Source organism: Adiantum capillus-veneris, chromosome 21 (genome assembly GCF_014529385.1).
Source record: "Adiantum capillus-veneris isolate H3 chromosome 21, ASM1452938v2, whole genome shotgun sequence".
Classification (NCBI taxonomy): Eukaryota; Viridiplantae; Streptophyta; class Polypodiopsida; order Polypodiales; family Pteridaceae; genus Adiantum; species Adiantum capillus-veneris.
This window is the reverse complement of record NC_140951.1, coordinates 40,993,539-41,065,627: the sequence shown is the minus strand read 5'-3', so window position 1 is coordinate 41,065,627 and position 72,089 is coordinate 40,993,539. Positions and strand designations below refer to the sequence as shown.

The 72,089-nt window shown below is 42.3% G+C and overlaps 1 protein-coding gene across 2 annotated transcripts; it reads right to left on the bottom strand.

Moving 5' to 3' along the window:
- Positions 1-16,423: 16,423 nt before the first annotated feature.
- LOC147430837 (nuclear envelope-associated protein 1-like) lies at positions 16,424-38,767 on the bottom strand. Of its 2 annotated transcripts, none has more exons than XM_086493377.1 (5): positions 38,476-38,767; positions 38,293-38,400; positions 17,026-17,499; positions 16,814-16,915; positions 16,424-16,659 (listed from the first exon to the last, which is right to left on the bottom strand). In XM_086493377.1, exons 1-5 carry the CDS (start codon positions 38,662-38,664, stop codon positions 16,501-16,503), a joined length of 1,032 nt encoding a protein of 343 aa, XP_086349503.1. In that variant the 5' UTR covers positions 38,665-38,767; the 3' UTR covers positions 16,424-16,500. The 2 variants fall into 2 exon arrangements, with proteins under 2 accessions (XP_086349503.1, XP_086349504.1); XM_086493378.1 differs by having other exon boundaries at positions 17,026-17,487; positions 38,476-38,765.
- Positions 38,768-72,089: the final 33,322 nt, after the last annotated feature.

The following is a 72,089-nucleotide window of genomic DNA, read 5'->3' as shown; positions in this document are numbered from 1 at the left end:
GTCACTGTTCAGTTGTTTGGCCTTTACTTAGTGTTCCCATACCTGCGCCCTTCACTCTTATGGCTATGCCATTTTGAAAAACTAATGCCTCTTGTGGCTGACATTGTAAACTTTTTTATTTTCCTAGTGAAAATGGCTGTGTAATATAATGTTGATTAGCAGTCCATTATAATTTTCTGTCAATCTATGAACTTATTCACTTTGTATCGCTGTTTCTTTGTAGAGGAAGAGAAAGTGGCATAAATTTCATTGCCTGATGTAAATGCGGCCATGCAATGGCAGAAAGTTTCAAAAAGGCGAGTCTGCAAAGCCAGGTAGATAAGGAAAGACAAATTAGAGATTGAAAAGCGGCTCGAATGATATTCACAGCGTGCCCGTAGAATTTTTGAGCGCCTAAATTATGCTCACATCTGGGGAGGTTATATATGCTAAATGGTATCCTCCTCATGACCCAATATGGGTGCCTAAGCGACTGTTGTGTGATGAAAAAAGGGCTCTTTTACTAGATCTCAACGGTCTTTTGGTAAGGGTGGTAGATAAGGAAAGACAAATTAGAGATTGAAAAGCGGCTCGAATGATATTCACAGCGTGCCCGTAGAATTTTTGAGCGCCTAAATTATGCTCACATCTGGGGAGGTTATATATGCTAAATGGTATCCTCCTCATGACCCAATATGGGTGCCTAAGCGACTGTTGTGTGATGAAAAAAGGGCTCTTTTACTAGATCTCAACGGTCTTTTGGTAAGGGTGGTAGAGACTCCCTTTGCCAAAAAGCCCCCTGCATATGTAGATGAAATGATAAAATACAATGTAGAGGGTTGGCATGTGTTCTGTCGCAAGGCGAGCCACAAGTTTTTGGATTGGTGTCTTTAGTTCTTCAGTGTGTATATTTGGAGCACAAGCATGTAGCATAAAGTCATGAGTATTTGTAGGGATGTTTTTAAATTGCAGGTGCCAAGGATTGTCGATATTCTTGCGCAAGAGCAGTGCAAGAGGCAACCCTGGCTAATTAGCAATAAACCTATGTTTATTAAAGATCTAGCCGTGTTTTGGAAATATGCTATGGTGTACAATGCCCAAAACACGCTTCTAATTGATGATAGCCTCTACAAAGTGTCTCAGAACCCAGCACAAGCTTGGCTCGTTGCTTCAAAGCTAGAGGACCAAAGTGCTGAGGAGAGAGAACACTTTCTTATAAAAACTATGAAAGATTGGCTTTTTCTTTGGCTGCAGTCGGATAATTGGAAAGCGTATGTGGCTGACAATACCTTTGATACAGGCTGTAATAACTTCTCTGATGAAGTCCTCAAACAATTGGTAAAGGCAAATAGAAGGCAAATGGAAAAGGAGCAGCAAATGGAAGCTGACCTAGCATACGAGAGAGAGGAGAAAGCTAGGCTGGGGAGGGAAAGAAAAGAAAAGGAGCATCAAAGAGGCGACCTAGAAGGAGAAAGAAAGAAAAAAGCAGAGGAAAAGGCAGCAGAAAAGCGCGGTCTATACATACGCCATGTGAGGAGGCCTAAATATGTTTAGGGGTGTGTGACTCTCATTGTAAAATTAAACCCTATGTAATGTTATTTGATGTTGGAATTAATGATGAGATAATCTTTTCAACAGTTGCCTCCTACTATTCCATTTTTATGTGTTACAGAATTATGTATTGGGTTTTTTGTTAGGTAGCACACACTATAAAGTAGCAAGTAAGTATACAATTAGCATATAATGTGGTAGTTATCATACACTATATGCTAGTTAGCATAATACTGTATGCTAGTTAGCACACCATATAACAACTAGTTAAAATACATTTAGCATATACTGTGCTAGTTAGCATACACTATATGCTAGTTAGCATAATACTGTATGCTAGTTAGCACACCATATAGCATCTAGTTAGCATACACTATATGCTAGTTAGCATAATATTGTATGCTAGTTAGCACACCATATAACAGCTAGTTAGTATACAGTTAGCATATATTGTGCTAGTTAGCATACACTATATGCTAGTTAGCATATACTATATACGCTAGTTAGCATATATTGTTTCCTAGTTAGCAAACAGTATGTAGAAGCTTGTTAGTAAACAATTAGCATATACTGTGATAGTTAGCACACACTATATGCTAGTTAGCATATAATGTATGGTAGTGAGTATCCAATTAGCATATATAGTGCTAGTTAGCATACACTACATGCTAGTTAGCATATATTGTATGCTATTTACAATTGATACACTGTACATAGTATACAGTTAACATATATTGTGCGAGTTAGCATACAGTATATGCTAGTTAGCTTTATGCTAGCTAGCACACACTTTGTAGAAACTTGTTAGTATACAATTAGCATATATTGTATGCTAGTTCGCTTTATGCTAGCTAGCACACACTTTGAAGAAGCTTGTTAGTATACAATTAGCATATATTGTGCTAGTTAGCATATATTGTACACACTAGTCAGCATATATTGTTTGCTAGTTAGCACACACACTATGTAGAAGCTTGTTAAACAATTAGCATATACTGTGATAATTAGCATACACTATCTGCTAGTTAACATATATTGTATGGTAGTGAGTATCCAGTTAGCATATATTGTGCTAGTTAGCATACAATATATGCTAGTTAGCATATACTGTATTCTAGTTCCAATTGAGACAATTGATACATTGTAGATAGTATACAATTAACATATATTGTGCGAGTTAGCATACAGTATATGCTAGTTAGCATATATTGTATGCTAGTTTGCTTTATGCTAGCTAGCACACACTTTGTAGAAGCTTGTTAGTATACAATTATCATATACTATGGTAGTAGTAAGCATACACAAGATACAAAATAGAATAGAAGACCATGACGCTCATGTCAAAAACCGAATGGCATGCTGTTATAGATTGCTTCATTCTTTGGGGGTGATTGTGTACATTTGCCTTCTCCTTTGCATGTGTTCCATGGGTATCTTGATACAACGTACAAGATTTGAAAGTATGTAAACAACAGGTTGATTTTAGTCTAGTTTGAAGGTGTATGCATCCACTTGCTTGTAATACAGTCCTTGCATGACATAAAAGCCTTTGTCAATTACATTGTTCCACTCATCAATGAAACCTTGTTTTTCCTTTTCTTTTACTGCAATGCACTTTACCAAGTAAAAGTCTACATTCTCATCATTGGTTGTAGCATCTGAATTCACTACAAAAGCGTCACCAACACACAAAGCACTACTTAATGCATCATGGTGGCCTTCATACACAAATTTTTCATATCTAGCGATCTGTCCTTCAAGGGCATCATCAGTCGGAGTGTCTTCTTCATCCTCAACTTCATCCGACAATGGCATCGGAAAGTTATAATCCCAAGGCTGCACATGAGATTTGTTAGTGCAGTGATTCCAATTGTGTTAAGTATGGAGCCTGATTTACCCTTGTAATTTTATGTGGTAAAAGCGCACATTTGTAACGCCCCCATTATGAGGAGAAGCCATCGTGCGTGAAGGTAAATCACTCACCAGAAACCAAAATTTTCACAGTCAAAAACCAGGGGCAACTTTGACTTTTTTTCCCTCGCCGGAATATTGTGGCAGGACGGCGGCCAGAAAGTGGCCGAAAAACAACCGTCGGTTGGCCGGTGGCCGGTAGTCAATGGCCGGTGGCCAGTGGTCGGAAGTCAATGGCCGGTGGCCGAATTTAAAAGCGGACTTGTCTTCTCAAGGGCGGCCACACATGGGCGGATTGGAGGGTTCGATTTGGACTTATTCACACAAGGGCGGCTACACATGGCTGCCTCTCATAAAAGAGGGCAACCCTTTTGGCCTATAAAAGGAGGCCATTTCTACACACATTTCATAGTGTGTGAAGTTGATGCAACAAGGTGAGTGTGAGGTGGTGAGAGTGAAGCAAGGCGGGAGCTCCATTAAGGTTATAATCCCTTTGTAAACTACTTCTTGTTTTGAAGTACTAAAGCCATTGAGTGGTTGCTTTCCCGTGGACGTAGCCCACATTGGGTGAACCACGTATATCGTGTGTACTCTCTCTCTCTCTCTCTCTCTCTACTCTATAATCTTGTGTATGTAAATTTGTCTCTCTCCATTAAGTAATCTACTCAATTATCTATTTAGCTACGTCTTATTTCCTAACAACTGGTATCAGAGCAAGGTTTGCTCATAGCTAAATTATCTCAAGGAAAGGATTCCTTGAATTGAGTGGGAGTTATGGGGGAGAAGGGAAGCTCAAGATTGAGAAGTTCAACGGCAAAAACTACCAACATTGGAAGATGCAGATTGAAGACTATCTCTACCAAAAGGACCTCTATTTGCCACATGCAGTCTTGCGAAGAAGCCCCCAACAATGGCAGATGAAGCATGGATTGTCCTTGATCTAAACGCACTGGGAACAATCCAGTTAAGCTTGGCGTCAACGGTGGCCTTCAATGTTTCGGAGATGAAGACCACGGAGGACTTGATGAAGTCACTTGACGACTTCTACGAGAAACCATCGGCATCCAATAAGGTATTTCTTATGAAGCGCTTGCTCAATCTAAAGATGGCAAAGAATGGTTCAGTTGCAGAACACCTAAATGACTTTAACACAAACATAAGTCAACTTCGATCGGTGAAAATCAATTTCGATGACGAAGTGCGAGCTCTCCTTATACTATCATCTCTACCGGATAGTTGGGACAGCCTTGTGATGGCTGTAAGTAATTCTATTTCTGGCACAAATACTCTTAAGTTTGATGATGTTGTGGGTGTTCTCCTAAGCGAGGAAATACGAAGGAGAAGCACAGGAGAATCATCAAGTGCTGCATTGTTAGTGGAAACAAGAGGAAGGCCTAAGGAGAGGTTCAAAAACCAAAAGGGTCGTGATTGCTCAAGACGAAGCAAGTCACGCACAAAGTCAGTTCTTGAATGTTGGAACTGCGTCAAGAAGGGCCACGTCAAGAAGGATTGCTGGTCCAAGAAGAAGAAGGAGACAGAGTCTCAAGACAACAAGCCAACATCAGAGGCCAATGTGGCAGGTAAAGTAGAGCAAGATGCTCTAATTCTCTCATTAGACAATGTGTCTAATTCTTGGATAGTAGATTCCGGGGCTTCATTCCATGCGACACCACACAAGCAACATTTACAAGATTACACCAAAGGTAATTTTGGGTATGTATACTTGGGAGATGATAAAGCTTGTGAGATTGTCGGCAAAGGTACAATTTCTGTCGAAACTGCTAACGGAAATGAATGCAAGCTTAAAGATGTTAGGCATGTTCCTTCTCTTCGGAAAAATTTGATCTCTACAGGTTAATTGGATGATGAAGGTCACAACATTGCATTCGGAAACAAACGGTGGAAGATCTCAAAGGGATCTTTGGTGGTTGCCAAGGGAGAAAAGGTCGGTACACTTTACTTGTATACTGTTAGCAGGCAACCTTCAGCTTGTGCAGCAACTACAGAAGTTGACAGTATGGTGTGGCACTATCAGCTTGGGCATATGAGTGCCAAAGGAATGCAAATCCTTCAAACAAAGAAGCTTCTACCAGGTTTGAAAGAAGTGGACTTAGATTTCTGTGAAGATTATGTTTATGGTAAACAAAAGAGGGTAAAATTTCAAAAATCAGGAAATGAAAAAAAAAAAAAACTTGAGTTGGTTCATTCTGATGTTTGGGGTCCTGCAAGTACACCATCACTTGGTGGCTCATTGTACTATGTAACATTAATAGACAATGCGACTAGAAAAACATGGGTTTATATCATGAAGAATAAATCCGATGTATTTTCCATATTTCAAAGGTGGAAAGCCTTTGTGGAGAATGAAACAGGTACCAAGGTTAAATGCCTTAGATCCGACAATGGAGGCGAATATTGCAGCCAAGCTTTTGAAAGCTTTTGTGCTAGCAATGGCATTCGGAGGCAAAGGACAACCCCAAGGACACCTCAACAAAATGGGATTTCGGAAAGGATGAACAGGACAATCATGGAGTGAGCACGAAGCATGCGGCTACATGCAGGCTTACCGCTTGAGCTTTGGGCGGAAGCTGTAAGTACGTCTGTGTACTTAATCAATCGGTCACCCTCAACGGCATTGGATGGGGGAGTTCCAGAAGAGGCATGGACAGGTAAACCGGTGAATTATGCATTTCTCAAAGTGTTTGGGTGTGAGGCTTTCATGCACATAGATAGAAGCCTAAGATCAAAGCTAGATGCAAAGTCTAAAAAGTGTTTCTTCATTGGATATGGAGAAGGTGACTTTGGGTATCGCCTATGGAATCCTGAAGATGGTAAAATCTTAAGGAGTAGGGATGTAATTTTTAACGAACAAAATATGTACAAAGATTACTTGGAAAGAAAACAAACAAAAGAAATAGGTGATGAGTACATGGAGCTTGAGGACGGTGAAGACTCAAGGACTGCAAACGGTGACAATGTGCAACAACTTCAACCAAATGAGGAGCCTCAACCTATTCCCCGAAGATCTGCAAGAGCAAGTAGACCTCCAGAAAGGTTTGTTCCTTCCTTCAACCATCTCTTGATCTCATATTCTAGAGAGCCGGAATCATATGAAGAAGCTATGCAACATGAATCCAAAGAAGAATGGACGAAGAGCATGCAAGTGGAGATGGACTCACTACATCGCAACCAAACATGGGAATTGGTTGAGTTGCCTAAAGGTAAGCGGGCACTTCAAAACAAATGGGTGTACAAGCTAAAGGAAGAAGAAGGTGGGAAGAAAAGGTACAAGTCTAGGCTTGTAGTAAAAGGGTTTTCTCAAAAGAAAGGTATTGACTTCAACGAAATATTTTCTCCTGTTGTAAAAATAAACTCAATTAGGCTTGGTTTAAGCCTTGTGGCTGCTCATGATCTAAATCTCGAGAAAATGGATGTAAATACGGCATTTCCTCATGGTGACTTAGAGGAGGAAATCTACATGCTTCAACCAAAGGGGTATGAAGTAAAAGGTAAGGAGAAAATGGTTTACAGATTAAAAAAGAGCTTGTATGGTTTAAAGTAAGCATCAAGACAATGGTACTTGAAGTTTGATCGATGGATGTTGGATCATGGATTCACAAGATGCAACTCGGATCATTGCGTCTACACGAAGAATTTGGGAGATGGGAAATTCATCATCCTAATGTTGTATGTTGATGACATGCTCATTGCAAGTGCTAACATGCAGGACATTGAAAAACCTAAAAGAGGAGCTGTCTAAATCTTTTTCAATGAAAGATTTAGGTGCTACAAAGAGGATACTTGGTATGAAAATATCAAGGGACTGGACGAAGAAGACAATAAAGCTATCTCAAGAGGATTACATCAAGAAGGTACTAGAAAGGTTTGCAATGCAAAATGCAAAACCAGTTTCTACACCTTTGGCTGGTCACTTTAAACTAACGAAGGATATGTGTCCAAAGACACAAGAGGAGATAGCCTATATGTCTAAAGTTCCATATGCTGCAGCGGTAGGTTCTCTAATGTATGCTATGGTCTGGACAAGGCCAGACAGTGCACATGCAATGGGAGTTGTGAGTAGGTTCATGGACAACCCAGGTAAAGAGCATTGGCACGCTGTGAAGTGGATACTTAGGTATCTAAAAGGGACAACAACAAATGCTTTGTTTTTTGGAGGAACTGATATTTTTCTAGAAGGGTATGCTGATGCAGATATGGTAGGTGACGAAGATACTCGAAGGAGCACTACTGGCTATGTGTTCACGATTGGAGGCACAACAGTAAGCTGGGCTTCAAAGTTGCAGAAAGTGGTCTCACTTTCTACCACGGAAGTAGAGTATGTAGCAATGACGGAGGCAAGCAAAGAAATTATGTGGCTTCACAGATTCTTAGAAGAGCTTGGATTCAAACAAAACAATTGTGTCTTGTACAGTGATAGCCAAAGCGCTATCCATCTTGCGAAGAACTTAGCCTTTCATTCAAGGACAAAGCACATTGAGGTGAGATATCACTTCATACGCACTCTTTTGGAAGAGGGACAACTAAAGCTAGGAAAGGTGCATACAAGTGAAAATCCTGCAGACATGTTTACAAAGGTGGTCAACAAGGAGAAGTTGAGCTTTTGCTCATCTTCAATCGGCATTCAAGGATAAGAAGCCAGGATGGAAAGCAGTCACAGGTTTGGTTTGGAGATCAGTCTCCAAGTGGGAGATTGTTAAGTATGGAGCCTGAATTACCCTTGTAATTTTCTGTGGTAAAAGCACACATTTGTAAGGCCCCCATTATGAGGAGAAGCCATCGTGCGTGAAGGTAAATCACTCACTGGAAACCAAAATTTTCACAGTAAAAAACCAGGGGCAACTTTGACTTTTTTTTTCCTCGTCGGAATATTATGGCTGGACGGCGGCCGAAAAGTGGTCGGAAAACAACTGTCGGTTGGCTGGTGGCCGGTAGTCAATGGCCGGTGGCCTGTGGCCGAATTCAAAAGCGGACTTGTCTTCTCAAGGGCAGCCACACATGGGCGGATTGGAGGGTCCAATTTGGACTTATTCACACAAGGGCGGCTACACATGGCTGCCTCTCATAAGAGAGGGCAACCCTTTTGGCCTATAACAGGAGGCCATTTCTACACACATTTCATAGTGTGTGAAGTTGATGCAACAAGGTGAGTGTGAGGTGGTGAGAGTGAAGCAAGGCGGGAGCTCCATTAAGGGTATAATCCCTTTGTAAACTACTTCTTGTTTTGAAGTACTAAAGCTATTGAGTGGCTGCTTTCCCGTGGACGTAGCTCACATTGGGTGAACCACGTATATCGTGTATACTCTCTCTCTCTCTCTCTCTCTCTCTCTCTCTCTCTCTCTCTCTCTCTCTCTCTACTCTATAATCTTGTGTATGTAAATTTTTCTCTCTCCATTAAGTAATCTATTTAGCTACGCCTTATTTCCTAACAAATTTTGGTTCATACATGCGTCTCAAAAGCATGCCAATGGTCTTGTGGAAATGGCAGTTGCATCCTGCCGGTTGTGACTGCGAAAATAGACTTCTTAACCGTGGCACAATTCCATTTAACCTCCCTATTTACATCACCTACTTTGATCTCCCAAAACACACGGGTGCATTCCCTTTCTTTTAGAGGATATGATGTTGTTGCTCCCTTTGATAGGTTGGGTTGGCAATAGGCAACCACATCTGCGGCACACTTTAAAGTGGCCCCATAAGGCTTCAGTTGTTCATGTATCAATGTTCTTTTAACAATTGTGCCTGCACCGTCATGCTCTCCCTTGCCATGTCTAGATCCAAAGAAGAACCAGGTCATCTCCATTCCTGTCAGTCCAGCATACCTTGCAAAAAAATAGAAAGGCCTAACAGCCTTTAATTGTGAGGCAGCACCATCTGACCAGACCCAGTGACATTTTAGAGTGACACCTTCTCTCTATAACCAGCCACAATGCAGCATAAAACAATGTTGTACAAACAATGTGGCATGCACTTCTCATCTGATATGAAGAAGTGGATTGTTCTGACTACTTCCCCTTTCCTGCGGTAGTATGTTATGTGCACAAAAATGGTTACTTGACTTGAGTGCCAATGCATGGATTGAATCTCATTTTGCTCCTTGAATACATAGTTTTCTGCAAAGTCTACAACCGACACAACCACATCGTTAGGAAATCTAAGAATACAATCCTTGAATTGTTGTGCTTGCCATCGAGCGATATAGTTATGTTTGATAAAAACCTTCAGCTTGGTCTGTAAGAGTTGAAGAAACTCCCAGCATTGCATTTCCTTAGTCACAAGATCTTTTCTCTTTTTTTTGTCTCCGTGCTTACCTATTGCCTCCACATATGCAAACAATTTTACCAAGATATTATTACTTGGGCTTTGTGTCTCTTAGCAACATGTTTCCAGCTTTTTCGCACTAGATTTCTTACATTCGCCCATCAAACACTCATTGTTGTGGCAACCAACATCTATCTGCTTCGGGCATAGAACTGACTCCCACAGATGTGTGACACCTTTGAAAGTTTTACATAAAGCCATGCAACCCATGCTATTTTCATCACCTCTAACGCAAACGCTGCATGTACATCTGCATTGGGCTCCATGCAGCCCGAATGATTGAGACTGCATATGGTTAAATGTGTCCTTTAAAAAGGACATCTACACATGATATTCGTAGCAGCATGTGTATCTATCTTTCCATCGTCGTACAAAAATGGCTTCATCATCTCAAACATTCTCATACCTATCTTGCAATCTGGATGCTTTTCTTTGAATCTGTAGAAGAGCTCAACCTGCAATTATGAGAGTTAGAAGGCAGTTATTACGTTAGTTATGCTAATTAGTATACATGCCATGCACGGAAGCATATTGTATGTAACCAACACTTACAGTATGCTAACTAGCACTTACAATATGCTTCCATGCATGTGCAGTATTCTAACTCACATTCAGTAGCTAATTGGTACATTCAAGATGCTAATTAGCACATTTAGTATGCTAACTAGCACAAACAGTATGTTAACAGGCAAATTCGTTATGCTAACTAGCACATTTAGTATGCTAAGTAGCACTTAAAGTACGCTAATTAACACTCACAATATGCTAACTAGCACTTATAGTATGCTAAGATGCACTTACATTAAGCTAACTAGCACCTTGAGTATGCTAACTAGCACTGACAGTATGCTAACTAACACATTCAATAGGGTAATTGGTACATTCAATATGCTAAGTAGCACATTCAGTTAGCTAATTGGTACATTCATTGTGCTAATTAGCACATTCAGTATGCTAATTAGCACAAACAATGCTAACTAGCACAAATTATGCTAGTTAGTAATTACAGTATGCTCACCAGCACTTAAAGTATGATAATTAGCACTCATAGTATGCTAGTAAGCACATACAGAGTGCTAACTAGCATTATAGTATGCTACGATGCACTTACATTATGCTAACTAGCACCTTGAGTACAAAGGGGACTTAAACTTAAAGTATGATAATTAGCACTCATAGTATGCTAGTAAGCACATACAGAGTGCTAACTAGCATTATAGTATGCTACGATGCACTTACATTATGCTAACTAGCACCTTGAGTACAAAGGGGACTTAAACTTAGAATATGCTAACTAGCACTTACAGTATGCTAAGATGCACTTACAGTATGTTAGTAAGCACATACAGATTGCTAACTAGCATTACAGTATGCTAAAATGCACTTACATTATGCTAACTAGCACCTTGAGTACAAAGGGGACTTAAACTTAGAATATCCTAACTAGCACTTACAACATGCTAATCAGCATCTACCTATGCTAACTAGCATTTACAGTGTGCCTCCAAGTATGGCTTGTATATTAATTAGCATTACTAATATGATAAATAACACACTTTGTAAGGTGATCAACATATTGAACATTTCAACTAGCATATACAGTATAGCATGTTCTAGCTAGAATAAACCATAAACAACCACAATGTAAATAACAACCAGTATGCTAACTGTAAAGTTTCACATGCTTTTTAGTGTACTCGAATAATGGTGCCTTGGTTAGATCAATTACCTGAGGTTCATCAAGGTGTACAGGGTGCTTTAGGTAATTTTTCCTCCCCATTCTTTTTTGATAAACATCATTTTTTTTTGGGGGATACACGAGTCTCTTCCCTCCAAAATGTGTAAACCAATTGTTTCAATTCATTTGTGATTGTGCTACGACGAGCATGTTTTTGACATGCAGCCAATGAAAACATTCCACCGTCAACATTCGATGTCACCCGCAATTTGGCCTTGTACAAGGATCAATGCGGAACTTTAAGGAGTCTTGAGACTTTTGATATATGCATGTTCTCCTATGAATTCAACATCATGGACAATGTTGTATGCTTCAAATACAACTCCTCATTGCGGCTTGGCCGCTTGTGACGCCAAGGTGTTATGAACATTGCACATGATCGCACTTTGAATAGTAGACTCCTCTGGACACACTGCTTGACGTCAAGATGATGAGATACTAGATTCCAAATTTCTTGCTTGTATTCTGTACTAATTCCTTCAGTCCTCCTCTTGAACAGTGCCACAATCTCAGACAAAATTTTCTTCTTCTTTTCCTCCTCAAAGTCAAGCTCTCGAACTTGAACCTGCTTAAGTTTTATCTTCTCTCATTGTTTCCTCTTTCTTTGTCTCTCATGATCCCTAATGACAGTAGAAGTTGGGTCCTCCAAGTTCGGATTCCTTGTCTGTAAAGGATCCCTTTTGCTACCTTCATTTGCTTCCATTGAACGTGCAAGTAAACCTACTAGATTAGATTGCAAGGTATAGCTCGCCATAATAGTATGAGATGGGGAGGAAGTGGGCTACACGGAGAGAATGCGAGGCAAAGGGAGAGGGTGAGACTGTTAGAGAGAGAGAGAGAGAGAGAGAGAGAGAGAGAGCTTGGCTTACACAAAGCATGGAGAACATCGGGAGAGCGAGAGGGAGACACACACACACACACACACACACACACACACACACACACACACACACACACACACACACACACACATAGAGCGGTCATCCACTACACTATGACTTCAGTAACTAAAAAATGCCACATTTGAACTTGGCACCGACTAAATTTAACATTAATCTTGGCTCTCGAATGTATGCCAGCAAGCACTACTAGCTAGCATTGTCCGGGACATCATCTTTTGTGCACATTAACATGCTTCTACCCTATGGTTGATTTGGGTGTTGGATTGGACAGTCAGAGCGCATTAATAGTTGCAAGGAACCCAATTTTTCATGCTCGCACAAGGCACATTAAGGTGCATCACCACTATGTCAGGGAGAGGCTCTCAGCAAGAGAGATCAACTTGGCTTATGTACCAAAACAGGAAAACTTTACAGATCTTTTCACAAAGGCATTGTCTTGTGAGAAGCTCAAAGCTTTCCACAAAGCTCTGGGCTTACTCCCTTTTATGGACTGATCATGTCCTTAGGGCATGGCACTTCCCTTTACTCATGTACCATCTCTCGTTCATCGCATCACTCTTAAGGGAGATTTGTTGCCGTATACATGTGGTAGTGATGTGTGTGAACACACTAAGACCCAAAATTTTGTCCAAACCACACCATTATGACCTCAAGTGCTAGGAGGAGTGTCCCTAATACTACATGGAGGACCCTTGGGGACAAGTCAATCATGTATATCAAGTGGCTACCCTTGCAACAAGAGGCCAAAACATCAACATCAGTGCCAAGACACCACCTCTTTAATACTATGAATGTGGTGGAGCACATTGTGTAGATGAGTGTCCTATTAGAATGAAAAGGAATGCTACACTAGTGTAACCAAGTCAAGGAAGCACATTTAGAATGCCAATACTTATGTGTAATCATGTGGCATAGATAACTTGATTGCCCTTGTGAACACGCCATTCGCCTTGCCCTCCCTTGCACTCTTCTGAGGGATTTCACATAGCTATAGCTGACAGTTATAAAGAAATAGATGGTCTTGCCTAATTGTGGAAACAAATCAAAGAGGCCAATGAAGCAAGTGAGCTAAGCAAACGAGTAAACCACACGAGTGTTGGAAGGAGAGTGTTTCTTCCACCAATAGAGGAATTTGAGGTTGGATCTCAATTGAATCTAGAAGTAAAATTGTACTGGGGAGACAAAGGATCTATACAGTCTATGGACAATAAACCCCATTTGCTAAGAACACTACCATCTTATATAGGAGAGTACAAGGCCAAGTTAAATGCTGTTGCAGTCCCATCACAGAGATTGTCTTCCAACAAAGTCATTGATTCAAAAGGGCTAGTAGACATTTTGTCAACACAAGTCACCTATACGATAACGTTAGTCAAGTTTCTTAGAATTTGACCAAACATGTGGACTATTGTGGTTAAGTGTCTAGAGAAATTTGGTGCCAAAAAAAACATGACTCAAATTGAGGAAGGGATTAAAGAGCCAAGAATGTCTCAGCTAAACACTAGGCCAGTGCCATTAAACAAGGTTGGAGAGTACTATAAGGAAGAAGATGGGAACACCATTCTTCCTGTGGAATTTCAAGGTGTAAAAACCATGGCAATCTGTAACAGTGGATATAGTGTTTCCATTGCAACAAAAGAGAGATGGAAAAAATAGAGAAAATCGATAATAAGGGCTACCAAGATAAAACTCCATCTTGCAGACGGACACACCAAAAGGCCTGTAGGACTGCTAAAAAGAGCAATTGTTACTTTTTGTGGCATTGAATATGAGCATACCTTTGCTATTGTTGAATTTGGCAAGAAGAACTATGACACCATTCTAAGAAGACCATTCATGCAACAATTGAAAATGGTCGAGGATTGGGATTATGACCAAATCTACCTGAGACACATGGAAAGCACTACAAGAATTGAAGTCTAAGCCTCAACTTGTGTTTTCCTAATTGTCATTGTTAGATTTTCTAGCTTCTCTTTTCATACTAACTACCATATCAAGCCAATTTTCGTACAAATCAATATGTGGTTACATGATGACCAAACAAAGACAAGCGATCATAAATCTCTAGATTTCAACTGATGACATTGACATTTAGCTGGCAGTTTAAATGTAGAAACAAAAATGTTTGTGCATTCAACATACTTGCAATGAGTACAAAGTATTCTTGTTATCAAGGATACACTAGTAAATTTGATCAAATTCAAATGGTATTGATGCAATCTTTCTTTGATTTCTATCAAAATTGAACTTCCTAATCTAATTGAGCCCTAACCCTACAAACAAATGAGAAATTACAAGTCATGCCCATTGCCAAAGGCTATGTGAACCAAGATGTCCAAAAAACCTTCCCCAATTTGCACAAAAAGCAGCGAGTGATTGCAAATAAACATTAGCGCACAATCTCACTTACTATTCACTTAATCTAGGCATGAAATTCAATGAGAATTATAGCAATGCTAGACTACTTGGGTGAAAAAGTGCCCTAATCTTAACACACCAGTATTACATAATCACACCCCAATGAGGCACCAATATCAAGCCCTCAGTAATACATCATCAAACTTCACTTCAATCCTAGCTAGGGTTTTAAGGCACCTATGACAAGAAAGAGTGCACTCAAGAAAGGAAAGAGACTATATACAATTGCAATAAATGCTATCCCACAAGAATCCTGATACAAGTATCAACCCATAAATAATCTACTACACAAGCCCGCGCACTTTCGCAATTGAAGTGGCAAATCTCAAGAGCTTAGATATACATGCCCAATAATGCAAACCAAATAGTGATTGAATCGATAGACTCATCCTACCTTCTTGAGCTGTTGTAAAATGAATCCCTTCCTGGGATTCACTTGATATATACTTTTGTCTCTAGTATAATTCAAAGTGCGCCTATCGCAACAAGGAAAAAAAAGAAGGGTCATCGAAGAAGAGAGCCTTCGCTTTGAAAATAGAGTATTGCTATGGATTTCATCAGAAACTATTAAAAACTAAACACATCTGGCTTCATGTAAAGCATGAGAACCGTTAAAGTAAACCAGAAAAACCATCATACAGCTACTATTGAAAGGAGGGATTCTGTGGGGGTTCGAGATTGGCAAGAAAAACAGCACAATTGGTGCACATAAATGACTTTCTTTAAAGACAAAAAATCATGGCATAACACTTTCTATCAATACAGATTTAACACATCCATGACTACTTAACCCCACATTTCACTGTTTCTGCTCTAATGATGCACTCAAATTTGAAACATAATTAAAAGACCTACCATCAATCGATGCAAACACCATATAAAAAAGCCTACTACAAGCACCATGGCCTCTCTTGTCTATAACACATCCATCACAAACACCAGAAGTGTTGCACAGACTCATACATTCTTTTCAATTTGTAGAGCATATTTGAGTACTAACAATAACCTTTCCTACACCCACACGTGGCAGATTGGTCCTGAAGACTTGTCGGATAGCTCTCTGAGGTCTCTTGGGATTGTTCCTACAAGCTTAAAATTCTCCTCTCTTCTGAGCCTTTGATTGAATCAAGAGCCATTCTGTCAAGAGCCTTTCAGCTCTTAAGATATCATCATACCAAGCAAGTACACCTCAAAGCATTCAATCAAACGGGGAGCCACTTCATTTCTTCCGAGGTCATCATCCTCTTACCACAGACCCATTTACAAGGGTTGAAATGATATATTTGTCGACTATGTATTTGATTGTACTTCACACATTCGCAATGGATTGATAAAACAGCCTCAAGTAGGATAAAAATGAAAATACTAGAATACCAAGTTTCACATGCAAACATCACAATATACAGATAAAACAAACAGTATGAGTGGATGCAGCCGTCGGAGCACGTGACTGAAGTTCAACAATGCAATAATACAGTACATAGAAAGCCAAGTACTCATAGAGTACTATAGCTAGTAACTAGTAGGCTCTTGGCAGAGAGAGAGAGAGAGAGAGGGGGGGAGGGGGGGGGGGGGGGGGGGGGGGTAGGTAGGTAGGTAGGGGTAGCAAATACGCATGCGCTTTGTTTTGGATAAGGCAATGCACAGCCCAAATCAACCACGCTAGCGCTTCGCAAAGATGAAAAGAGCAACTGCAGATACAGACATGATGATTTTGAGCTTGGGGCTTCCCCAAAAACTACTTTTATGCTTGGTAACAGATGGTTGGGATGCTAGCCGAGCTCGAATATCCTTCAGCTCTTTTTCCTTCCTTTCTGCAATCTGTAAAACAACAAGTACTCATTTTAAGTAGTAGTGCGTGCCAATGTGGTGAGTAGGCATCCACATCTCGATTGTTAACAATGCGCACACCTACTAACCACGGCTCTACGTCTAAACAGAGCATTTGACAGCCATTTAAATATCAAATTTTTACCCTTTGCAACTTCCGTGATTGGTTTCGTGCTTGTTGCAACCAAAATTCAAGCTTTAGAACTCTTTTCTTCAAATCCTGATCTGCACTTCGATGATTATCCACCTACTCAAAAAAACACACCAGATATTATTACCCAAAAAGCCTTTTACGCAGGAGAGATTCAAAGAAAGTCATTTCTGAGATAGAAAAAACCACCAAGAAGATTAACCAACCTGCACTTCAAGCTCCCTGGCCTTCATCTTGAGTTGAGCAGAAAGTAGTCGCAGCTCTTCTCTCTGCCGCACAATCTCCTCATCTTTCACACTCAAATGCTTCACAAGCTGCTCAGCATTTTTCATGGTAAGGTCTTGCAAGGAACTCTGAAGGTCGGAATCTTTTCGGTTGATCATCTTTGCAACTGCTAATTTCATCTCCACCTCCATCTTCTCTACTTCATCTTTCAAATGTTTTTGGGAGCCCTCTCTTTTATGAAGTTCTTGCTGTAAGTCCAGAAGTTGCTGACTAAGCTTCCTTGCATATGCATCCTGCTCAATCAAAGCTTCATCCTTAATCTCCAATTCTTTCATTAAAACTTTGTATTGTGATTGAGCTGTGGCCGCAGATAAGGCATTGGTCTCAACTGTCTCACGGATTGATCCTAGTCTTGCCCTTCCATCTACCAATTCTCGTAAATACTGCATCACAGACTGAATTGCTTGTTAATAAAAGGAAAATCTTCAGATCCATTCTCTCCCAAAGACCTCTCGGGCTTCAATCCCCTGACCTGACTAGCTTACGAGTCAATTCTCGCCCCAATGCCAACTAACACTCAACAGCAAGAATGAGCAGCTGAAGAGCACATAACAAGGATAGCAGACATCACATCGCGAGCAAAGTACAACAAGATGATAATATGTTTTGACTGTGCCATGGTAGATAGACAATTGAAGCATTATGATGAGAACACTAGAAAGCTTCAACTCGCCAAGCAAAATGAGCCACATTGTGGGCTTTTATATAGGCTCTGGAGAGAAGCATTTAAAGATGATTATATAGAGCATCATTTGGCCTACATCAAGAGGTAGTCTGCAACATTAGAATCAAATTCTACAAATAGATATGTGCTTTAACCTTCAAATAGTAATTGTGTTCCTCAACACAAGTGGATTGGACTACGGCCTTGAAACTCCTAAATCATCAGGTTGTGTTGAAGCACCCTACATAAATCCTGGGGTGTAACACCCCTTAAGCTTTTACTATGGCTCACAAAGCTTAGTCTTTTGGGAAGCGAATTTCTCTTGATTTCTGAATGTTGACATTTCAATTTGACATGTAATCTCCTCCTCCCTGCGCACTGAAGCATGTTCCATACCAAAATGGAACCCTTTTGGGCTGACAACTTTTGCAGTGACTCTAACGGGATGGCACCACGATGCCACGTGCTCTGCCAACTAAAAGAATAGACTGGAATAAACTTTTAGCACTTCGAAACAACTGAACTGAGAGAGAGAGAGAGAGAGAGAGAAGAAGAAGAAAAAGAGAATTTTAACGTCGTAGGAAACTATCGAGAGAGAGAGAGAGAACATCTGAGCCAAAAAATGGTGCCAAAAACAGCCAGCGCAAATCGCGGAATTTCATACAGCCTGCCGCATCATCAGCCTACCGCCTTTTTAGGGCCACCAGTATGGTTTTTCCACATCAACTCCTTGCACAATTTTAGGGTTTCTTCATCTTCAGGTTTTAGGCCCCTCGACCATATTTTGCAAGTTGGAGGTTTAGAATTACAAACCCTGACCCATCTTGTGCCACGTCACTAACTTGTGGCATCACCCTTGTCACAAACTGGTGACATGGCGTGCCACAACACACACCCATACACTCCCTACTGGCTGCTGGACAGAAATATTGCTGGCATTGCTAACGTGGCAGCCTGTGTACGGCAGGTGTAACACACTTGGACACTCCAAGTCAAGAATCGACCGCGACAGCACCAAATAACCACTTCAAAACAGTTCACAGTTCATGTCACGTGACACATCCCAACCCTATGTGTCCGTGGACAAGCTACACCACAGCAGGGTTCACTCAGTTCAGTCAAGTTAGATTAGCAGTGATCTGGCACTTTAGTGAGTCTATTCGTAGACCGTGCATGCCCAGTCACTTAGCATAGATACATATCCTCCGGTTGCACACAGCATGATCATCGGAATTCCCATCAGAATCCATTAGCATCAGTTAGGGGAATTTTCCAATGCATTTAGACTATTTTCCTAATTATTGGGATTTTCACTTATTATTTTTAAGTGACTTTCAAACAAAAGTAGGTAGGGGAGTTTTGCTAAGTTAATATATAAGCAAACCCAAGTTAGCACTTTTTGGCAGAAGAGGCTGCAGGAGCTTCCCGCTCAACAAGCAACTTCTCAGCAGTACCCCCCCTCAGCAGTAGACCCTCGCCATCCACTCCTTCCCTTTGGCGTTTCCTCCCAGCAAGCCATCGCCGACAAGTCCTCTTGCCTGACGTTCTAACCTCAGCAGATACATCCCAGCCAGCGTTTTTAAGCCCTTGACAAAAACGCCAGCATCAATGCAGATTCAGCGTTTTTTCAGCCTTGTCAAAAACGACAGCTCAGCAATAGCAAAAACGCAGAATTCAGCAGTTGGATTCTCGCAGTTTTCAGCCTATGACGCAGTAGCAGATCAGCCCCTAGACGGTTGCAGATGTTCCCCCCATTTTCAGCCAAGAAAACGCAGCCAAAACAGTCATTTTCAGCCACCGAAACAGTCCCTGAATTTAGCGATTAGAAGATTCCAGATTTCAGCCATCAAGTCGTCGTCGTCGTCATCGGCATAGTCCCATTGCATCATTCCATTGCATACGCATTGTACACCTTTGTGCAATCAAAGTAGACCACTCTCGCCGACGAGAGTGCGGCCTTCGGAGGAGGGTTTTACAACCTCTCGGGTGTCGTATCTCTTCTCTCTCCTCCTCTCAGTCTCATTCACTTGCACGCACAATCCACTCACTTTGTTCGTGATCATAGCACTCTCCATAAGACGGAAGGCTCTCTCCTTCCCTAAGAACTAAAAGGAACCTTGAGCAATAAAGATCACTAATCTTGAGAAAATACAACATTCATTCCGTTGCACCTGACAGTTCACAATAGATTTACATTGGCCCGACGGAGTCTCGTGCCTAGAGATATTGGCCCCAAAGACTGACGCCCCTTTCAGTATTTCTTTTTGTATTAATCTGAGTTCAAAGTACAGGAGTGGTTAGGTCTCACTCTTAGACTCTGCGTCCAGATGCTCTGGAGAGTGGGAGCCCAAGCCACTTATTTATTTACAAGGGATGCCAAAAGCAGAGCCCCAAAAGCTTAAAATCAAAAGCTTGAAAATAAAGCAAAGGCTTTTTCTCCCACAAGCTCTCTTGAGCTTCTAAAAATAAAGCAAAAGATTCTCTCCCTCTCCCATCCCATTGCGTAGCCAAAAAGCAACCAAAACTGCCGTAAAAAGCAACCTCCGCAAATTCCGCCGCGTTTTGCGGGCTGCCACGTCAGCATGCGTACGAAAATCTGCCACGTCAACAATCAACAGGGTTTAGGGTTAGGGTTAGGTTAGGGCAGAATTAGGGTTTGGCATAAATTAGGGTTAGGGTTTAGGTTATGGCAAAATTAGGATTTGGCAAAAATTAGGGTTAGGGTTTAGTTAGGACAGAATTAGGGTTTGGCAGAATTTAGGGTTAGGAGTTCTGCTCTAGGACAGCCACGTCATCACTTTGAGACATACCCCCCTCTTGAAAGTATTGTAATCGCCCTCAATTACGCCTGCAAAACAAACAGAGGCCATAAACCGTCTTAGCAAACACTGACTATTAGCACCTACGTAATAGGAACACACATCTAGCACATGTACCAATCGACGGTCACATCACACGACATCACAGGACATCACATGACATTCAACATTCATTCGGATCTTAGACCATGATTTATCGGCAATGTAGAGAGCAATCGCATCTCGATTCAGTCGGGACCTCATTGATGTCCGATTGACTAAACCCTATTGCAACCATGTCTATTCGAGATCAAGTAGACCAAAATGCTGCAGTCATTTCGTCTATCAGTTCCTGCACTTAAAAAGAAGTCAAGAACAAATCAGTATCATATTCAAGAATTCCATTTCATAAAGTCATACAGCAGAATATTGTCAGCTCTCAGTATCCCTGAAGCTCAAAGAGACATCAGTGACTCTAGTATCAAAATCGAGGCATCTCTTGACAAAGGAGCGGAGTAACTCCCCTCTTGTGCATCCCACTGCACCAGATCTCCGGCCAAGTTGAATTTTGGGTTCCATTTGGAGTAGACTATGCTAAACCAAAAGCCTCGAGGTAAAGTTTCACAATCTGAAGAGTATCTGCTAGGTCCTCCTCCTCCATCCACTTCGCATCCAATGCAGGATAGTTCTTGAACTTAACCAAGAACCACCTTCGGACTTTACCTTTATTCTTCGTATCCTTATGTGCCAAAATCTGTTCAGGAACAAGGATCTCCTCGTTTTCTTCCACTTCGGGTTGGTCATCAGGCTCCCCATCATCAGGCACATCACCTTTGAAAGGTTTCAAGACTCACATGAAATGCATTGTGAATCCTCCAAGTGTCAGGCAGTTTCAATCGAAAGGAGACATCATTTATCTTTTCAGAGATCTGGAAAGGTCCGTAGTATCGCATACTAAGCTTTGGAAAAAGCCTCTCCTTTCCCTTTTTCTTTCTCAGGCGTGCCTTCTCAAAACGTAAGAGCACCCAATCATCCTCCTTCGATTTCAAGTCGCGACGATAGCGATCCGCTGCCTTTTTCAGTCGTTGTTGAGATTATTGCAAAGCCTCGCGAACCTTGGCAAAAGCAGTGTCTAAGTCTCGCGTATACTCATCCGCTTCAAAAATCTTATCTTTCGTGCTTAGGAAGGGTGGAACCTTCGCAGCACCTTCAACAATCTCAAATGGCGCCTTCCCCGTTGAAGAGTGTATCGTGTTATTGTAGGCGAATTCCACCAAAGGTAAGTACTTTTCCCATTGAGTCTTCTGATCCAAGATATAAGACTTCAATAAATCTAAAACCACTGAATTGGCAATCTCTGCTTGCCCATCAGTCTGCGGGTGGAACGATAACAAGAAATGCAACCGTGTGCCAATGTTCTCCCAAATTGCCTTCCAAAACAAACGCGTAAATCTCGTGTCCTTGCCGGAGACAATGTAACAAACTTGGACACTCCAAGTCAAGAATCAACCGCGACAGCACCAAATAACCACTTCAAAACAATTCACAGATCACAATAGATTTGCACTGGCCCGGCGGAGTTCCGTGCCTAGAGATATTGGCCCCAAAGACTGGCGCCCCTTTCGGTATTTCTTTTTGTATTAATCAATCATCAAAGTACAAGAGAGCGGTTAGGGTTTCACTCTCAGACTCTGCGTCCAGATGCTCTGAGAAGTGAGGCCCTCACCACTAATTTAAAGGTTACAAGGGATGCCCAAAAGCAGAGCCCCAAAAGCTTTTAAAATCAAAAGCATCAGTTCTCTCTCTCTCTTAGAGAGTCTTTTCTCTTTTTTTTTTTTTTTAAAAAAAAGCAAAAGCAAAATTCGCGTCGCTCATCATTTTTCAAAAAAAAATTTATTATTATTATTTTTTTAATAATCCGCCTCCGCGATTTCCGGAATTTAGGGTTTTTGGCAAAAATTAGGGTTTGCAGGAATTTTAGGGTTTTTGGCAGAAATTAGGGTTTCTGCTGTCCGCCACGTCATCACTTTGTGACAGACAATCGTCTCACGCATGCCATGTAATCTGAAGATCTGGGCCACAAACAGTCTCGCTAAGTGATCCGCGATTGTTTTCTTCACTGGAATGAAATGAGCCTGTTTGCTAAATCTGTCAATAACAGTCCAGATACCACTGTGACCACTCTATGTTCTCGGGAGATCAAAAATGTCACGTGACACATCCAACCCTATGTGTCCGTGGACAAGCTACAGCACGACAAGGGTTCAATCAATCTAGTCAGTCTAGATTTAGAAGTGATCTGGCACTTTTGTGAGTCTGTTCGCAGACCGTGCATGTCCAGTCACTTAGTGTAGATACATATCCTCTGGTTGCACACAGCATGATCATAAGCATTCCCAATAGAATCCATCAGAATCCTTTAGGGGAATTTTCCAGTGCATTTAGCCTATTTTACCTATTTTTGACATTTTTCACTTATTATTTTTAAGTGACTTTTGTTGGAAAGTAGGTAGGGCAATTTTGCGAAGTTTGTATATAAGTAAACTAGAGTTAGCACTAAATGGCAGAAGAGGCAACAAGAGCCAAGCTCAGCAGGCAACTTCTCAAGCAAGACCTTGGCAGTTCTCCCCTCCAAGCAAGACTCAGCATCTAGCGTTTTCATCATCAAGCACCATCGTCAAGCAAGTCCCTATCCTCGGCGTTTTTGCATCAGGATATCATCGCCACACACCCCCAGACCTAGCGTTTTCCAGATTGCAGCCCTGGCGTTTTTCATAAGGCTAGTGTTTTCAACAGATAGAACCTCAACATGCAGCGTTTTTCAGCCATAAAGAACCTACAAATTCAGCCCTAAAAGAGTAGCAGATTCAGCCCAAAAGGACCATCAGTTTCAGCCCTAAGGAAATGCAGATTTGCAGCCTTAAAGACGACAGGTACAAGCGTTTTCCTAGCGTTTTCAAGCAGGCCAGATTTCAGCCCATAGCGTTTTTGGACAGTAGATAAACGATTGCAGATTTCAGCCCTTAGGTCGGTGTCGTCATCCCCGTCGTCGCCGCCGACATAGCCTAGACTTGCATCAGTCACATGCATTCAGTTTGTACCAATTTGTGCAATCATAAGTAGACCGCTCTCGCCGCCGACGAGAGCAGGGCCTTCGGAGGAGGGTTTTACAACGTCTCTGGTGTCGTATCTCTCTTCTCTCTCTCTCTCAGTCTCATACACTTTCATTCACAGTGTTTACCACTTTGTTTGTGATCATAGCATTCTCTCATTAAGAACGGAAGGCTCTCCCTTCCATAAGAACAAAAGGAACCTTGAGCACAGTTCAGAGCACTCATCTTGAGCAAAGCGCAAACATTCATTCCGCTGTACCTAACAAAAAATGAAATCCATTGCAATACTTTCCCAGGGGCAGGTGGGTATGGGTAAAGGCTATAACAATCCTTGTGCTATATGCCTGTCAAACTTGACCTTCTGGCATACCAAGCAACTAAGATGAAATTGATATTCCAAAAAAATGTCTTTTTTTCAGCTCATGAGACAACTTTCTAGATAGATAGCACCTCAAAATCCATTTTGAAACTCTTGACATAATTCAAGGAAAATGGTCACTTAACAGGACATAAAAGTGTCCCACGACATAAAAGCGTCCCATTACCAACCTAGTGTTAAGCCAAAAGGCATCACCAAAAACTCAAATAACCCAAAAGTCGTCCGAAAAGTTGTCTTGTAGACGTCTCCCGACACGATTCTGATCTGATGATATCTACTCTTCAAATTAATCCTGTTAAAGCACGAGGATCCCTGTAATCTGTCGAGTATATCATCGATCCTAGGAACCGGAAATCTGTTCTTGATGGTGATTTTGTTGAGAGCTCTATAAATCGATGCACATTCTCCAAGATCCGTCTTTCTTCAAAACCAACAACACTGGAGAGCAATACAGTGAAGTACTAGGCTAGACAAGACCCTTTTCCAAGAGGTCTTTCACTTAGTTCATAATCTCTTCATTCTGTGCTCGGCCCACGTGGTAAGGTGGCCGGTTAGGTAGTGTGCTTCCAGGTATAAGATCAATGGTATGATCTTCAAGACGAGCAGGTGGTCTGGTAGGCCCTCTAAGAAGCAATCGGCGTGAGAGTGGAGAAAATCTTGGCGTTCTTTATCAAGTTTAGATATATTTGTCCTATCCTTATCACTCAATTCTTTCATAAAGATCGAGTAAACAAACAGACTGGATTTCATTAATTTAGAAATGGCCGAAGTCGATACAATAGGGACGGACTCGCCCTTCAGTTTAATGTCAAGTACAATCGTTCTACCCTTCTCTGTAGTCAATGTCGCTTTCCTCGCCTGATAATCGACCACAGCGTTATTCTTGTGGTACCAGGAAATTCCGAAGTGAACATCACAACCTTCCAAAGACATTATGTAAAAGTCCTCATGCCCCAAATACCCCTGACAATGCAACCGAAGTTTACCAATGACAGGTGTATAGCTACGTCACTACCGGGTGCTGATAGAACAACCTCCGATCGGACTGATCTCGAGCCGCGCCGCCAATTCTGGTGAAATGAAGTTGGCCTTGGCTCCTCCATCAAAGAAGATCAGGGCCTCTTGGTCTTTCACTTTGCCCCAAGCTCGGCAAAGTTCTGTACTCGTCCACAGAATCAGTCATGTTTTCATCTTGCCTTTTCTTCCACGTTTCTCAGCTGCTCTCGAACTCTCGGGCCTTTCGTCATCCTTGTCATTCTGTCCTTTCTGTGCCTTTTTAGGGCACTTCGCGGAGATATGTCCATGTTCCCCGCATCCAAAGCACTTCCCCTCCCTGATGAGGCGAGCTCTCTCCTGAGGAGTAAGCTTGGGTCGTGCATCCTTCTTGTCTGGGTTGCTCTTTCTCTTTCTACTTTCATTCGCTGAAGTCTGTTCGGCTCGTTGTGTCGTGACCTCATCAGTGGGGTAGGTCAGACTGCTAGAGTGAATGGCAAAACTCCATTTCGCATGACCCATCAACTCCTGAATACAAGCTAACTTCTATTCCAAGCAATGATCTCGGATCTCTGTAGGTAGACCCAAGGTAAAGCGCTCAATCTAATCTCTGAACGAAATCTTCTTGAAGGAAGAGGCGGGTAGAAAAGAGCTCGAGAATCTCTCGCAATAAGCATCCACTGTATCTCTCTTGGTCATCAGAAGATGGTTCCAAGCAGCTCGTATATCGCGTTCATACTCTTGAGTTAGCCAAGAAGAAATAAAAAGCTTCTTAAATTTCAGTCATTTAACTGACGCAATCTTGTTTAAAAGAAGTGTAGACCACCAAGTTCGAGCGTTCCTCTTAAAATACGAGGCAGCTCTCCGAATCTTGGAGTGCTCTGAGTAGCATCCTCCCGCGAAAGCGATGTCAAACTGTTGTATAAAAGACAGCCTTCAAAGCATCTTTATATCCTGAAAAAGTGTCAAATTTAATTGACTGTCCACCTTTCTTAAAGTCTCGGACTTTCTTGCTTTTGTCTTCCAGAAAGTCATACCGGTTGGCTTTATAAAAATTCTTCTCGTTTGCATAAAAATTGTCGTCGTCGGAGTCTGAACAGTCTGTAGACGAGTCCTCTGTAGAACTGTCACTCACTGGGCAAGATTTAGACTCTCTTCTTTTTCTTGCCCTTTCCGAAGCGTTGTTTCTTGCTTCGCTTTTAGCCTTTTCTATCTTCTTCGCTCAAGTCAAAAGAGCTAGAAGAGCTGTCAGATGAAGAAGAAGAAGAACTGGGTACTCCTTCAAATCGAACACGCTTCTTCTGTTTTCTTTCCTTATCAAATGTCGACTGACGATCCAAATATCCCGGGAAGTCAATGCCTTTCTTCTGCTTTTTGCCGTGCTTTTTAGCTTTGTTCTGCGCGTCAAAAAGCTAAGCAATCCGTGCATCCACCACCTCTTCTAATTCCTTCTCTGAATATTTCTTGTGAGCAGAAAGTTTCTTAAGAGTGGGTTTCGGGGGTGGTGTTGTGGTTTTCTGTCACTGCTCCTACACTTCCTGAAAAGAAGTCTCGCTCATATATTTTGCAAAGTTTGGGTCCTTCGCAAAATTGAGCATCATCTTTGTTGCATCGCCAATCAATTGACGACGCTCCATCTCTTGTCGCTCCGCCTGAGTAGGCGGAGGCGGGCCATACTCTCTGCCAGAATCCTCGTTGAGATCCCTTCCCGCATCTCTGGATGCAGAGGGAGTCGACTAATCCTTACGTGAAGCCATAGGTGCCGCGGAAAAAAAAAATTTGGGATCGGATTTCCCGTAGAAGAGAAATCGGCCGTGCTCTGATACCACTGTAACAGACTTGGACACTCCAAGTCAAGAATCGACTGCGACAGCACCAAATAACCACTTCAAAACAGTTCAAAGTTCACAATAGATTTGCACTTGCCCGGCGGAGTTCCGTGATTAGAGATATTGGCCCCAAAGACTAGCACCCATTTCGGTATTTCTTTTCGTATTAATCTGAGTTCAAACTTCAAAGTACAGGAGTGGTTGGGTCTCACTCTCAGACTCTACGTCCAAATGTTCTGCAGAGTGGGAGTCCAAGCCACTTATTTATTTACAAGGGATGCCAAAAGCAGAGCCCCAAAAGCATAAAATCAAAAGCCTGAGAATAAAACAAAAGGCTCTTTCTCCCACAAGCTCTCTTTAGCTTCTTCTAAAAATAAAGCAAAAGATTCTCTTCCTCTCCCATCCCATTGCGTAGCCAAAACTGCCGTAAAAAGCAACCTCCGCAAATTCCGCTGCGTTTTGCAGACTGCCACGTCACAATGCGTACGGAAATCTACCACGTTAGTAATCAGCAAGGTTTAGGGTTAGAGTTAGGGTTAGGTTATGGTAGAATTAGGGTTTGGCAGAAATTAGGGTTAGGATTTAGGTTAGGGCAGAGTTAGGGTTTGGCAAAAATTAGGGTTAGGGTTTAGGTTAGGGCAGAATTAGGGTTTGGTAGAGATTAGGGTTAGGGTTTCTGCTCTCAGGCAACCATGTCCTCACTTTGTGACAACAGGGGACATGTGGCAACGGTAGCTTTTCAGGTTGATGATGTGGCACTTTTGTGCGATAGTTTTCTGCTTTTTGGGCTACGCTAGCATTGGAGGAAAAGCTTACGCTGAGGTTGCTTTATTCCACGCAAGGGAGCAAGAGAGAGCTTAACTTGCTTTATTTTATTACAGCATAAGTTAGAGAGAGAAGCTTTTTGCTTTATTTTAGGCCTCAAGAGAGAGCTTGTGAGAGAGAGCTTTTGCTTTCTTTTAAAAGCTTTTGATTTTCAGCTTTTGAAGCTTTTGGGGGCTCTGCTTTTAGCATCCCTTTGTAACCTTTAAATACGCGGGTTGGCCTCTCACAACTCAGAGCATCTGGACATAGAGTCTGAGTGTGAGCGCCTGCCCACACTCTTGTACTCTGAACACATATTAATACAAAAAGAAATACCAAAAGGGGCGCTAGTTTTTGCACATACTCAACAATCTCATCCAATTTTGGAATTATTGATGCACCAAATTCATATCCTTCACAAATCACGATGCAACACAGATGATTCCAGATGCAATTACAGGACATAGACATAAACTTTCTCATGAATACTCCCCCAAAATCGAAACCTAGTCCATGAGACATTCAAAGGCTATATATACAACCAAACGGCCCCTGGATCACAACCTGCATCGTTTGGCGGTTTCTATTTACAATGCAACTTGCGTCGTTTTGAGGACCAAATATAACTAGATGCTCCCGAAACCTCAGTGTGCGTCATCCAGAGGTTTTTCAAACATATTGAAACCAGAACTAGACTCAAATAAACTCAATCGACACCAAGACAAGTTTAAAACAAATAAGTTCTATTTCAAACAATCTACAAGTAGTATTTTCAAGCAAAGTTAGGAGTATCTAAATACAAAGTAAAATTAAAACCATTCTAGATTGGTCTTGGACAGTCGAAATTAAAGGCCGACTCGCTTTCCATTATGCATCAAGGTCATGGTTCGGTTCTAAATCTGAATGCTAGCGTCATTCTTGTATGCCAAGGCATGTCCAACTAGAGCGTCACAATGCCCTAGCTTCATGATGTGGAAGTCTTCCTTGTCATGGTACTCTTGGATGGAGCCCAGAAGAGCACCAATGTTAGGTGCAACGGAATGATTGTTTTCGCTTTGATCAAGATGAGTGCTCCAAACTGTGCTCAAGGTTCCTTTAAGTTCTTATGGAAGGGAGAGCCTTCCGTTCTTAGTGGAAAGTGCTATGATCACGAACAAAGTGAATGGACAATGTGCGTGTTAGTGTATGAGACTGAGAGATAGAGAGAGAAGAGAGATACGACACCAGAGACGTTGTAAAACCCTCCTCCGAAGGCCCCACTCTCGTCGGCGAGAGTGGTCTACTTATTGATTGCACAAAGTACAATGACGATGCAATGGACTGATGCAAGCTGGGACTATGTCGGTGACGACGACGAGGATGACGACGACGACTTTAGGGCTGAAATCTGTGGTCTTCTATCTGTTGATTTTCGGGGCTGTTTCGGTGGCTGAAAATGACTGTTTTGGCTGCGTTTTTGAAGGCTGAAAATGGGGGTCTTCTGCAATGCTTCTAGGGCTGAATCGGCTACCGATCTGAAGGCTGAAAACGCTGCTGCATTTGCTTCAAAACAGGCTGAAAATGGAAACGTTGAATTGCTCTGCTACATATGGGCCACAAACCAAAAACGTTGGTTGTCTTCTACTGCCAAGGGCTGAATACCAAAAATGCTACTGTTCTTCTCTAGCGTTAGTAGAAAACGCTGGCTATCTGGGGGAGATGGCGACCATGGGAAAAACGCCCGGGATTTGGTGCTCACGATGGTGTGCAAAAATGCTACACAAGCTATTTTTGCACAAGCTGGTGGTGATGGCGATGATGCCACTGAGAAAACATTGGGGCTGATGTGTCTATGGCGAGGATGGAGGAACCAAACGCCAAGGGGTTACTGCTGGGGGTTCTGCTGAGAAGGTGCCTGTTGAGCATGTGCTCCTGCTGCCTCTTTTGCCAGAAAGTGCTAACTTGGGTTTGCTTATATATTAACTTAGCGAAATTACCCTACCTACTTTTGTTGGAAAGTCACTTAAAAATAAGAAGTGAAAAATACCAAAAATAGGGAAAATAGGCTAAATGCACTAGAAAATTCCCCTAACTGAATCAATGGATTCTAAAGGGAATACCGATGATCATGTTGTGTGCGACGAGAGGATGTGCATCTATGCTAAGTGACTGGGCATGCACGGTCTACGAATAGACTCAGAAAAGTGCCAGATCACTGCTAAATCTAGACTTGACTGGACTGACTGAACCCTGATCATGCTATAGCTTGTCCACGGACACATAGGGTTAGATGTGTCACGTGACATCTCCTCCTTTTCAAAGTGAGGTACTGGTACCGAACTGTATGGCGTCGAGGGAGATCGCCAATAGCATCCGAAATCCTGGAAGGGACTCTTCGCCGGCCCACTCTGATGTGTGGGTCGTCCGGTACTTGAACTTCATAAAGGTCTGCAACGCTTGCTTCTTTGGGCCGCGCCGAAAGCGACTCAAAGTCTTCTGTGGCTCCTTCGATGCTTCAACTTCGTCGAGAGTCGTGCTTCCTTCTTCTTCAAGAATCTCCATGGTTGAAAATTCCAAAAACCACTTTCAACACAAAAACATGAACATACCTATTCCATGTAAAGTGAGTGGAAAAAATCTTGTCTTCACTAAAAACTGTGTATGCAATGTAGATAAACATAGAGACGGAGTGACAACCCGTTCATCAAACACATGCAAACAATGCGATCGAATCTTTTTCTTATGATTTAGAGCAATCAACTGTGGCAATTCACAAATGAAATGCCCATGCCTGGTGCTCATACTTTCATGTGCTCGTTCGGAAACTGTGTCATGCCAAGGAAGAGACATGGAATGTGACGTCCTTGAATGCATACTTTTCAGCTTTTCATGAAAAATCCACATACATTCGTGCTCATCTATGAGAGAAACGTGCTCAACATACAACATGTCATGCCTAGGAAAAGGGATCACATAACGATGCTGACTAAAATACAAGAAACGATCACGAATGAAACATTCGAACAATGCGTACGTATCAATCATGCGAACACATTATACTTCTTGTGAGGGTTCTTTGGACCTAGGCTCGAGAGCCAAGATCGATCCTTCGTGATTGATCGAATCTGCAACGAGGTTAGCTTCGCTAGAAAAAGCATCAACTAACACTCCATCCTTGTGAACAATAACATCTTCTTCATGCAACTCGTCATGCTTGTGAGAAATCACATCTTGATCATGCAAATCATCATGCTTGTCTTTATCATCCAAACCATCATGCAAATCATTATCATTCAAATCATCATGCTTCTCATAATCATGCAAATCCTGTGTATCATGCTGTGGAGAAAAAGAGACTGAGAGAGTCTCCTTTTCCTAAATCCTTTCAATCTTGTCCTGCATATTAGCAATGAGAGATGGAGAATGAGCAATGTCCTCTCCATGAATGACAATAGGAGAACCACTTGTGGCATTGAGAGTTATAGTGTTAAGTCATAAAATCCATGAGAGCATCATTATCACGAAACCATCGAATGCCCAAAATCATATCACATCCTAAGAGAGGAGAAACAACAAATCTTCTAGTGAAGGCAGTCTGTTGAATTGCAAACAATACATCAAGGCACTCGTGATGAGCGTCCATATCGGGACAAAAGCCAGAGACCTCGATAGGAGATCTCGGACTAACTTCGAGGCGGGCTCTCTCAACAAGAGAGGAACTGATCACATCATGCATACTACCCGGGTCAAACAATATGACAAAACGGTGCCCCGACGTACGACCATAACATTTAATGAGAGAATCATCAATAGGAGAGTCATGAGAAACTTGGGACACACTCATGTTATCATTAACTGCATTGACAGAGGAAGTGGATTCTGTGGATTCTTTAGATTCATTCGATTCAAGCTTAGGACATGTTCTTTTTATGTGACCCTTAATGTGACAATGAAAACAACGATCTTTCTTAGAATAAGTGCTTTGTTCTTCCGGCGTGATGTATCCTCCTACAATTCCTTGTGCTATCTTTTTATCTGGAGTAAGCTTAGGTTTAGCAATTGTGTTAGCCTTACCCTTAGCTTCATTGGAAGAATTCTTTGCTGAGAGACTGTTGAAAGATTGGTTAGAAGAGTTATCATTCTTACCGTTCTTACCGTTCTGAGAAGTCTGTGAGGTACTAGTCTGTGAGGTACTTGTGGAAGTCTTGTTCTCCTTAGGCTTTCCCTTGTTGTGCTGCATCTCTTGTGCGAGAGCAATCGCTACCGCCTTGTTGAGATCGATTGGATCGAGAACCTCAACATCGTACTTGATATACTCGTCCAATCCAAAGAGAGAAGCCTCTTTGCGCTCATCATCCGATTTTCGTAATTGAGTGCCTAGCTACAAAACACGATTAGAAAAAGACATAATTGGCATACCATTTTGCTTGAGAGAGCGCCAATCGTCCTTCAATCGTGCGAGGTACTAAGGTGGCATAAACCGCGCCTTGAGCTTGTCTTGGAAATCAGCCCAATCGGAAGAAAGGGATGTGAATCCGTTGGCTTCCTCTAGGTGCACGGCTAGCTGTGCCTCTTGCCATGCGTGGTACCAATTGATGGACTCACAGGCAAGGTACATAGCTGCCGTCAAAACTTTGCTATTTCTTGTCTTCTTAGTTATCGCAAAATAAGCATTAAATTGATGCAACCAAGAATGAATAACCGTAGCATCCATCTTATCGTCATACTTACTAAAAGTCAACTTCTTTGTGACTGGATGGTTGAAATCCGCGTCGTGGCTTGCACCACTTGATGAACTCCCACGATCTTTGGGTGGTTCGGTCTTCGAAGCAAGTACCTGTCGAACCAACTCTTGAGTTCGTAGTTCTCTTTGAGCCTCTCGCTCAACCTCCAAGGCCGCGCTTCGTGCTGCCGCTTCTTCCTTTCCTAGTTCTTTTCTTTCTTTTCGTGCGTTGCGTTCGCGTTCTAAAAGCAAGGCGATTTTCTTCTTGTTGTGCGGCGAATCTTGCGGTCCTTAGCTGCTTGCTCACGGTCCTTAGCTTCTTGTTGTTCTGCTTTGCTTGCGAGTTGTGCCACCGCAACTCGATTCGTTTCTTGTTGTTGTGCCATCATGTCAAACATCGACTTGACCATCATCTCCATAGGAGTTGGTACGACTCGTGGCGTAGATGGCGAAGGGGGAGGGTCGAAAAAGTCTCCTTGTGAAGAAAAATCTTCGCCCCCTCTCTCATGCTCATCACCTGTATGCGAAGTATCCATTCCGCTTCGGGTCACGACCATGCACTATGATCTTTGGTTCTTAAGTTCACGAGGAACTTGGGTTCTTGAGGGTCTTGGTTCTTGGGTTCTTGGGTTCTTGAGGATCTTGAGGTTCTTGAGGTTTTCTTTCGCTTGCAAATCGTGTGTGAGAAGGATCTTCACTTCACCCGAGTTCTACTCTTTTCCACGGGCGCACCCCTTGGTGGCCTTGCGCTCACACCAAGGTTGCTTTTTCCCACTTCATGTCGATTGGCCGACCGCTAAGTGCACGGTCCGCTCTCAATGAGTGAAAAGAAACACAAGGGGAGACTGGACAAGCCCTTCTTTCTTGGGATTCCTGTCACTCTTAAACAAAACAGAACTAGGAATCGACACGCCCAAGCGAACTTGGGTTCGTGCGACCTCAACAAGCAAAAAAAAAAAAAAGGTGGTTCTTGTGGTTCTTTCCTTGAGTGATACAAAACACTACCAAAGCGCTGATACCAATGTTAGGTGCAGCGGAATGATTGTTTGCGCTTTGCTCAAGATGAGTGCTCCGAACTGTGCTCAAGGTTCCTTTTAGTTCTTATGGAAAGGAGAGCCTTCCATTCTTAGTGGAAAGTGCTATGATCACGAACAAAGTGAATGGACAATGTGCGTGCAAGTGTATGAGACTGAGAGAGAGAGAGAGAAGAGAGATACGACACCAGAGACGATGTAAAACCCTCCTCCGAAGGCTCCACTCTCGTCGGCGAGAGTGGTCTACTTATTGATTGCACAAAGTGGTACAATGACAATGCAATGGACTGATGCAATCTGGGACTACGTCGGTGACGACGACAGGGATGACGACGACGACTTTAGGGCTGAAATCTGTGGTCTTCTATCTGCTGAATTTCGGGGCTGTTTCGGTGGCTGAAAATGACTGTTTTGGCTGCATTTTTGAGGGCTGAAAATGGGGGTCTTCTGCAATGCTTCTAGGGCTGAATCTGCTACCGATCTGAAGGCTGAAAACGCTGCTGCATTTGCTTTAAAACAGGTTGAACATGGAAACGCTGAACTGCTCTGCTACAGATGGGCTACAAACCAAAAACGCTGGTTGTCTTCTACTGCCAAGGGCTGAATACCAAAAATGCTGCTGTTCTTCTCTAGCGTTAATAGAAAACGCTGGCTATCTGGGGGAGATGGCGACCATGGGAAAAACGCCAGGGATCTGGTGTTGATGATGGTGTGCAAAAACGCTACACAAGCTACAGATGGGCTACAAACCAAAAACGCTGGTAGTCTTCTACTGCCAAGGGCTGAGTACCAAAAATGCTGTTGTTCTTCTCTAGCGTTAGTAGAAAACGCTGGCTATCTGGGGGAGATGGCGACCATGGGAAAAACGCCAGGGATTTGGTGTTGATGATGGTGTGCAAAAACGCTACACAAGCTGGTGGTGATGGCGATGATGCCACTGAGAAAACGCTGGGACTGATGTGTCTATGGCGAGGATGGAGGAACCAAACGCCAAGGGGTTATTGCTGGGGTTCTGCTGAGAAGGTGCCTATTGAGCATGTGCTCTTGCTGCCTCTTCTCCCAGAAAGTGCTAACTTGGGTTTGCTTATATATTAACTTAGCAAAATTGCCCTACCTACTTTTGTTGGAAAGTCACTTAAAATAATAAGTGAAAAATACCAAAAATAGAAAAAATAGGCTAAATGCACTGGAAAATTCCCCTAACTGAATCTGATGGATTCTGAAGGGAATACTGATGATCATGTCGTGTGCAACCAGAGGATATGCATCTATGCTAAGTGACTGGGCATGCATGGTCTACGAATAGACTCACAAAAGTGCCAGATCACTGCTAAATCTAGACTTGACTGGACTGATTGAACCCTGATCATGCTATAGCTTGTCCACGGACACGTAGGGTTGAATGTGTCACGTGACAACCAATGAGTGGTACAACTTTACTAGTTTCCCCTGTGGCTAGCTCGGCCTCTAGTTCTCCAGCAAACTAACCATATTCAAAGTCCATCCGCTTAAGCAACTCTGGATGGATGAAATTTTTGGTGGCTCCAAGATAGAAGAAGATAAGAGCCTTACAACCACTTATCTATCCATAGGCTCTGCATAATTCTTTAGAAACATCGGGTACAGAAATTCCATAAATATCTTGAACAGGTCCTACTGCAGCTTTGGCTTTCTTGGCAAGAGGTTGCTATGGAGTCTTATTAGGGCATACATAGGAGGTGTGACCCGTCTAGAAAGATTTGAAGCATCGGCCTTCTTATCATTGAGTTTCTCGTTGGCAAAGTGTCAAGTGAGGTCTGCTCGATCGAGTCAAATTGTCACGAGAATCCTGAGAATTTGTGTGATGTTGTCGAGGAATTTGAATGTTCATCGATTAGTCATCCGTGATAAATTCCAAACTTCCTTTCATAAGTTTGTAGCCGACCACAGCATCATCCATAAGCTCTTGGATTGTCGAAACTTCTTGAACATACAGTATTCCTAAAGAGGTGATGGCAACCCAATTGTATAACGTTCACATTGGTCCTCCAAGGTTATCAGCTTGAAGAAAGACACCGAATGATAGATATCAAGAAACTTCTGGTCGTAGTCTTCCATGGTTTCCGTGGCCAACATTTTCAAGCTGCCCGACTTTGCCAGAAGTTGCACTTCAAATAGAGATGTCACGTAACTCCATGCAAAATAGTTCTTGAAAGCTTGCCAAGTCCTTGGAGCGTGAGGCTTGGTAGCTCTAGATTTCAACCTTTGCATAGCATTGTCTTTGAGAAAATTGGTGGCTCAAGAGATATTTGATTCTTGAGTCCCCAAGGCATAAATATTATCGAGCTGCTGCAAAAACTTTAAGGCTATCTTCCACTCCCAAAAAGGTAAAAATTTGACGGTAGATCCACCGCCCTTGTAGTCCTTGGATTGATGGGGTGCAAGTTCAAGATGTGGATAATAGGGGTAGACGTACAAGCTCCAACCATTATACCCCATTGGCGATGGGGGAGGTGGTGGAGGGAGAGGTGGTTGCATCCAGTACAAGTCAAATGAAGTCATATGGTTGCACCATGTGCCTAAAAATTTCCCCTATCAAATATGAAGATTGTGTAGGTTGTTGAGAGGAGGCCCTTGTGCTTTCTGGTGTTGAAGGAGATAAAACCGGAGGCAACAGAGGTGGCAACATGTAATTCAGAAATTGTTGAAAGCTCTACAAAATCAAGAGGTTTTGCGGAGGGTGCCTCGAGAGTATGTCGCACAATTTGTCGAGGAGCACCTACAAGAACTCTGCAGAATCAAGAAGCATCATCTTACTCTGTTTGTTCTTGAAGGGACCAGTGAGCTTTCAGAAAAACAAACGCCTAAAGCTTTAATACCATTGTAACAAGATGGCATGGCGTGCCAATTGAAAAGAATAGACAGAAACAGTTTTTAAGCACTTCAAAGCAACTGAACACACACACACACACACACACAGAATCCACGCGATGTGTGCGGAGTGGCGGAGTTCCAGTGTAGTAACAGGGAATGGCCATTTTCAGGTCCCCGTTCCCCGTTCCAATCCTAATTTCCCGTTCCGAATTTCCGTTCCGTGTTTCAAACATGAGTATCCGAAACAGGGAATGGCATTTCATGCATGTTGCTGTTCCCCGTTCCGATTTCTCGTTCCGGGTAACTATGAAATGTTCCACTCCTAGAGTGCACTGGTCCAAAACCCCTGGTGCTCCTTTCAATATTTCTTTTTTAATGCTTCAACAGGTTACAAGCTCGAGGTGCTCCTCTGCTCCTTGCAAATCTGGCATGCCAGAAGGAGACCCCCAAGTACATAATTGAAGGCACTTGGTCCCCAAAAGCAACTGCTTTGAAAAGCTAACTGCCCCAAAAACATCTAGGCCAAAAACAGCCAGCGCAAATCGCGGAATTCTGTACAACCTGCCAAATCATCAGCCTTCCGCTGTTATAGGGCCTGTTGTTCAGTTTTGCCACATCAGCTCCTTATGCAATTTTAGGGTTTCTTCATCCTTAGGTTTTAGGCCCCTCGGCCATAGGCTGTGTTCAGATGAGCCCGGCGGCAATCATTGGCTCCTGAACTGCCTCCAGAAGGCTCGTTCACAAGAGGCAGAGGCAGAAACACTGCAACGAATGGGTTCTGCTATTGTCACCCTCAATGGAGGTTGGACCTGTGCGATCCGCCTTCTACGCTGAAAAGGTGCAGCTAGAGATGCATTTCCGGGGGGGCTTGTCCGTTCTGAGGTGGGTACAACACTCTTTTGTTCCAATCAGAGTGCGCCACCATGGACACACGCTCCTTTCCCCTTCTCTGCTGCTGCGCCGTCTGAACCCAGCCATATTCTACAAGTTGGGGGTTTACGGTTAGAAACCCTAACACATCAGGTGCCCCGTCAATAACTTGTGGCAATGACCCTGTTTCATCCAGAGTACCCACAGACACACATTAGGTGAAACCTGCACATGCTCCCATGCATCATACCCTGTGACTCCAGGTGGTACAGATTCCGAAACCATAATATGCGAACTTCTAGTCCTTTTCTACCTACTAATCCCGTCGGTTGTAGGACTATGGCTAGTACAATCAATTATACAAAGCAGGCTATGCACTGGCCCTAACTACTCTAATGGACTGTCCACATATGCAGGTCCTACAAAATAGACTATTTGCTTTCTTAAAATCAACTCCCCGCATGATATCTTGCACTAAAAATCAGCACAAGAGGTTGTGAGTTTAATATATACCGTGTCTTACCATGGATAGTGTATACCACACAATCCATCTACACCACGGGTCACTTGGCGTCTACTGTCCATGTACAGCAGGTTAGAAACATGCTTTTGAAGGAGCCATGCTGAAGATCTTAGCGCATTAGTGAAATCTCCAATGATAACCATTACCCTTCACAGCCATCCAAAAATTCTGATTATCCAAAAATTCTTGTGACAAATCGAAATAACTTCCCAGAGTTTTTGCAACTTGATTGTGACAAGGGCATTCCGCTACAGGTTTGTGTCCTCATCAACATTACCTGTGAAATTAGCGTTCTTTACTGAAATCTGAGATTTTGTCAGTGGACTACATCCAACCTGCAATATGCTTGTCAGATTAATAGTTCAAAATGCTCGGATGTATCGGCTGTCCAGACCTCTGTTCTCACTCATCGTGGCCACAAATGTATTATCCATGAACTGAGCTTGACCATTGGCCTCCCATGTAGCATACTCGATTACGGTCTTCCACAGGAAGACTAGAATACCATGACTAGAATAGAAAACCATGATTATTTGCTGCAAACCAGACAATCACATGCTCTATGATAACCTCTCATACACGTACAGGAGACAGCAGGAAAGTAAAAGACCAATTTCATTGTCTACCTGCTCTGCAACAGCGGCAGTTGAAGTCGTTTGGCCATTCCTTTCCTCCAAGCTTTTCTGTAAAACCTCCAATTCTTTTTCCATGGCAATTGCTTTTGCCTCAGCTGCCTGGGGTACCATGTAACAGACATAAACGCCTCCAGAGATGCATGTTCAAAAACCATGACAAAGATGCTCTTGTACCTGTCTTCTGGCAGTTTCTTGCTCTAAATTGACCTCCTGTATAGCCATGCGGGCACGGACGTCTCGAAGTTCGGAAGCCATTGAGCCCACCTCATTTGCAATTCTTCTTATGTTCTGCTTCTTCTCATAGAGGTCTTTTAGAAGGGCATTTTGTTCCATTGAAGAGTGAGCCCTTTCAAGAGTTGCCATTACAAGTTATCGAATAAAGGTGGACACAGAGAAACACAGTGAGGAATAAGAAGGTGTTGGGGGGGGGGGGGGGGGGGGGGGGGGGGGGGGGGGGCAGAGAGAGAGAGAGAGAGAGAGAGAGAGAGAGAGAGAGAGAGAGTATTGGAGAAGACACAGGAAATTATGTAAACTGGCGTCAGAGCACACGAGGATGTATACAAAGCAGAGTCGGCTCCTTCGAAGGTTTCTGTGAGTGTGGGTGCGAGTGTGCGCGTGAGTGTATGGTTGTGGCGTGGGGGGGGGAGAGAGAGAGAGAGAGACTCTTCGGTGTTTGAAGAGGGTTTTGGCTTTGAGGGAGTTTGCGGGAGGTGGGTGGTGGGGGGGGGAGAGAGAGAGAGAGAGAGCTACGGTGAAGTCCGCAGCAATCTCAGAGGTGCCAAGAGGAAAGAAAGAAGGAGAGGCTGCAGGGCAGCCATCTCCTCCATGGGAGCTCGCCCATCTGCGCTCCGCAGGAGCTCAACCACGAAAGGGAAGAAGAGGGGGAACAGAATGGAAGAAGGTGCGTTTTATTGTAGGAGCGGGCCCATAACTGACCAGTAAGACTTTTGTCATTTGCCAAGGACATTAAATAACGACAAGGAAGGACAAATTCTATTCCTCATTTTGTCATTTTGGCCTTTTTAACATTTTACATCCCGGATTCCCCCTAGTCAGTGACATCAAGATTGGATGACCACCGTCCGATCACAGATTAAAGTCGATGTCATTGTGAAGTGTCTCGGAGGACTCTCCCATAGGGTAAAAGCCCCGATAAGCGGACGGGTCCCGTCTAAACGAGAAGGCCCATCCTACTCCCAATAAATCAACCTATTTGCGCACCAGTCAGTGTACACCCACAAGCGCATTCTTGGTGTACGTGCCGTGCCACCTAGTAATTGGCTTGGGAGCGAGTTCGAACTGCATCGTCAAATTGGCCTTTTGTTGGGGCAAGGTCAGTCTTGAAAATGGGGCCAAATTTTTCTACACTGCAAGACACGAATGCATGTCGCATTTACTGCATGCTGAGCGAAAGCAATTGAGATTTGTTTCCCCGCTTGGCAGCCTCTTGAGCCGCACGCCGCATCATTCCAACCTCAAAATTTCGCACCATATCCTGAGATTTCGGCCCAACATTTTTAGTGTCCTTAATGCAGGGCTTTTATCCTAGAGTCTAGAATCTTTAAATGGTTGTTCTATTGGAGGGCCCTCTTGCAACATTGAATAAGTTGAGACCCTGTGCGTTGAATGGTATCCGCACCCAACGATTAAAGGACCGTTTATAACCTATACAAATGGTGTTTGCTAAATGTAGGGGGTGGTTGAAGCACCCTTGGTGAACAAGCTACACATTTTTGTTGGTTGCCTCAATAGTGCGCACTTTTTGATGCTTGTTATCAACGTTATGGTGCTTTGACACTGACTTTTAAGGGCCACCACATTCGCCTTTAGAGGACCTATTGGGGAGCCCTCTTAATGTGAACAATATGTAAACTCCATATGGACTCGATGTGGACTCCATGGAAACTATGGGCGCTTCTGTAGTGGCAGGGTTTAACTCTCGCCTGCTTACATGATCCAACAAAGCATCATGTTTCTCAACTTTGTCATTGGTTTTTAATACTAGTAAAGCGCTTTTGCATGTATTAGAAGGAGCAAAAAATTACAGCCAGTCCTACATGGAGGCAAGGAGGTGAGTACATATGTTGATCTTTTTCTACATCCATAAGGGGCATGCATACTTGGGGAATTTCAAATTACATAGGGGGCATAGATAAGTTTTCAAAATATAGGTGGTCAAAATACATCTTTTCCTAGCCTGCATAGGGCTAGTCAATTAGTACTTGCAACTTATCCAAAAAAGCTCAACAACTTCAATGTTTTTGGCAAGTGTCCTTCCTTCTTCAGTTAGCTCATGGCCTAGCCGTCCAACTCTTTCAGCTTGTAGTCAAGCAGTCCCAAGCTTCTTCTCTTGAATGAGTGAATTAGAATAGTAGAATTGAGATCATGGAATAAGCCCAACTTAGTCTACACATCAAGTATTTTGTTGAAATTGGCATCTCTTACTTGCAGGTGAAAATCAGTAAACAAAACTCTCAGGCAATGTGCCTTGTAAGCTTGCTCCCTCAAAAATCCAATAGTTCCTTTGCTTCCAAATAGCTTAGAAGAACTTAGCCTTGACTTTGTTCCAAGCCACCTACGTGGTCACGTATCAGGGAGGTGTTTCAAGACAAAAGGTTTTTTTATTACATGAAGAAGTGGGGTCACAATGGGCATGTTACGAGGAAAGTTCATAAACAGGTGGGGAAGAGTCTCTAGTTCCTAATTGCATCTTCTGGGGGAATTTTTTTGGCGAACATTTTTCAGCGAGTGCTTTTTTGGAATTCGGCGAGCAGATTCCAAAAAGATTGTCACTTCTCTTTCTCTCTCTCTCTCTCTCTCTCTCTCTCTCTCTCTCTCTCTCTCTCTCTCTCTCTCTCTCTAAGAGATTTCTTTCCTTAGTGAGCACACATACACCAAGGACCAAAACACACCCGAATCATTAAACACATATACACTCTTTCAAATATTTAACACAACTCGATCACAGATTGCAATCCCATGAGCAATAAAGGTCTCTCTCTCCCTCTACCCCTAGCAAAGCTTCTTGTTTTGAACTCTCTCTCTCTCTCTCTCTCTCTCTCTCTCTCTCTCTCTCTCTCTCTCTCTCTCTCTCTCTCTGATTTCTTTTCTTGGCGAGCACGCATATACCAAGGACCAAAACACACCCGATTAGTAAACACATACACACTCTTTCAAATATTTTACACAACTCGATCAAAGATTGTGAATCCCATGAGCAATAAAGGTCTCACTCTCCCTCTGTCCCTGGCAAAGCTTCCAATTTTGAACTCTCTCTCTCTCTCTCTCTCTCTCTCTCTCTCTCTCTCTCTCTCACTCTCTCTCTCACACACACACACACACACACAAAAGGACAAGTATACACCCAAATCATCTAACACCAAGATTAATGTTAACAAGTGGAGAGGCAAAATGATATTTAAACCAAAATAATCCAAAACATCTTCGCCAATGATCCAATACCAAACCAACTTCCCCGGAGTTAATACATGGCGGAAAAAGTGTCATTGAATTATGCAAGCATGCATGGGGTTTTACTCTAAGTTTGGATATGTGCATTCACGGCTAAGAGCATTATAGACACCTACCGCCTAGCACATGCTAATGTATGAACATGTTTTCATTTTGGTTCAATCCAAGCATTGTCAAGAAAATCAAGTACAAGTGCTTGCAAGCCAAGTGAGTTTTTTCCTTGGCCTCCCTGTCCTGCGTGAGACTCCACCTTGAGGACTTCATGGGCATTATCTACAATGGATTTCTCTTCAATCACCTTAGCCTTTAAACCAAGAGCGAAACCAATTTTCTTTGCTGCCTCCTCTGAAATGGACGTACAAAATTTGACTCATGCCATTTCTTAGTATTAAACAACTACTACCTTCTTTTGTTGAAGCGGAAGAGGAATCACCTCCACCCCTAGGAGGAGTCCACTGTCAGGCCAAGGGCTAAAGCCAAGGGCCAAGATGCATGTACAGTCAAGGAGTGCTATATTTAGCAGACAATGAGCCTATATAGCTAGGTTGGGCGGAGAGCTGTACGTGCCAGTACCCCACAGAATTATAGTGGCATCAAAGCTCAAGGGATGGGGAAGCTATGGAGAAGGGTGAAATCATTACATGGATATGGATGTTCTCTCTCTCTCTCTCTCTCTCTCTCTCTCTCTCTCTCTCTCTCTCTCTCTCACACACACACACACACACACACACACACACACACACAAAATCCTTCTATCATAAAATATAATCTCTAACTTTACGAAATGATTTTCTCATATTAAACTGATCATTTGATGTGGGAGAATAAACGGGAACAAGAGTTAGAATAGAGACATAAGCTTCTAGACCTATCTCAACACGTGACCAAAAGGAGAGATGATTGCATCTCAATAGAGGTCCAAAAGGAGATGGTCTATCAAAGAGCAATGTGCAATAAGTGCTTCTAGACTTACCTCAGCAGGGGACCAAGAGGAGAGATGGTTACATCTCAATAAGGGTCCAAAAGAAGGTAGTCTATCAAAGAGCAATGTGCATCTAATGGAGCTTAAAAGATCTTAGGGTTAGCTTCATTAAAAACCTCCAATGGTTAGTATTAAAAGTCCTTTGACCTTAGGCAAGCTAGGGTTGAGCTTGAGGTGGGAACCCGACCTAAGCTTGAGGTGCTTGTCGTGCTTGATGACTAAGGTGCTTGAGGTGCTTGTCATGAGTGATGACTAAGGTACTTGAGGTGCTTGTCATACTTAATGGGGGGTAAGGTGCTAGAGAAGCTTCCCATACATGGGGGGTAAGGTGCTTGAGTAAAAAAGAGACCCTACAAACTTAATGAGGAAGGTGCTTGAGAAGCTTCCCATACATGGGGGGTAAGGTGCTTGAGTAAAAAAGAGACCCTACAAACTTAATGAGGAAGATGTTTCCTATGCATGAAAGTCCCAAAGTTAGTGGAATCTTTGACTTAACTTTCGACTCACCCAAAGGGTGTCCCTTTTTCAAAGGGCACATGGACACATGTCAGACTCTCCATATGCTTAATCGCATGGTGTGCTTGAATGCTATTGGTTCGGCTAAAGAGGGGTCCAATGAGCTTCTAGTTCCATCCAACTAATATCTAGATATTTTCTCTTTCTCTCAAGGGGTAAGGAGGACACTTGTCAAAAGGCTACCCATGTACTTGAATGCATGCATCATGTGATTGGCTAGAGGGAGAGGGGTCCGATGAGCTTGCAGCATGTGGAAAAGTTACAACTCGCCCCAAGCAAGCAAGGGGGTGCTAGGGGGATATACCACAAACACACACACACTCATTTTGCGGATTCATTCTCACTTGGTGAAAGTTGAGGAACTCCACCTCCTTCTCCAAGCTTGCAAGAAGTAAGAGCCTACACCAACACTCTTGGCTATGGAATGCAAATCCAACCAAGATCTATGCTTCAATGCTTAAGCTTGCCATCTTCTCCATCTTCATTACTATGCTATTATGTATGCTAGCAAGGAGAGTGATGACAAGTTAAGAACTATTTCTTTCTCCTATGGAATGTTTCTTCTTCCTCTTCCCTATCCTCATTCCTCGCTAGCTCTCTCCACCTTTGAAGGTGTTGAGGCCTTGGGACTGAGGCTTGGGATAGTTAATGCTTTCTACAAAGTTAATGTATGCTTGTGATGCATGAAGCTTTCCATCTTCATTGCATCACCAAGGTCACAAGGAACACAAAGATTGTATTGTATCAAGCCTCTCTTGATGGGAGAAACTATAATAAAAATTCCTATTGGAGGGGGGACCGGCTCCGTATGAATCCGGTCCTCAATTGTTGTCATGTTCTCTAAACTTTCTCTCTTGCAAAAGTATTATTCATGCCAAGTTAACTAAGTACCATGTTTTTGTTGCTATTATCAATTAAGTTCACCCGCTATGCTCACAAAAGTAATCTCACAAAATTGCTTTATCTAATTTCCTAATTTCGCTACTCTCAAAGTTCATAGGCCATTTCCATTACATTGGTATCAGAGCATTTGGTTTCTCTTTTCTTGCTTAAGAAGAGAGGTCCTTAAGTAGCCTATTAATGGTTGTTTTTGTTAATTATATTAGGGTAAGTGGGACTGGGATCTATTATCAATTTTGTTGAGCCCACTATGTGGGATATGGTGCACACCTCGGGAGCTTTGGTCTTAATAATGGAGTATTTTTAGGCTTGCCTACGGTTTTACCATTATTGAGCCATAAGAAGTCCGAAAGGAGCTATCTCTCGGCAACTTCACTATGTTAGACTCACTCACTACTCTCTATAATTAACCAATTCGAGCCGTGGGTGTAGATACTTAAGTGCTTATTTTCAAAGGCTAAGAGAAGTAGCAACTAAGGTTTTGAATTGCCAAAGCATAAACTAAGTAAACACATACCATGTTTGTTAATTATCTTGTCACTAGGTTGCAACAAGCTATGGGCAACCCGGCTTTGCAAGCCGAAGTTACTCAACAACTTCGTGCTTATGGGATTTCCTTTCCTCTCCAAGAGGAGAGAGAGCTTAGGAGGTCTCTTGATGAGACCCCCAAAATAAGACTCTCTCCCATACGAGAGGAGGAATCCAAAGATCAAGAAAGTACTGAATCCCTAAATTCCTCCAAAGATGTGGCTCCACGAAGAAGGTGGACTAAACGATCGCCAACTCCTCCCAAGAGGAAATGGTTGACCCATAGTCCTTCTCCTTGTCACTTCAAAAATGAAGAAAGGAAACAAAGGAAGAAAAAGGGCAAGAAAGAGGTCACCCTCTTCTCCTTCTTCTTCACCTTCCTCCTCTTCTGACAAAAGCAATAGTTATTCTCCTAGAGAATACAAGAGGGGAGGACATCGCAAACCTTACCCTGCATGGCAAAGGTCACAAAAGCTAAAGAAGTTTAAAGAGGGAGGAAAGAGTATCTCTTTTCTCACCTATGATGGCACCTTTGGTACTACCGACGACAAAGTATTGGCCTTCATCCAACAATTTGATGCGGCCTTTGGAGACGAGGGCTTCACGGAGTCCTCCAAGCTACACCATGTAGCTATGCACTTCCAAAAATCGGCTCGTCAATGGTGGGCTAGTCTTCGTGGGAACGGCAAAGCCCCAAAGACATGGAAAACTCTACGAGTTTCCATCATGAAGCAATTCCTTGCAAGTGGTGCAAAGGACAAAGTGCTTACCAAATGGTGAAGTTTAAAGCTTCTCTCTCATGAGTCTATCCACAAATATTTACATCTCAAGGCTACTATCTTTCAAAAGATAGATTTTGCCCAACAAAAGCAACAATTCTGTGCGGGATTACCCAAAGAGATGGCCGAGTATGTCAACTCTTAACGGCCTGGTTCTATCACCAAAGTAATCCACCACACCATGGTTGCTTCGCGTATCAATTTCCAACAAGGGGCTAGACGGAATGTCAAGCCCATGGAAAATAAAGACAAAAGTGATACCAAGGGGAAAACCAATGCCCAAAATTCTTACCAAGGCTATTCCAACAACAACAACAATCGATCCAAGGAGAAGGGAGTTTACAAAGGTAAATATAAACTCTCTCCTAAAAAGTTAGAATCTTTTCATAAGGACCACAAATGTTTTAAATGTGGGGATCAAGGCCATGGTTATCGTCCTTGGCCCAAGAGAATTGCCTGCAATGAGACTCCTAGAGCCTTTATGTTTGAAGCTCCAAAAGAGGATGCTCATTGCCAAGGATTTCTCCTTTCCTGTGCTTGGGGAAAGATGCAAGAGCATGATGCCTTTATTATGTTTGACCCTGTTTCAACTCACAACTTCATATCCATGGAGTTGACAACCAAGCTAGGCATACAAGCCCACACGATGGGAGATACATTGAAATCTGATGGAGCTATCAAGGGACAAGACCTCTCAATTACTCCCTTAATTGGAAAATTGAGGCTTCATGTCCAAAGCTATGTGGACAAAAAGGATTTCTTCATCTTCCCTCTCAAACATGAGAATGTTAATCGTTGGGGCACCATGGTTTAACTGCATAGCTTCCAACATGAATTTCCTTGAAAGGAGAATCTACTTTACCTACAGGGAAAAGAGCATGTACATAGATGCTAATGAGTTGGGGAGCACCATATCCTTGCAATAAAGGGAATCAAGAGGAAATAGAGTTGTCTAATTTCTTAAATGGATCCCAAGATGTTTTCATTGATGACATCCCTAGTGAGCTACCTCTAAAATGAGGGACGATGACCATGCAATTGAGCTCCTACTAGGAAGCTCATTGCCTAACAAGCCTCCTTATCGAGTTTCACAAGCTCAACAAGAGGAGATCATGAGGCAAGTGCACGAATTGGTGGAAAAAGGGATGGTGAGGTCTAGCTCCTCTCCATTTTGTTCACCATTGCTTTTAGTGCAAAAGAAAGACGACGCATATCACATGTGTATCGACTATAGAGCGCTAAATACGATTACTATCAAAAATACATTTCCCATGCCGCACGTAGAATATCTATTTGATAATTTACAAAGTTTTGGCCTGACAAATTCTCTAGACGCATTCAAACTCATGACGGATAAAAATCTTCAAGCCACTCAAATTCTCTTGAGGAGTACAAGCGACACCTCCACGTAATCTTTCAAGTTGTGAGAGAGAATAAGCTTTTAATTAATCAAAGGAAAAGTGAATTTTTCCTAAAGAGATTCAATAGTTAGGTCACATTATCTCTAAGGATGGCATACGTATGGATCCAGCAAAGTTAGAGATAATAAGAGGATGGCCTAATCCAAGGAACCTACAGGAGGTACAAATCTTTCTTTGTATGTGTGCATACTATAGATGCTTCATAATATTAAAAAAATCTCGCTAATAGCAGGTCTATTACATGAGTTAATAGAAAAAGAACGTTAAGTATTCATGGACTGCAAAAGTGCAAGAAGCTTTTGAGAAGCTTAAGGAGAAGCTTATCTCTCAACGTGTGCTCACACTATTAGATCTCTCAACGACATTTGAGGTCCAATGTGAGGCTTGTGGTGATTGCCTTCGAGCTATTTTGCTTCAAGAAGGGCATGCCATTGCATATGAGAGTCAAAGACTCGATTTCGATAAGTGAGTATTGGGCAAATATGAAAAAGAGCTACTAGTATGCCCTAAACACGTGGAAACACTATGTCTTGGGGACTCCATTCCTCCTACGAATGGATCACAAAGCCTCAAGAACTTCATGACGCAAACCAAGCTCTCCGACAAACAAATGAGGTGTGAAATTTTTCTTTTGCAATTTAAATTTCATATTGCTCACATTGTTGGCAAGCACAATCAAGTGGTCGATGCACTTTCACAATGACCAAGGGTAAATGTGGTGTCTATAGCAACTCACAATGATCTATCTTTTATGATCGAGTATGCTAGTGACCGAAACTTTAAGTATGTAATTATAGCCTTTGTTAAGTATGGAGCCTGATGTACCCTTGTAATTTTCTGTGGTAAAAGCGCACATTTGTAAGGCCCCCATTATGAGGAGAAGCCATCGTGCGTGAAGGTAAATCACTCACCAGAAACCAAAATTTTCACAGTAAAAAACCAGGGGTAACTTTGAATTTTTTTCCCTCGCCGGAATATTCCTTTTCGCCTGAATATTATGACCGGACGGCGGCAGGAAAGTGGTCGGAAAACAACCGTCGGTTGGCCGGTGGCCGATAGTCAATGGCTGGTGGCCGGTGGTCGGAAGTCAATGGCCAGTGGCCGGTGGCCGAATTCAAAAGCGGACTTGTCTTCTCAAGGGCGGCCACACATGGGCGGATTTGAGGGTCCGATTTGGACTTATTCACACAAGGGCGGCTACACATGGCTTCCTCTCATAAGAGAGGGCAACCCTTTTGGCCTATAAAAGGAGGCCATTTCTACACACATTTTGTCATAATAATCAATATCTAATTCTCCTAAATGATTTTCTAATATTAAACTGATCATTTAATGTGGGGAGGTACCAGGGGAGAAAAAGCTAGAATATTGGTTAAGCTAGCAGACCGGCCACAATAGGGATCCAAAGGAGGGAAAATAGGGATCCAAAGGGGGGGCCATCTGCAAAAGAGCCATGTGCAACAATGGGCTAAAAAGACCCTAAGGTTCAGCCCATTAAGACTTCCAAAATGCTAAGGTTCCAAAATTCAAAGGTTGTGTCCAAAGGTCAACCCTAGGGAAAATTGGATGCTTTGTGTGTGCCCTAAAAGTCTTTGCACATCCCTACATGGGAGGGGGCGAGCCCTAAAGGTAGGGGATGAGAGAGAAAGCCACACACACACACACACACAGGCTCCCTTTTCACAAAGGGAATTAGGGACACATGTCAGCTCCCTAGGCCAGATGCCCACAAGGTGTGCCCAATTCCTATTGGAAGACCCTTGAAGTGGACCAATGAGAATTAAGCTAGAGTAAATCTAGTTTAATTAATTTAAAAACATTTAATAAAAGAAACCAATGAGAATTAAGTCTCCTAAAAGACTATTGGGCAGTCTCCCAAGGGGTCCAATGAGCATTCAGGAGCCCAATGGCTTGCATGATTCCTATTGGCCAGGAGGCAAAGGGGTCCAATGAGAGTTTACTTTAATTATTTAATTACCTAAAGCTCTCACAAAAGGGGAAAGGGGGACACATGTCAGAAGGCTATCACTTATGCTGCTTAATTGTAATTGGCTTGACTTGGGGAGGGCCAATGAGGCTTCAGCAAGAGCAATTAGCAAGGGGGCTCGCCCAAGAGAGAGAGAGGGGGCTGATTTTTGCAAGGCATTATCACACACACGCTCACACAAGCTCATGTGTGAAGAAAGAGAAGACTATCTCTTCCCAAGCTTTAATGGAGAACTCATCACCTACTCCAAGCTTGTGAGATAGAAGCCTACATCAGCACTCTCTTGGCATGTGGATGCAAATCCAACCAAGAGCCAAGCTTCAATGCATGCTCATCTCCTCTACCAAGCTAATTACTAAGCTAAGCTATGCTAATATGAGTGATTATGTGAGGAGATGTACATCTTTCTCGTAAGATACTCCTTCTTCCTCTCAATCCACTCTCATACCCTGCTAGCTCTCACCATCTTCGAAGGTGTGTGAGGTCTTGGTCTGAGAATGGGGATAATTCAAGTTGTGTTTGTTAACTGTTTTGCTTAGTGCATGAAGTTTCCATCTTCATTGCACTAGCTAGTCTTGAAGGAACACAAAGAATTGTATTGTACAATGTCTCTCTTGATGGGAGAAACCATAATACAAAGCCTTTTGGAGGGGGGACCGGCTCCATGAAAATCCGGTCCTCAACTGTTGTCAATAGCTTAATTGCTCTCTCTTTTGAAAGTATTGTCGATGCTATCTAGCTAGGTGTTATGTTTTTTGTTGCTCTCTCCACCCAAGCACTCTTGTAATTTTCATTAGGAATCTACTCTAATGAAATGCCCACTATGTTCATGCTAATTTCCGCTACACATAAGTTATTAGGCCATTAAATGTTACATTGGTATTAGAGCTCAAGGTTTCTCTTTTCTTGCTCAAGAAGGGAGGTCCTCAAGCTAGCTACAAATGGTTGGTATTATTAATTGCCTGTGAGTAAGTAGAATAGGGATTTTTCAGCCTTGCAGTGCGCCTGCCTTTGTGCAGTTAACGGGGCATCACCGTCGAGAGCTATGGTCTTAATAGTGGAGTCCTACGGGGCTTGCCGACGGCTTAACCACTATTGAGCTATTAGAAGCTTAACAGGAGCCGGTGCTGTTTTGGTGTCGAAAGACCCTCTCTTCTATTCCTTGCAATTAATGGTATTCGAGCCGCGGGTACAGTAGCTTGAGTGCTTTTTCTAAAGGGATAAAGAGGAGTAGCAACTAGGGCTTGAAGTGCCAAAGTACACCTAAAAAGTTTACACCTAAAAGTTGTTAGAATGGCTGACAATAGTAAAGAGAGTGAAATTAATGTTGATAACTTTGAGTTTGCTCATGAGCAAGCTACTAATGATGCTTCAATGCTTGTTAACTATCTTGTTTCTAGGCTTCAACAAGCCATGGGCAATCCATCTCTCCAAAGTGAAGTGCAACGGCAGCTCCGTGCTCACGGGATTCTCCAAGCTCATCACCATGACGAGAGAACACCTAGGAAGCCTCCTTGTGAGACTACCAAAAGAGGTCTCTCTCTGATTCGGGAAGAAGAAGAGAATCCTTATGAAGGGCTCAAAAATTTACTTCTTGATGATGTATCTCCTTCCCAAAGGAGAACTCAAGAGCCTCCACCGAAGGAACGAGAGAGAAGTGAGTCTCCTGCCACCTCGGCGGAGATGGCTCCACGAAGACGGCGGGCTAAACGCTTTCCATCACCACCAAAGCGGAGAAGACCATCATATTCTTCTCCCCACCACAATTCAAAGAGGGATGATAAAAAGCAAGAGAAGAAAAAGGCGAGAAAGAGGACACCCTCTTCTCCATCTTCTTCATCCTCTTCCTCTTATGAAAGCTATGGTGAAGACGACAAAGATCAAGACAAGAAAAAGGCGAGAAAGAGGTCACCCTCTTCTCCACCTTCTTCAAATTCTTCACCTTCTGAAGAAAGTGATGGTGCAACCTTTGAACCATCAAAAAGAAGAGGCCATAGGAAATCCTATGCCGCATGGAAGAGGTCGTCCAAGTTGAAGAAATTCAAAGAGGGAGGGAAGAGCATCTCTTTCCTTACCTATGATGGTACCTTTGGTGCTACGGAGAAAGTCTTGGCCTTTATCCAACAATTCGATGCGGCGTTTGGAGATGAGGGCTTCACGGAGTCCTCTAAGCTACGCCATGTAGCTCTGCACTTTCAAAAGTCCGCCAGAAAATGGTGGTCTAGCCTACGAGCCAACGGTGAAGCTCCACGAACATGGAAGGCTTTAAGAGCTTCCATTATGAAGCAGTTTTTGGCCACCGATGCCAAAGACAAAGTACTCACCGAATGGCGAAGCTTAAAGCTCTCTCCCAATGAATCCATCCACAAATATGTAGACAAGTTTTGGGACTTACAACTCAAAGCCATTGTCTTCAAAAGGTTGGATTTTGGAGAGCAAAAGCAACAATTTTGTGCGGGCTTAACCGAAGAAATGGCGGAGTATGTCAACTCCCAAAGACCACGTACCATATCGGCGGTAATACACCACACTATGGTCGCCTCTCGAATCAATTTCCAAACGGGGGCAAAAAGAAATAATAAGCCCCCGGAAAACAAGGGTTCCAATGAGCCTAAGGGGAAGGACAATGTCCAAAAGTCTCCTAAGGGCAACTCCAACAAAGCTAAAGAGAAGGGAGTTTACAAAGGTAAGAATAAACTCTCTCCTGACACTTGTCCCCAAAAGAACAACCGCCAAGATCCTCCTAGAGCTTCCTTGGTTGAAATCCAAGAGGAGGAGACTCACCAAACAACTCACAAAGGATCTCCTCTATGCCATGCTTGGGAAAAGGTAAGAGAACATGATGCTTTTATTCTCTTTGACCCTGGTTCTACTCACAATTTTATATCTATAGAGTTGGCCACCATGCTAGGGTTACAATCCTACGAGATGGGAGATGTCCTACCCGCAGACAGTGCCTTCAAGGGGCAAGAAGCTTCAGTCACTCCCTTAATTGGGAAATTGAGGCTTCATGTCCAAGGCTATGTGGACAAAGAGGACTTCTTTATCTCTCCTCTCAAGCATGAGGATGTAATCCTAGGGGCACCATGGTTTGACCGCCTGGCTGCCGATGTTAAATTTCCTGAAAGGAGAATCTCCTTTAAGTTCAGGGAAAAAGACATGTATATAGATGCTAAGGAAATGGGTAACACCATCCCCTTTGTACATACACCAGCTTTCAACAAGTCAATAAAGAGCTCTATTTCCGTGTACATGATTTTTGTTAAAGACTCTCAAAATGAACCTAATGCTTTAGCAAAAGAAAATAAAAGCAACCAAAAGGAATTAGAGTTATTCAATTTTCTCAAGGGGTTTCAAGATGTTTTTATTGACGACATCCCTTGTGAGCTACCTCCTAAACGAGGTAATGATGACCATGCAATTGAACTTCTTCCAGGAAGTTCACCGCCTAATAAACCTCCTTATAGAGTTTCTCAAGCTCAACAAGAGGAGATTATGCGGCAAGTGCATGAGTTAGTTGAGAAGGGTATGGTTAGGCCAAGCTCATCTCCATTTTGCTCACCTGTGCTATTAGTGCAAAAGAAAGACGGCACATATCGTATGTGTGTCGACTATAGAGCACTAAATAGGATCACTATCAAGAATAGGTTTCCCGTTCCACGGGTAGAAGACCTATTTGATAAGCTACAAGGATCGACCTACTTCAGTAGGGTTGACCTAAAAAGTGGTTATCATCAAATAAGGATAGTTGATCAAGACATTGTAAAGACCGCATTTCGTACTACATTTGGTCTTTACGAATACATTGTCATGCCTTTTGGCTTGACCAATGCACCAGCCACATTCAACCGCTTGATGGAGAAGCTGTTCAGGCCTCATCGAACCTTCACTGGAGTGTTCTTTGATGATATTATCATCTACTCTAATTCATTGCAGGAACACAAGCAACACCTTCAGGTAATATTTCAAGTTTTAAGAGAGAATAAACTTTATGTTAATCGAAAGAAAAGTGAATTTTTCTTGCAAGAGATTCAGTATTTAGGTCACATTATCTCTCAAGATGGCATCCAAATGGATCCATCCAAGTTAGAGGTAATAAAAGGATGGCCTAAACCAAGGAATCTGCATGAACTAAGAAGCTTCATAGGTATGTGTGCATACTATAGACGCTTCATAGAAAAGTTCTCACAAATTGCGGGACCATTACATGACCTAACAAAGAAAAGTGTTAGGTATACATGGTCTGCTAAGGAGAACAATGCTTTTGAAAAGCTTAAAGAAAAGCTTATCTCTCAACTTGTGCTTACACCACCGGATCTCTCAAAACCATTTGAGGTCCAATGTGATGCTTGTGGTGATTGCCTTGGAGCTGTTTTGCTCCAAGAAGGGCACGCCATAGGCTATGAGAGTCGAAGGCTCGACCCTGTTGAGCAAGCTCTAGGCATATAAGAAAAAGAACTCCTTGCTGTTCTACATGCCTTAGACTCATGGAAGCACTATTTATTGGGGACTCCTTTCATTCTGCGAACGGATCACCAAAGTCTTAAGTACTTCATGACACAGACCAAGCTCTCCGACAAACAAATGAGGTGGGCGAATTTCCTTTCGCAATTTCATTTTCATATTGCTCACATTGCTGGCAAGGATAATCAAGTAGCTGATGCACTCTCAAGACGGCCGAGAGTGAATGCGGTTTCCATAGCAACTCACAATGATCTATCTTCAATGATAGATGAGTATGCTATTGATCCCGATTTTAGAGATGTGATTTCAGCCCTGGCATTAGGGAAGAAAGAAGAACCATTCACTTTACAAGATGGTTATCTTCTCTATGGCAATAGACTATGCGTTACTAACTCACTACGTGAGAAAGTAATGTATGAATCTCATGCTCCACCTTATGCGGGGCATAGAGGGATTCAGTCTACCTTAAAGGGAATTGAAACATATTTCTATTGGCCTACCATGAAAGTGAGCATACAAGAGTATGTTTCCAAATGTGTGGTATGCCAAAAGACAAAATTTGATAGAGGGAAGCAACTTGGATTGCTTCAACCCTTGCCAATCCCTAATTCACCATGGGAGAGCATATCCATGGATTTTATCTTTGGATTGCCTAAGTCTATCCATGGGAATACGGGAATATGGACGATAGTAGACAGGTTTAGTAAACAAGCTCATTTTATACCTGTCAAAAAGACTATCAAAGCCCATCAAATGGCAACCCTCTTTATTTCACAAATTTTCAAGTACCATGGCTTGCCCACGTCCATAGTGTCGGATAGAGATCCTAGAATGACCAGTAATTTCTGGAAGGGTCTCTTTGAGAATTTAGGAACAAGGCTAAACTTCTCTTCGGCCTATCATCCACAAACTGATGGCCAAAGTGAAATAGCTAACCTAACCATTCTCGATCTACTAAAAGCCTATGTAACGGAAGTAGATCAAAGATCCCAATGGGAGAAGTACTTACCCTTAGTGGAGTATGCTTACAATAACACTGTACATACTTCCATGGGAAAAGCACCTTTCGAGGTAATTGAGGGAAGATCAAAAAGTCCCTTGCTACTTAAGGTACATGGGAAGATCTTCGCTGCAGATGAGTATAGCCGAGACCTACAAGAATCTTTTCAAAAGATTAAGGATGTTATCTCTATCTCACAGCAAAGGCAAAAGGCTGCTGCTGACAAGCACAGAAGAGCCCAAGCCTTTAAAGAAAATGATTGGGTCTTGTTAAAGTTTCCCAAGGCTCGATTAAGGCACACGACGGGCAAGAATCCTACGGGCCACCAAAAGTACTATGCTAAACTAGCAAAAAGGTACTATGGTCCCTTCCAGATTCTTAGGCCAATCAATGAGATGGCCTATCAACTCAAGTTGCCCAATCATTGGCTCATACACAATGCTTTCCATGTGCCTATTAAAGCCTTACAAAGGAGAGCCACCTCAAGAACCAACTATTGAAGACCCACCGGAGATCGAGGACCAAGAGGAGGTGCTGCAGCCCGAGTCCATTCTCCGACATGAAGACAAGGTATTAAGAGGCAGTAAGACTATCCGACGATATCTTATTAAGTTTAAGAATTATCCTTTTGAAGATGCTAGATGGATGCAAGGCATACAATTAAAGGATAACCTAAACCTTGTCAATGCTTACAATGATTCCCAAGAGTAAGAAAATGTACAAAATGTTAAAAACGAACAAAATTTTTGTCTTATAAGACTCTCTTTTTCTTTATTTGTGCACAAAAATGAAGTAGTATTCATGCTTAGATCAAGTTTGCGGAGACGACGTCTCCCAAACACCAAGTAGAGCTTGTCACTCTACTATGGAAGACTGATAGGACTGATGTGCAGCCATGCTTGCGGCAGACTTAGGCTCTCAAACGCCAAATGGACTAGTCATCCATTATGGAATGATGTCGTAGGGTAACATAGGGATCCTCTACCCGCTAAGAAAAGGACTCATGAATATGCTTTATCTTCTCTACACCATAGTCGAGGACGACTATGATTTCAAGAGAGAGGTAATGTCATAATAATCAATATCTAATTCTCCTAAATGATTTTCTCATATTAAACTGATCATTTAATGTGGAGAGGTACCAGGGGAGAAAAAGCTAGAATATTGGTTAAGCTAGCAGACCGGCCACAATAGGGATCCAAAGGAGGGAAAATAGGGATCCAAAGGGGGGGGCCATCTGCAAAAGAGCCATGTGCAACAATGGGCTAAAAAGACCCTAAGGTTCAGCCCATTAAGACTTCCAAAATGCTAAGGTTCCAAAATTCAAAGGTTGTGTCCAAAGGTCAACCCTAGGGAAAATTGGATGCTTTGTGTGTGCCCTAAAAGTCTTTGCACATCCCTACATGGGAGGGGGCGAGCCCTAAAGGTAGGGGATGAGAGAGAAAGCCACACACACACACACACACACAGGCTCCCTTTTCACAAAGGGAATTAGGGACACATGTCAGCTCCCTAGGCCAGATGCCCACAAGGTGTGCCCAATTCCTATTGGAAGACCCTTGAAGTGGACCAATGAGAATTAAGCTAGAGTAAATCTAGTTTAATTAATTTAAAAACATTTAATAAAAGAAACCAATGAGAATTAAGTCTCCTAGAAGACTATTGGGCAGTCTCCTAAGGGGTCCAATGAGCATTCAAGAGCCCAATGGCTTGCATGATTCCTATTGGCCAGGAGGCAAAGGGGTCCAATGAGAGTTTACTTTAATTATTTAATTACCTAAAGCTCTCACAAAAGGGGAAAGGGGGACACATGTCAGAAGGCTATCACTTATGCTGCTTAATTGTAATTGGCTTGACTTGGGGAGGGCCAATGAGGCTTCAACAAGAGCAATTAGCAAGGGGGCTCGCCCAAGAGAGAGAGGGGGCTGATTTTTGCAAGGCATTATCACACACACGCTCACACAAGCTCATGTGTGAAGAAAGAGAAGACTATCTCTTCCCAAGCTTTAATGGAGAACTCATCACCTACTCCAAGCTTGTGAGATAGAAGCCTACATTAACACTCTCTTGGCATGTGGATGCAAATCCAACCAAGAGCCAAGCTTCAATGCATGCTCATCTCCTCTACCAAGCTAATTACTAAGCTAAGCTATGCTAATATGAGTGATTATGTGAGGAGATGTACATCTTTCTCGTAAGATACTCCTTCTTCCTCTCAATCCACTCTCATACCCTGCTAGCTCTCACCATCTTCGAAGGTGTGTGAGGTCTTGGGTCTGAGAATGGGGATAATTCAAGTTGTGTTTGTTAACTGTTTTGCTTAGTGCATGAAGTTTCCATCTTCATTGCACTAGCTAGTCTTGAAGGAACACAAAGAATTGTATTGTACAATGTCTCTCTTGATGGGAGAAACCATAATACAAAGCCTTTTGGAGGGGGGACCGGCTCCATGAAAATCCGGTCCTCAACTGTTGTCAATAGCTTAATTGCTCTCTCTTTTGAAAGTATTGTCGATGCTATCTAGCTAGGTGTTATGTTTTTTGTTGCTCTCTCCACCCAAGCACTCTTGTAATTCTCATTAGGAATCTACTCTAATGAAATGCCCACTATGTTCATGCTAATTTCCGCTACACATAAGTTATTAGGCCATTAAATGTTACACATTTCATAGTGTGTGAAGTTGATGCAACAAGGTGAGTGTGAGGTGGTGAGACTGAAGCAAGGCGGGAGCTCCATTAAGGGTATAATCTCTTTGTAAACTACTTCTTGTTTTGAAGTACTAAAGCCATTGAGTGGCTGCTTTCCCGTGGACGTAGCCCACATTGGGTGAACCACGTATATCGTGTGTACTCTCTCTCTCTCTCTCTCTCTCTCTCTACTCTATAATCTTGTGTATGTAAATTTGTCTTTCTCCATTAAGTAATCTACTCAATTATCCATTTAGCTATGTCTTATTTCCTAACAGCCTTTGCATTAGGGAAGAAAAAAAACCATTCACCTTGAAGGATGGTTATCTTCCAAACGGCAATAGGCTATGTGTTACTCACCCATACAATAAGAAAGTCATGTATGAATCCCATACTTCTCCTTATGTGGGGCAAAAAGGGAATCCATAATCTACTCTTCAAGGAGTAGAAATGTATTTTTGTTGGTCTACCATGAAAAGTAAACATACAATAGTATGTTTCAAAATGCGTGGTATACCAAAAGTTGAGATTTGATCAAGGGAAGCAACTTGGATTGTTCTAGTCGCGACAGGCTTAACAAGAAAACACACTCTATGCCTTTCAAAAAGACCATTAAGGCACATCAAATGGCAACCCTCTCTAGATCTCAAATTTTCAAGCATCGTGGATTTCCAACACCCATAGTGTCGGACAAAGATCCTAGAATAACTAGTAATTTCTAGAAGGGTCTCTTTGAGAATCTAGGAAGTAGATTAAATTTCTCTTTTGGCCTATCATCCACAAACGGATGACCAAAGTGAAATAACTAATCTAATGATTCTTGATATACTAAAAGCCTATGTCATGGAAGTAGATCAATATTCTCAATGATAGAAGTACCTACCTCTTATAGAGTATGCGTACAATGATATTGTACATACTTGTATGGGGAAAGTACCTTTTGAGGTTAAAGAAGGAAGATCCAAAAGTCCCTTACTACTTAAAGTACATGGGAAGATCTTCACTGCTGATGAATATAGCCGAGAATCACAATAATCTTTTCCAAAGATTAAAGAGGTTATATCCATCTCAAAGAAAAGGCAAAAAGGGCTACTGCTAATAAGCATAGAAGAGACTTAGCCTTTAAGAAACATGATTGGGTTTTGTTAAAGTTTCTCAAGGCTCGTCCAAGGCATACTACGGGCAAGAATCCTATGGGCCACCAAGAGTATTATGCTAATCTATCAAAAATATACTATGTTCCTTTTTAAATTCTTAAGCCAATCAATGAGATGGCTTATCAATTAAGTTGCCCCAACCATTGGCTCATGCACCATGTTTTCCATGAGAGCCTATGTAAGCCTTACAAAGGAGCGCCATCAAAAGAAGCAATAGTTGCAGACCCTCCAAAAATCGGAGATCAAGTACTTCAATCTGAGTCCATCCTATGACATGAAGACAAGGTATTAAGAACAATAAGATTATCTGATGATGTCTTATTAAGTTAAAGAATTATCCTTTTAAAGATGCTAAATGGATGCAAGGAACCTAGCTTAAGGATACTATGAATCTTGTCAATGCTTACAATTTTGCACTACAGTAAGCATATGAAAATGCATTTTAAATGAAAAATGTTTTTGTCTTATAAGACTAGTTCTCTTTTTATTGTGGAAAAATTTAAGTAGTATGAATGCTTAGAATCATGTTTGTGGTGACGACGTCTCCCAAACACCAAGTAGAACTTGTCACTCTACTTTGGAAGTATGATATGGACTAAAGAGCAAACATGCTTGCAGCAGCTACGTCTTCCAAGCACCAAATGGATTAGTCATCCATCTTGGAATGATGTCGAAGGGTCAAAAGGGATGCTCTACCCGCTAAGTAACATGGACCAATGACTAGGCTTTATCTTCTCTACCTCATAGTCGAGGACGACTATGATTTCAAGAGAGAGGTTATGTCATAAAATATAATATCTAATTTTACCAAATAATTTTCTCTTACCAAAAGGAGAGATGGTTGCATCTCAATAGGTGTCCAAAAGGAGATGGTCTATCAAAGAGCAATGTGCAATAAGTGCTTCTAGACTTACCTCAGCAAGGGACCAAGAGGAGAGATGGTTACATCTCAATAAGGGTCCAAAAGGAGGTAGTATATCAAAGAGCAATGTGCATCTAATGGAGCTTAAAAGACCTTAGGGTTAGCTTCATTAAAGACCTCCAATGGTTAGTGTTAAAAGTCCTTTGACCTTAGGCAAAAGCTAGGGCTGAGCTTGTGGTTAATTCAATCCTAAGAAGCTAGCAGACATCTTTTTCTTCTAGTTCAGAGTTTTGGAGCATGGCTCCTAGACCAGTTTACTAAATCCGAGGCAATAAAAATTGGTCATTCTCAACTCATTGTCGGCAAGATAGATCCAACGAGATTTCAAGGATAAATGCTAGCAGCATTGGGCAACCCAGGTACACTTTGCTTCTGCAATTACGGTAGATGTTTTAAAGATTTTCATCCAATATATTACTCGACAAGGTCGACAATCGAGAGGGTTGATTTTATTTTACTTGTTTCGTGTATGACAATGCCATAAGATGCATCATGGGAGCAAGGCTCCATATAAAGATACTCAAGAAACTGGCTTGTATGTTACATCGGCTAGTATCCTTTCATGTGTCCTCTTTGTGCTGTCAAGCGGAGGGGAAAAGAAATACTTTTAGGAGCATGGCTCCCTACCTATATTTATGCATTGGGGGCATGGTTACTTGAAAGCAATTACAGCTTTCTAGAGTGCATACAAAATACGTACATAAAGTACATTGAAAGGACATTCATGCCACAGGATGCTCCAGCTTTTGGTGCTAGGGACGGTGGTTACAAAAATCGATAAGCACCTTAAATTTAAGTTTCATTTTGCAAGATTTTGCAATGCCAATTTCACAAGCCAATGTTGCTTCGATCAAGCGGAGTTTGGCATTTAGATGGCATTTGATAGCTAAGCTTCAAGAGCTATCTCTTGTAATATTGGGTAGTCTCATGCTTCTCAATAAGCTGCACGATTCAGCAAGGTCGTTCCTCTCTGCAAGATTGACAATGTCGATTCTCTTTTGCATCAACAGGAGCACTTGTTAGCTTTGAGCACTCATGTTGCGTTCTGTCTCACCTTTCAATGAGCATGCAAAGCCAGGCTTACTGTTGGCTGCTAGTTCGAGCAGTTTTTATCTAGAGTCTAACCAATGGGTTTGACATTAAAATGTTAACCCAAGGGTTTGGATTGCAAGGGTAATACCCAAGGTTGCACAATACTACTTGATTTTCACTAATCTTTCAATTAGTGTTACTAGGCCTTTTCAGGTAGGAGATTTGGTCATGTGCATTTCACTACGGGTAAGTGAACTCTATGTTCAACCTCTAGGTTTGCATATGTTTTAGTTTTATTTCATTTTTTTATAAATATTCTTTGATTTATTTCTTCCAAGTAGGATATATAAGCTTCAATGCTTTCATCCACTTTGCTCTTCAAAGACATGACAAGGTCATGTAGGAGCAAAGAATTTTGGGATGTAGTGTCCTAGATACATTTCTGCATTATGCAATTAAGGTTCTACATGGTAGAGTTTTATTTGGCAGATGTTATCACAAGAGGAGAAACATGGTCTAGGAACTATGGAGTTCTTTTTAGCCAGTGTGGAGTAAGATTTGTGAGTGTCCCTCTTACTCATGTTGCTGAGTGTTTGCAGTTATCTCCACACACAAGTATATCTCGTACTTGATGGATGTCACTTTTTCTGTCATATTCCACATGTGGAGAATATGAGTCTCTGGGACTAAAACTAGAGCCTCTTTCCTAATGATGTGTCACGACAGAGTCCTTAGGTGTTGGTCACATCCTTTTGTGAGACCATTTTGAGCACACAGTATCAGGAACAATTCTAGTGGCGAAAAGTTGTTGTGTACTAAGTACAAACTTGTTGAGGTTGTAAGTATGATAAACATCATTGACGGATGGTTGTTTGCATGTATGTCAAGGCTATGTTTTGTTAATGAAAATGTTTCATTGTTGGTAATTAGATGAGATTGAGTTTTCACATTATATTATGGTCCAACTTTTGTTGCAAGGCTTTCATGTACGTACCGTGGAAATTCTAGACATAAAAATACAGGTTCAAATAAGTTTGTGTTAAATGCATGCACACTAGGTGCTATGGGCCCTAGTGTTTACCACAAGCTTGTTTGGAACGACGTGCAAATTCATGGACAACATATTGCACTACAGGTGTAGTATTTCTATGAGTTTTATTGTAGATCTACTAACTACCATACGAGGGACAACTCGATATGCGTGCGTGTATATAAATGGTCTAAACTCTATAAGTTTGTTTCAATCAGATTGATTGATCACAACCATATAGATTATATGGAGTCCACCACAAATTTGTGAGGCATTTTGAACTCACCTTTACAGTCATTTTTTGGAGACTGTTTGTAAATGGTTGGGGAGAAACAACAATACATACTACCACTCATCTAAAGACAATGGGCAAATAAGTATTAATCTAGTACTAAAGGATATGCTAAGAGCATACATTAGCAAGAACCGACACAATTGGAACAATTCCCTTTCTAGGTTGGAGTTTGCTTCTCATTATGCAAAGCATGTTGCAACTAGTTTTAGTCCCTACTTGTTATTGTCAGGTTGTCAACCTTGATCATTGGTTTTGATGAGGGTGCTTATTGATGAGATAAGAGCGTAGAGAAGAGTCAAATGAGCACCACGATGGCCTTGCTCTATCACAAGCAAACCTCTCCTCATCAAGTAAGACTCATCAGTCAACGAACATGACACCCATGATCTCTAAGTTGTGAGATAGAGATTAAACTTGTATGGGTATCAAACACATACTAAACATCATGGAGCACAAGCATACTCTCACTAGCAAAGTGCAAATGTATGTCACCCATACCATGAACACCATCCTATCTCAGAGAAGAAAACACGCTAAACCACTCCTTGTGAGGAGTAACATGGCGTAAAGACATTGTCTAGCTGCCAATTGTGAGACAAAGTCCACGCATGTCCGGGTGAACCAACGGAAGTAGGACTATCTACCACACTCGTACTCTCAGTAGAAACAACCAATGGAATCCTTCGATGTCTCCAATGCCTAAAAAATCATCTCCTTAGGCGCCCTGGTCTGCCACACTGCCAACAAATCACATGTCTGCACCTTCGAGATCTTCCTGATACACCAGCCTGTGTATCCAATGACAAATTGTCACTGCAAGATGCCATAACTGAGCGACAAAGGAGTCTATAGATCATCCCACACATAGTGTAAATGCATTGTCAACAAGAGCATAATCACTCAACACGATGTAAAATAAAACTAGTTGGTCAAACACCTACCACTAAAGCAATGGAAAATTTCACATGAAGCACATAACCCTCTGCCAAAACCAAGAACCAATCATGCATAAGTCATGACCATATGCAATGAGAGTGCAAGCAAAATGGCCATCCGCATAGCCAAAATTTTGCTAAAACAGCTCTCTAACACTTGCCACAAAACGCATAAAATTTGGAAAAAAAACTAGTAGAGTCACCTCTGTAATTGGGGCAAAATGTCACCTGAAAACGAGGAAATAAACAATGTCAAAATACTAGGGCACAATGCCAAACACATTGGCAAATTATCCGGGGATCCCTTGATCGGAATCAATGAGTGTAAACCTCTCGCAATGTCAATACATGAGCTGTACTTGTTGCACATGACATTGCAAACCTGTGAGCTAAACGTCAAGCTCACCCAGTGCAATATCGAGGCATACTCGCACTAATCTCCCACCTATAGAGAATACCGTACGAAAGCCTTAAGTGCAACCTGCAATCACAACCTAGATCACATCACCGCTCTCTAAACATGCAAAACATGATTTTTTCTTTTTAGCCTTCTCAAACTCTTCACTAGATAAAGGGCCCTAGAACCCTTAGGTTTCTTGGATGCCTTAGATTTAGCTACCATAAACTTTCTTTTATTGTGCCCATGTTGTGGGTATATTTTCATGTGCAGTGTCAAGCACACGTATTATGTAGTGCCTTCTCATCGGGATCGTCATGTATATGTGCTTGCACTCTAGCCTCCTCAATGACTTGAGGCATGGGCTTTGACACGCTTCTTAAGCTCTAGTGTCAACCCACAGATAAACCCACACACTTGTTGAAAGGTATCTAGCCCCTCTACTTTGAGAATTATATCACAATAGTGCGAGATATCCTCCATATCTTATGTTGATGCATAGAACACTTATCCCAAGCATACCAATTTTTGTCCGCTTTATTTATGGCCTGAATTATTTTCTAAACATAGTGTCAAAGGCTGCCCAAGTCTATGTATGATACCCTTCTCCTTGAGAGACATCCACCATTTGTAGGCCTTGCCTTCTAGTGTCCGACTTGTTTGCAGTGCCTTGTGTGCATATGGAGTGCGTCTAAGATCGTGAATCTCATCCATTTACTCATGAATATATTCACCGTTGAAGGGGATCGGGGAGCACCACAGACGGAGAGTGAGCGAGAGAGAAGGAGACACACAACGCAGATATGGGTGGGGAGACTCAAAGAGTGAGCAGCCCCCTATACACTTATGCTATGTATAAGGTATACAAGTCAGTGGGCGCCCAGACTCTGGGCGGCCGGGCAAGGCACAAACGCCTATACCCCAACAACCTCCCACTTAAAGGCGACTGTGCCTTTAAGCAAGAGAACCTAGTCTAAAGACTACAAAAGGCAAGAGAAAACCGCTCTCAACCGATGCCCACTGGCTGGCTGTGATCGTGTGCATCCGGCTGTCCTGCTCCCGTGTAAGTCCATACACCACCAGACGTACCGCACACGTACTGCAAGTATGTACGGAATACCTGCATATCTCCCTCGTGCACTATGCCATCATCAGTCAACAAACGACTGACAACCCCAACTGCAAATGCTCCCACTGCAGCTGCGATATCCGGTCTCAAGATCAACATCTCATACATGAGACCACCGAATGCCGATGCAATGCTAGCGGGCCCTGCTAGCTCTACGGAGCATGCATCAACATATATATCCCTGGCAATAGGCATCTCTGACTGACAAGGCGTATCAGCCACATGCATCTCCTGACTATCCTCAAAAGATGCATCAACTTGTCGTGCAACCTCAGAGGAAACCAACTGCTCTAGGTGTCTGCTGGAAGACATATCCTGCACAACTATATCCCCATGCTCACTGTCGAGCATAGAAAGGAATGATTGCATAATCGCTGACGTCTCAGCCTCCTCTGCAATCATCCACTGCAAACATGACCACTCAATCTGCTATGACTCACTAGAGCTCTCATGCTCTAACTCCATATGCATAGACTCTTGCACAACGTCCTCCTGTTGTGACTCACTAGAGCAAGACCGCTCTACCTGTCTATCCTGCATAGAAGTATCTCGCACAACTGACTCTCTGCTTTGCTCAGTCACTAGCAAAGCATGCATGTATGACTCTGTCACCTCTCTGTGTGACTGCTCAAGTTGTGCCCCAACTGTGTGCACAACGAGCTCACTACTCTGCACTCCATGCAAAGTACCCTGCAACCCATGAGCAAAAGAGACTCGCCTGCTCTCTCGCTCTCTACCTGGCTGCATGATCACAGAGACAACACCGTCTCTCTCGTGATCCACATGCAATGGGTAACCTGTACCACTCCTGGCACCTCTCGCAATCACTAGTGAACCCAAATGCATCACAAAATCTCACTCTCATAGCGAAATCTGACATCCACTATCCCGTAACTGTCTCACTGAGATCAAATCCCGTCTCAGATCTGGCACATAACGCACATGACGCAGGGTAAATCTCATATGACTGGGCAAGGACAAACATACGTCTCCTGCACCCTCAATGTCATACAAAAAACCATCAGCCATGTGCACACAATCAAGTCTCCCACTAGAAAACGTACTAAACCACTCACGATGCGACGTGACATGGAAAGTAGCATCTGAATCTAGTAACCAATGTGAAGACAATGTGCAATCCGATATGCAATCCATAGACATAAGATTGTCTGAAGACAAGCTAGATGTAAATGTGACATCGCCGTCACAAGCATACTCAGTAACCATCGTACTGATCTCACTAGCATCTGTCATGCCCAAATCTGCATCATGCATCTGTCGCCTCCGTTGTCTCAAACGCCTGAAACATCGACGCCTAATGTGCCCTCTATGTCCACAATGCCAACATGTCAAGTCTCTATGCCGTCGAGACTTGCGTGTGGGACCAATCTCTCCCATGGACATAGAAGTGGGACTAGACTTCCCTGTAGACATGGATGTCGCGTACATAGCATGTAAACTCTGCCATAAAGCATGAGTTGTAGTCTCCCTTGAGACCTGCCAGTAAACAGACTCAACCAGATGCAAACAAATCGTAGACATGGATAACTCATCAAGATCCTGCCAATCATCATCACGCATAGAATTGGGCTTCGCCGATAAACCATGCAAGGGTTTATCCTGCCCCAAATCCGCCAATGCGTGATGATGATTGGCAGGATCTTGATGAGTTAGCCATGTCTACGATTTGTTTGCATCTGGTTGAGTCTGTTTATTGGCAGGTCTCGAGGGAGACTACAACTCATGCTTTATGGCAGAGTTTACATGCTATGTACGCGACATCCATGTCTACAGGGAAGTCTAGTCCCACTTCTATGTCCATGGGAGAGATTGGTCCCACACGCAAGTCTCGACGGCATAGAGACTTGACATGTTGGCATTGTGGACATAGAGGGCACATTAGGCGTCGATGTTTCAGGCGTTTGAGACAACGGAGGCGACAGATGCGTGATGCAAATTTGGGTAAGGATTCTCAGATCTGCATTCTACAAGGAGAAAAACGAATCTGAAAACAGTGCTGTTGCGCACACAGTTTTAGGGCAGCACCTTCACTTAAACACAATCTTCCACACTCCTTTCTGAGCTTCCACAAGAGCATACATCACTCTCAAATGAGCTCACAAGCTCCCATTGCATTCTCACAAAGCTTCCAAGCTTTCTTAATCTCTCTACCATCGAGAGCGAGCGAGCTATCGCCTCGAGGCTCTCAAAGCCGTCGTGCTCTCCGCGGTCACCATAGCTCTGATACCAATTGAAGGGGATCGGGGAGCACCACATACGGAGAGTGAGCGAGAGAGAAAGAGACACACAACGCAGATATGGGTGGGGAGACTCAAAGAGTGAGCAGCCCCCTATACACTTATGCTATGTATAAGGTATACAAGTCAGTGGGCGCCCAGACTCTGGGCGGCCGGGCAAGGCACAGACGCCTATACCCCAACAACCGTAACCTTGTTGCATTACCCCTGCTCTCCCCTAAAAAACAGTGGCTTGGTATTCTTCAAAAAGTCATCCACCTCTTTTTGGGAGAGAATGTACAACCCCTCTAGATTGGAGCCTTGCTCTTGCAGATGAGTGCTGGGGTAAAGGCGGTTTGCCTCTTACCCCAATCGGACATGCTAGAGGCGTTCGATCACACATCACTTGTACACCAAATAAGGGGCTCTCTCACATATTGTGGCGAGTTGCTCCACCCAAATCCTGTGTTCTCTCTCTCTCTCTCTCTCTCTCTCTCTCTCTCTCTCTCTCTCTCTCTTTGCGCACACCACACCCGTGCACTCACAATCGGTATCAAAGTGCATGGTGATCGCGGGAAGCATGGCAAAGCTTTCTGAGAATGCAATGGGAGTTTGTGAGCTCAACTAAGAGTGATGTACGCTCTGTGGAAGCTTAGAACAGAAGTGGAAGATAGTGTGTAGGTAAAGGTGTTTCCATAAAAATTGTGTGTGCAAGAGCACTGAATTTGAATTCATTTTTCTCCTTGTAGAATGTAGATCTAAAAATTTTCCCCATGATGTCCCTCCGTTTCGACGTGGTCAATATTCCTCACTATTTTGTTGTTATTTTGCTCAGACTGACTGTATACAAAAATTTTAGGTTTTTTGTTTTCGTGTAGTGTGGAGGTTTGATGCACTTTTAGAAGCACGACATGTGCTCGAAGTTGAGTCCATAAATTTTGAGTTGAAGATGCAATTTCAGCTTGCTTAGAGCTTGTGGTTTGAGGGTTTTTTAATAAATTTGAGCAAAGAGGCGTTTATACACCATCAAAACGGTCTCTTGAGAGACTCGATTTTTTGAGCAAACAGTGGAGCTTCTTTCACAGGTTTTCACAAGACATGTTTCGTAGAGATTTGATGCATATTGAGTGTGGATATAATGGGCATTTATTGCTCATGATTTTGAGCGGGTGGTTGTTGGTTATTTGGGTTTGATAGCCATTTTATTGCCGAAACTCTAACAAATTTTTCCCGTCAATTCTATGTGCATGAACAGGCGAGGGATTACAAAAAATCTCATTGTATAATGCATGTACTTCAGATATGGTGAATGCAATACTACAAAGTATGAAGTCAATTTCTTACTCTCAAGGTAAATATACTGGAAAGAGACCTTCATTAGAGAGACTCAAGGAGAAAGTTTCCTCTAGTCCAATGCAAGTGATAAGACTAGTAAATGAGGCTACATCTGGAACACCCATGTATAAAGCTCGCACACCTCTTCAAGGAGACAAAGAAATCGTTCGGTAGAAATAAGGGCCATCAATTGTGATTGACGGTGAGGATGAATCCACACATAGACTAGAGTACAATGCAAAAACATGTGATCGTACATAACGTGAAAGCGCAAGAAGAACATTTTCCAGGAGGATTCAAGGGTTGCAAATGGGAGTGAAAATTCTAAAGACAAGGCAAAGGTTTGTATTTTGGAACAAAAGGTCAATGAAGCTATGTGGGCAATTAGAAGAACTCCTCATGGCAATCGTGTAACATGTAGTGGCACATGGGAATAGAGGTGTGGACAAAATATAATGGCATGTAGTAAATGGACTCTTGCACCATGTTTTGAGGGGTATAGAAAACATACAAATGGACTACTTCTGGCAATGGTTTTGGTTCTATCCCAACCATGTTATTCATTGTTATATGGTGGATCATAACATAGATCCAAGGTTGGCTCCTCCACCTACAATTGGGACATCTAGGAACAAACTTACATATGAAGAAAGTTGAGATATTGCTTGAAGGAGGATTTCAAGTGGAGACAGTTGGAAAAGAACAAATGGGTGCAACTACAATGTGGATATAAGACCGCAAGGGACTGGCATGTACAACTCTCTGTCCAACCTAGCTATATAGGCTCATAGACTACTAAATATAGCACCCCTTGATTGTAAGTGTGTCCTGGCCGTTGGCCTTAGCTTGGCCTAACATTACTCCCCACTTGGAGAAGCGTTTTTGTCCTTGAAAACACAAGTGGTGATGGCTTCATAAGAACACTAATGTTTTTCGCAGTGGCATCCCACACTCGGTCAACTGTCCACTTGTCAGATACATGGTGCAGTAGGAGGTTCAATGAAACCAAGAGAAACATCTTGATTTTCTACATTACTGGCCCTCTGCAACCACTTATATCCAAAATTGGATGAAAATGATAGTGTGTAGACTCAATTTATAACTTACTTGACTCTTTAAATGAGTCACCACAGCTAAGAGGTGTCTAAATCAATGACCAAGTTTTAAACTTTCTGAAGGTACTGGAACATGCAATAATACCTCTTCTCAAATTTCCATGAAAGTGACATGCTGACATAACCCATCAACAGTGACCAAGTCCTTGACTTGTTGTCATTTAGACTTCTCAATACTACACTTCCACCCCAAAACCACAACAAATGTCTGCACAATCTCTAGTGCCTTCTTGAGTACTCGAGGGTTTGCTTTCAAGAAGAGGAGGGAGTCATCCGTGAACATCTTGGTTAAGAGCTAGTCATTGCTGGGCAAAGATAAACCTTGAATTTTACCCCGCACTGTCGAGAAATTTGCGGTCTTGGCAGGAAAGCACCGGGCTTATGGCTGTGAGAGTTTGTGAGAGAACTCAACAAAAACTATATGAAGGAGTTAAACCATAGATGCCATGAAGACTAGGGTTTGGAAAGAAGTGCAATCAAAGAAGACTCACTCTTTCTCTCTTGCATTCACACACACAAAGAAAGAACGCAAAAGAGAATGTCAAAACAATACGAAGATGAAGACATCAAGGCTATGGTCATATCGTATCATGGGTAATATGAAAGGGTTAATGGATGAGTTAATGGCATTCAATCTTGGCTGACCAAATAGGCTACGAATTGTTCTTTGGAATTGTAGTTTTGTGCTTACCATAATATATATATTTTGTCTAGTGATTGGGATTAATTGTGTGTATAAATCCTCTTAGTTCATAGCAAGATAACTACGCTTACATCAAAAGAAAAATTATAGTCTATGAGAGGTAGTATGATGGGATCCGGTGATAGAAGTATTTCATTGAGCCTTTCAGGGCCGAAGAGAAACACTATACGTTGTTGAAAGTGTATTTTACGGCTAATCCATACGTTAATTCTAATAGATTATATAGAGTGAAAGCGATAGAAATGATCATCATGTGGGTTATTCATCTAGGATAGTATGTGAGAAATGTAGATATGAGAGAAGTGAAGAGATGAGAAGTTTCCCTCCCAAGCCCTATTCTTGCCCGTAAGCAATAAGGATACTGCGGGGAGAGATGTACCTGTAGAAAAGAGAACCTAGAATTTGCAGAGAGGATGAATTACTAAGAATGAGAGAGATAGGTTTTCTTTAGGATATGAGATTAGATACATATATATATATGTTGGATTAGAGATGAAAAAGAAACCAACAACAAATCAAGAAAACATCAATGTAGAACACATCTTACTTGACAAACCCTTTGGCACCATTATTGATGGAGAGAGAAGAAGAGTGGATAATTCCACTTTGATTGATACACCAAGTGCAAGACCTTCTTTGATTAGAGTTGATCTTCCAAGGTTAGCTTGTTGCAAGAATGGCTAGTCTCCCTCTAGGAGAAAGTGTAGTCTTGGGCTTATGTTAATGGCTAAGTACAATTAGGCATTACTACTCACTCCCTTGAGAATTCCTCTCATCAATGGCTTGAATGCTTGAGTTCTTTCCAAGGAAGAAGAGGTCCCCTTTTATAGGTGAAGGGAACCCACAAGGGTTTACACAAGAAGAGAGGAGCCAGTGTGAACAGGAATTGGAAAAGTTGGAAATGAGCTGTCCCTGCATGATGTGGGCAGACTGGGGTCCAATATTTTGATCATATCTCCTCAACCATGGCTCCAAATAAAAAATTAAAAATATGGGCAAAAACTTCAGCTCATTAGCTACGATTTTCATTTTAAAATCGTTTTCCAATTCGGATTGGAACCTTGTGTAAAAAAATCATCAAAATAGGGTCCATTTATGGCAGCAAAAATCTTCATGTGGTCTCCTTAGCCTAGACTTTCATTTAATTCCAAAGGACACCTCATGCCATATGAAAGCATGGCATTGCTCCTTGAAAAAATTTTGTAATCATGCTTGCAATAATGCATTAAAATAAGTGTATCTTTGAAATCATGCCACCTAGTGTCCCAATAGGATTTGATTCTCTCTTAGTAGCTATTTAAAAAGAAATATAAGAAAAGTATAAAAAATACATAGAATATATATATATATTGGAGTTTACCCTAGATATAGGATCTAGCTAGGGTGTGAGATGATAATGAAATAGTAGAAATAAAGAATCAATGCTTTTTGCCCCAAGTTAAAGAGGCGGAGCTATTGATGCTTTTCCCATAGTATTTTCTGATGGTAAAGTAAGGATATGTTACCCTTGAGAAAAATAATAGGATGAGATAGAAGGCTTATTATTATACTTAAATATGTATATGTACACTATAGGAAATATAATTATGTATCTAAAAAAATACAAGATAGATCTTGTAGCATGCGTTCCCACTATGTACGTGTCACAGCACGACATCCACTCCCTCTAAACCTGCACATCCTCCGGTATGTGCCACATTGTCTCTTTGTAAGATTAGACCTCTTGTACATCTTCCTTGTCTTCTTCTTCACTGGATGATTCCAGAGCTTCATGTTCACTTTGATCTTCACCTGTGTTTTTCTCTTCTTCCTCATCAATATCTTCTAGATCATTGTCTCCTCTTCTCTTAAACATTTTAATCCTTTTTTCTGCAATGGGAATCTTTACTTCTGTACCATCTAGTTCAGACAAGCTGTAAGTAGCATTTTCATGCACATGCTTTACAACATACGATCCAAACCATCTTTTTGAGAACTTACGCATGACTGTGTGCTGGTTATCAAGGCTACTATCATACACTAAAACCCAGTCACCTTTGTCAATTGCTTTGCTCCTGAGTCGATGTCGCTTATCAAAATAGTCCTTGTTTTTCAACCTTGCATTTTTGAGTCGTTCTTTTGCAGCTTCAATGTCTCTAGGTCTTCTCTCTAGCTGCCTTATACGCAGTGCAAGGAGATCTTCCCTACTAAGCCCCTCTTGCCAAGGTAGTACATTCCATGTGGGAAATGTATCCTCAATCGGCATCATTGGCTTTTGACCATGCATTAGCTCCGCAGGCATGTAGCGAGTTACTGAGCTATGTGTTGTACGATCAGCCCATAAAGCATATGGTAACAATTTTGGCCACTCACCAACTCTTCCTTCGCAAGCCTTGGCCAAAGCTTTGATGATAGGAGGATGCCCTCTTTCACTCTTTCCATTGCCTTCAGGGTTGTAAGCTGTAGTAAGAGAAAGCTTGATCCCTAATCTAGAAAAGAACTCCCTTGCTTCTTCGGCATCCAGTTCACCTCGATCTGCAGTGATTTTTCCCACACAACCATAACGGCAAATCACCTCATCAAGAAGGAATTTGCACACAGCTTCTGTGGTCTTAGCTCTTAATGCTCTTCCTTCAACCTGGTTAGTTAGGTCCTCTCGTGCAAGAACCAAGTATCTCATCTGCCAGAGTCCTAAAGGCATCGTGACTAGATCCACAACCCATTTATAGTGCATGGCTAGTGGATATGTAGGGTGCAATCCATCACGATGTCGAACATTTGAATACA

Bases quoted from the DNA above. Each gene is read 5' to 3' on its own strand.
- LOC147430837 (XM_086493377.1), bottom strand. From the start codon at position 38,664: ATGGCAACTCTTGAAAGGGCTCACTCTTCAATGGAACAAAATGCCCTT. The intron at 38,401-38,475 runs GTACAAGAGCAT...ATGGTACCCCAG, and splicing joins AAGAAACTGCCAGAAGACAG to GCAGCTGAGGCAAAAGCAAT. The intron at 16,660-16,813 runs GTAAAAATTTGA...GTTGTTTTACAG, and splicing joins AATCACGGAAGTTGCAAAGG to ATTGCAGAAAGGAAGGAAAA.